This window comes from Dermacentor andersoni, chromosome 5, assembly GCF_023375885.2.
Source record: "Dermacentor andersoni chromosome 5, qqDerAnde1_hic_scaffold, whole genome shotgun sequence".
Classification (NCBI taxonomy): Eukaryota; Metazoa; Arthropoda; class Arachnida; order Ixodida; family Ixodidae; genus Dermacentor; species Dermacentor andersoni.
Window position 1 is genome coordinate 40,871,227 of NC_092818.1, and position 72,089 is coordinate 40,943,315.

The window sequence follows — 72,089 nt, forward strand, 5'->3', positions numbered from 1 at the left end:
CTCGTCATAGCCACTAACCACCACGTTCATGCATCATCTGCTAATGCACTATTAAACGAATGAAAAAAAAAATTAGACAGTTACCAGCCCCGCAGCTTTGCCAAGATCACTACAGTAGTATTTATTACTCATTTATTACCAATTTAGCCAAAGTGAAATTTCATTGCATTTGGCATTTAGCTTTTGCAGTAGTAGTATTGAGATGTGATAATCACAATGTTCCTGTGCTTTGTGACATTACATCACTACATACTTGACAAGGCCATGGTTTTAAGTGTTTTTTGATACTCGATATCTTAATTCTTTTACAACCTAACTCTAATATGACACAATGCATAAGTAGATTACATTTGAAATCTTTTTAACGAGCATGGAAAAGGACTAACCTTTACACATCAGGCGTGCATGGCGAAAGCATTGTAAGCAAAGCTCCCACGTGTTTTTAAATAATTTTTCACCTTGGTCAGTGTCCTGTTTTTTCCCTTGACTCTTCCTAACCGGACAAGACTTCGTTAGACTCAACTTCATTCACCCATTGACAAGGCGCTGCATATCTTAGGTAAACATTCGGTGGTCACCCTAACGCATGTTTCCCGAAGTCACCAACCAAGAGCAAAGAATGGTTAGCTACTGTATGAACCAGCCTACACCTAAGTTAAACCCACTATTGCCCCAATGTGCTTGAATAGGCTCTAAAAATGTGTATTCACACAATGTGCAATAGCTTTTGTGCTCAGGTTGGCAGGTTCATAGCAGCTGGCCTCCCTCACTCTCATCATTGGAATCTCAGAATCCCTACTGCGAAAACTTCAGGAGCTGAAAGCAGCAAGATAAAAGCGCGCAGTTTGAAGCAGCCAGAGGCACTGCCTCATGAGCACAGCAGTTGCACTCACTGAAGAAGTTTGATGACAAATATGGGGCCCCATTTGTGCCGCTGGTTCCGAAGAAGCCATCTAAGCTTTGTTCCCATTCTTGAGTGTAAAAATACAGCTGCTTTTAACAAAAGGCATGCAACACCGTTCGTGAATTGTGCCATTGGAATGGTTTACCAAATAACCTCTTGTGGTAAACTCTACACAAGCCAAATTGGACGCTGCACTGATGGAAGGGCAAGAGAACATTTGCAGAATATAAAAAGAAAGGAAGACCAATGTAGGTGAGCATTGTAACGCATGCACTTGTCATCCCCAATTTGAAATATATTTTTGAGAGGAGTAGAAACACGAATGCACAATTGATATCATAAGCTCTTTTAATATCAAAGAGTGGGAGCGACTGTAATTATTCATTTTCTTATTTTTCTTTTCTATTTCTCTCAAGTATGCGGATGAATGTTTTTTGCTTTCGGTTTACACAGGTTGCTACACCTCAATTTGTTTGACGCTGTTCCCTTCTTTGCAATCCTTCATCCCTCCCCCTCTCTTATGAACTTCGGGAGAGATTATATGAACAGGTCCAGCTTTCTTAGAAAACATGGCACACTGTATTGGCAGTGCCTACCACTGCATGCGAATTCTTTTGTTTCTGGTTTTTATCTCAACTCCTGAAAGAACCCAACACCAGTAGCACCTTTCCTCTCCCCTTCTACCACAACTCAACACCTCGCTTTGTAAATCCCTTCCATTTACAGTCTGTCTTTTTTTTCCTTATTTGACATCCACTACTCTACACAACAAATCGGCTAATATGGATTTTTGCTCATTTTATGTCGCATCGATTTTTACAAAAAAAATTCTGTTCTCATATGTATTGAAGGATGAGGTGGCACAAGCATGTCTAGAAATTTTGTACAATGCACCTTCCGCCATTTGTCTATCTTCACTACTATGTGTCGTGATCAAGTGACGAGCATACAACACTTTTCTTTAAGTGACAACTGTATAATAGGTTACATATGCAACACATGCAAGGCTACATGCCAGCTTTGCTCGCATGGTCTGGGCCACTCTCCCAGAGGCATCGTTCCGCATCTCACATGATGGTGTACGTAGCGCCATCTCGTTGCGGTGGCGCACACACCTCCCTTTCTTTAAAGTGGCTCCAGTCATAAGTAGAGCCGACTTCAAGCTCTTACTTCTCACGTCCTATTCGAACTCTTACGTCCACTTGTGAATTCTCCAGGTTACAACGGCTGTAAATGCTCACTTGTGCATCGAGTGAGACCACTAGCTGTGCTCACCACATATGAACGTTAAGTGTGAGCTGGCCCAACCACTGTCCCTGTTGCAGCACCGAACAGGATACGGATGGCAGTCTGTGGTTGAATAGGGTGTACTTACTAATTGAAATAAATTATAAATGAATGGAATTGAAAGTGGATGAAAAAACAGCGTACCGCAGGTGGGGAATGATTTCACGTCTAAGCATTACGCATGCGATGCTCTACCAATTGAGCTACAGCAGCGCCGTCTTCTCATCCACTTTCTGGGGTATTTATGTGTTACTACTACAACTAACCCTAGGAGTATTAGCCAGCACCACCACTCACAAACCTTGGCGATGGATGTGGAACATCCTTTCTGCTGCAGGCGTCACAAGTACGTGATCTTTTTGGGTGACGGCAACTGGTCAGTAAAGCCCCACATGCCAACTGAAGGTATCAATGTTGCCGGATTCGAGACCCTCATTATGTAATGAACAAGGGGGTTAACAAAGGGGCCCGATTTTTTTTACTTCTGGTGTAGTACACCCTCTCCTGCGTTTAGGGTGATGCCAGATTCTTGCAGGCGCTGAAGTACTTAGTGCAGTCATGCATCATGTTCTGCTTTCATGCGGCCAAACACTATTATGTAGTCTTGCAGACATGCTTGGCCGTCCAGGCCTTCTAGCGGTCTTAGCATTTCCCTGTGGAAAAATTCAGTTGCTGTGGAAATTCCGAAGGGCAATCGGAGGAACTTAAATGGCCAATTGGTGTGAGGAAAGTGTTGTATCTCTAGGACACAGGTAACCAGTAACCAATAACCGGCCCTTGCGTCAAGCTTGCTAAACCAGGCAGCTCCGGTGAGTTTGGCCAGGCAATCATCGACGGTGGGCACTAAGACTCGTTCTCACAGAATGTTCTATTTCAACCTTCCAAAGTGACTGCATATCTGCAGCTCGCCTCCTTTATTTTTCGCAACTCACTCTGTGGTCTCTTCTGCCTTTATGATGACACCCAGGCTCTCCATTCTCTCCAACTCACATTAGACACTCGGCAACATGGGCAGAGGTACTCGCCACGAGTACATAATAGCACACTGCTTGGCATCAAGGAGTAGCAATATATTTTAATCGGTCTTGAGAAGGCCCAGGTCTGTAGCCAGGTAGAGGTAGAGGCATAAGATGTTGGCTGGGTCGCTGACCTTCCTGCTGACTCTGCTACTTCTAGGAGACTTGGAGGACATTGAAGGATTTGATTGCGGGATGTCAAAAAGTGCGTCATGCAGCACTTTACATAAATTACATGAATTCTTGACACAACCAGCCATTTCAGCACAGGGTCACAGTGAAGACTCCAACCGTTGCTATTTTGGTCCTACCCATTCTGAGCAGCTATTCCTTCGCTTGCTTCAGGTTGCCCATGACTTGTTTTTCGTAGAGGCTTGTTGGCATGGCAGTTACATTTGCGCCAGTGTCTACCTTGAACTTCATTGGCAAGCCATTGACCATCACATTGATCTTCCATGGCCCAGGATCCTGCTGGTCAGATAATTGTCCAAGTAAACCTCTTCCAAAACAGCTTGGTATGTGCTTTTTGTTCTGCTTTTTGGAAGCAGAAAAGCATACGGCAGCAGTGTTCCTCTCTATATACTGCAGGCACTGCATGTTTTGCCATTCGCTGGGCACATAGTGTGTGATGGTGAACCATAGGTGTTCTGTTGAACCCTATGAACCCTATGGACTTGAATGTCTGTGCAGTTTGGTCACGCTGGTTCTTTCGATAATTATTTGACTTTCCTTTGCTCTTTGAGAAGCTGTGCATGGTATCTACAGCTTCAAGTTACTGTAGCTGTGGCCGTAGGTCCTTTTGCTGCTGTTTGATTGTCACCGTGTTGTGAGCAGCATTGACAGCGGCTTCCAGAGTAAGCTCAGCGTTAAGTTGCAGCTTCTCACTTACCTTCGTGTCTGTGGGACCAACCACGAGTCTATCACAAATCAGTTCCTCTTTCAGGACACTGTACTCAGAGGCTTCAGCTAGTCTGAAGAGTTCGATGATGAACATATTGGCTGTCTCGTGCACGTCTTGCTTCCGGCTGTTGAACTTTGCACACTCATATACCACGTTCATCTGTGGCAGGAAATGTTTTATGAACACTTGCATTACTGTGTTGTAGTCGAGTTTCTCAGCATCACAGAGCCTGTGCAGGGCTAGGACGTCTTCGGCTTCACGACCCATGGCATAAATGAGTGTGTTCACCTGCGTCTCGTCGTATAGCTTCTTTAGTCTGGAGATGGCTCTATAGCACTCCCATCTCGTGAACCACTGTTTCCACTCCTTGGTCGCCAAAAATCAAGTTTTTTCGGCAGTTCGACGACGAACTAGTTGAGCGGAGCTGCGGCTAGGCTGTGGACACTGTAGGCGAAGCCATGGGTAGCAAAGTTTCGTATTCACCGCACTGCGCTGCAGGTGTAGAGTTCTACTTGCGTGGTGCATTTCTCACAGCGTTGTCGAATATCCAACCACTGCCTCCATGTCGTGGCCGGATGACGAGCATGCGTGATTGACGAAACACAAGTGTTAACTGGGGACTGTTTACAAGGTTGCATATGCGAAACATGCACGGCTACATGCCGGCTCGGCTTACATGGTCCGGTCCACTCTCCCCGAGGCATAGTTCTGCATCTTACATGACCGTGTACGTAGCGCCATCTCATTGCAGCAGCTCACACGACACAGTGCACCAGCGTAACTCAATGGTCAGCTACTTCAAAAGAAGTAGACTTCGGAACGCTGCCCAAGTTTAAACAACTCTCAGTTAACAACGTCAAGACGATTTGCCCTCTCATTACCACCCACATTTACGCCACTAGAATGTGACCTCTTTGCTACTTTGTAGGACGGTTTTGGTCCGAATTAAAACATTGATATAACACAGCAGAAAAGTTACAAATAAGTGCCATAAATGCACAGAATATTAGAAAGGCGTGCACTCTCATTCTTGCTAACTGATCATTTGTTGAAATTCCGGCAGTGTTCTGAATTATAATTTTTAAACGTGCTGCGCATTGAGTTACGATAATGCATTGCGGTGAAATTTGATAGATGGCCGCAGAGCCAGTTCAACATTTCAGTTTCAACCACAGCTAGTTACCCCTATGCTTTTCTTGGCTTCAGTGCCTTTATTCTTTATTCAGAGATACCCCGCTTTGCCCGGGGGCGTGCAAGCAGGGGGGTTACAACTTCGAAAAAGACACATCTTCATTCACACAGCACACTTGGTCACAAGATAATCGACTCCACTCTGTTACAGTTTGGGCAAAAAAATGATAGCATAAAAGTTCGTTCTAGTTCGGCATTCTCGAATTTTAAAGTCGTGATCTGTTCTCTTAGATACATGGTGCGGCGGTTTAAAATAAGTATCTCTATAATTCCTGTATTGTTATTACATGTGCGAAATAGCAATTTTAGTCGCAGTTTCCTTCGGCGAGACGAGAGCGCTTCCCATCCGAGCTCACTTTTCATTGCAGTGCAGCTCTCCACTCGCTTGTATCGCCCATGATCGAACCTTGCCTCTCTGTTTTGTATTCTCTCAATTTGGTCGATCAAGGTTTTCTGACAAGGGTCCCAACACAACATGCATACTCCAAGCTCAGATGAACGAATCAAATTTAAGCAGTATCTTTTAGGGCAAAAGGTGAAGATTTCAAATTTCGCTAAATAAAATTTAGCGCTCTGGCAGCATTTGCAACTACAGTACTCACATGTGCGTTTCAAGAAGAATCACTTGAAAACGTCACACCCAAATAGTTATACATATGTTGCTGGTCAATAATATCAGTGTTCAAACAATAACGGGTTTCTATGATTTTCTTTTCGTGAAAGACAGATAAACACATTTTTTGTATTTAGTTGGATTTTCCACTTCTCACACCATGAGACAGTTTTAGTAAGATCAACCTGCACACCGATGGAGTGCGGTTCATTTTTATATTTCTATACACTACGCAGTCGTCGGCAAACAAGCGTAATCACGAAGATATCCCGACAGGAATATCGTTAATATAAACTAAGAACAACAGCTGCCCTAAAACAGACCCTTGAGGAACTCCCGATGTGACCTCGACCCAAGGAAAGTAGCACCGTTCAGTATTACGCATTGCCGATACTGCAACAAGTAATTGGCAATCCAGTTACACACTTCTTGATTAACATTTGCCTCATGAAGTTTTTGAAGGAGCAACGAGTGACAAACCGTGTCAATCGCCTTTCGAAAATCTAAGAAGGCACAATCTGTTTGCCCGTTCTCATCCACCTGAGCCACTGAGTCGTGATAGAATTCAATTAGCTGTGTTGCACAGAACAGTCCCTTGCGAAAACCATGTGGATTATCAATTAATAATCTGTGTTGTAATAAATGTTTCATTATTTCTTTGTGCAAAATATGCTCTAACATCTTACAGGAAATGGATGTTAAAGAGATAGGCCTATAATTGTTTACATATTTTTTTGGACCACCCTTATGAACCGTAACTACATGTGCCATTTTCCAATCATTCGGCAGCACTCCAGTAGAAAGAGATTTAGTGTAGATTAGGTATAGGTAGGATGCGATTGGCCAGGCACAGCGCTTCATTATGCTGGGAGAACTACCATCTGGCCCGGGGGCATTAGTTTCATCTGTACTTTCTACGAATGATTTGATACCACCAACACTGACGTCGACAGGTTGCATTAATGGCTCAGCTCCCACATGAAATTTTCCAAAGGTTGTTTTGGGCAAGAATGCAGAATGAAAAAATCATTAAAGCAAGCTGCCTTAGCTGTATCATCGGATAGGACCTTATTATGTTGAACAATTTCATTTACTCCCTTTGAGTCAGAACCGCATCCTCTTACGTATTTCCCAAAAAGCTTTGGATTTGTTTTCTAATTATCACTAAGTCGATTGAATACTGACCCTTTCCAATGTGAATTTCAGTTTTATATTCATTAGTTACTTCGACCTGCTTCTTAAACTGATAACTGCTTTCTGTTCTTTTGAATGCGTTATACACTCTTCTTTTCCTTATTAACCTCAGAATACTAGGCTTCACCCATGGTTTCTTAGTTTTTCAGCCCAACTGAATGGACACTCGGTACGTACTTTTCCGTCAGTTCTGTAACTGTTGTTTTAAAAAGAGACCACATTTGTACAACATCAGAATTCTCACAAAGACAATCAAAAACAGACAAATGAGCAAATAATTCCTGTGAAATGGCAGAATAATCACTTTTATCAAAGAAAAGCCTGCTGGCTTTATATGGTCGTGATTTTAAAAAATGAAACCCGTTTTTCTCCTCATTCATTCTTGCGTGGGACTGAAACCGCACAGCCTTGATGCCTTAAAGTAGCATGCATGGGTTTATTAGCCACATGCCTGCGCTCTTCAGTTCCGGTGTTACAGGACACCATCATGCAAAAAAGGATGTTCATCTGCCTACCATGGCTCTAAATGGCGCTGGCTAACACTCCCAGGGCCACGTATACCACACATAAATACCCAAGTTAGCACAATTGGTAGCTCATCGTGTGTGTACTGCAAAGGTTCTGGGTTCAGTCACCACCTGAGACAAGGTCGTTTTGTCTGCTTTCATTACTTTTTTCAATATTTTCTACATTTCAATTTCAACTACAGCTAATTACACCGATGCTTTTCTTGGGTTAATTGCTTGCGACCTTTATATAATCAGCAAAAGTAAGGTAACAAGAAAATGAAAAGAAATAAGTGGAGGACAGGGTCATCGGTGTTCAAAGAAGCACCTTCCTTTTTGTATCTCTAACCAACACGTGCGCCCAATAAGTAACTTCTCTGCCTGCACATCCAATGACAATGCAAGAGGTGCGGCTGGAACCCACAGTCAAATATACGTACAGCATACCAATGCATCTCCTCTGAAGGTAGTGAAGAGCACAGGTGCCAGTAGAGTTGCGTGCCACGGTTCCTCTTGCCAACCCATGGAAAGGAGCATAAGTGATGCTGTAGAGCTTGCCGCTTGAAGCAGCATTCAGGTAGCCATTCCTTATCCTGCACGTAGTATCCAATGTATTGTAGATATTAAGGCAGCTTTAGTCCTGCAGGAAATGAAGTGATCAGTTCTAACCAAAATGTTGAGATGCAGGCACTTTGGCAGACGGATGCTAACATGTTGAAGTTTCTGGGATGCCAGCCATAATTTCGTTAAATATTATATGGGCCACTCATACAGGGATGGAAGCAGTCAAAGAAGTTCTGGAGCAGCTCTGGGAGCAGCAAATTTGACACACTGGAGCATGAATTGCCCGTTTTGGAGCAGTAAATACATGTTTACATGAGTAGCTTGGTAAAGGTCAATGAGTGAAATACAGGCATATGAAGAAAAGGTGTTCCTTATTTTACTTTACAGAGCACTATTTGATTATGGCAGATCACTTCTGCAGAAGCCTGCAAGGCAAGTAAAATTCATGACAGGATAAGTTTTCCCCCACCCTACTTTAGCATGAAGCTACGAAGGAGGTAGAGGTTTCTCGGAAAGCACCATTAAATTACATACTGGATGTGACAACTAACTGTGGCCAAGAAAAAAATAAATGAGTGCTTTCCGTGAACATCGCCCACTCTATGTTGATAGGCTTATGTTAGTGCTACACAAGCTTTTTTTTCCGTTGTGAACGAGCAATTAATATGCAATTGTAATGAGTGTTTATTTCCTTACTTATCCAACACGGTGCGAATGCAAAGGTTGTGGAATACGCCGAGAAATGACCGATAACAGCGTTACAACGACCTAGGTCAAGTGTGGTCTTTTTTTTCCGACAAAAAAAGATACAAAACATGCAAATTTTTCTTTAAAAATGCACGTGACAATGCGCCCCGCATCAGTAATATGAGTGGTCTCAGACGGAAACATTGTCATCAGCGCACTGCACATATTACGAATGTGCAAACCTGGGGCACAGTCTTGTAAAGGTTCGCAAAGTGAACGGTTACCAAAATCGTACTACTTCGCATTTGGTAGGGACTGTAATAGCACAAAATTGCTGACATTTCGAGAAAAAAATGCAGCTGCTCATTCCGAGTGCCCCTATTTGGCAAAGTTTGCGTAAAGATTGATGCAATATTTGGTGCGCTGAAGCGTTGTCATGGTCAGGACAGTTTATTTTCACCTTTTATTTATTTCACGGGCGTTTTCTCGTTAAACGAAGTCTTCACAAATCCTACGCTGGTTTAAATGCTGTTACCGGCCATTTGTAACCATAATGCAAAACGTTTTCGCTCACATCTCATCGATTAGGTAAACTTAAAAATTTAGCTAATGAAACATATTCGTGCACAATGAATGAGAAATATTTGCAGTGGCTGCCATGAACACTCATCAAGGTACAGTGAACACCATTCAAGTTGTACCCTCTGGTAATTTTTAATTCTTGGCAACCTGCAGTTGAGATAGCAGAGTATCGCAGAATAAATGTGAAGTGACGCACTGGTCATTGCATGTTTGCCAGTATTTTACACATGTTTTGACACACTGGTTGGAAAAAAGACATGAATGGGCACGTTGATTGCACTTGAGCTGTGGTATACAAGTTTTCCTTGTCGAGCAAGGCATCTACATTAGACAGACAGGAAGGGGTATCAATGATTGCTTGGGCGAGCATAGTTACAACTTTCATAAAAGTTAATGAAGTAGGTCCCTTGCTATGCAATGCAAGACTTGTGGATGCAAACTAGTTCTTCTAAAGAATGTGCCATCATAGGATGCAGTCGCACTCAACTGATGCGCGAGATTATTAAGGCTAATGCCATTGCCAAATACGTTAGGATGTGCGTGAGTACACCCTCCTTATCTTTATAAGACAAGGAACTTTACTTTCTAAGTTGGTCGACACACATTCAGTGAACTGCAGCCGTATGCTTCTTGTAAGGTTGTTTCAATTGTTTTTCTCGTGTGTGCTATGAGCGGGGCATATAATGTGCAGTAGGGTCATGGAATAAAACCAGTTGAAAGTTAGCGCTCATCCTGTCACCTGTACTTTTTCTCTCATACTCAAACTGAGTTATGCTAAAACAAGACAAGAATGCATTCAGTCAGTTTGTGCCTTCGAACCAGTTCAGTGTCCACAGTGCACGATGATGCTATTATAAAAGGGACATTGAAAATATTGTTTATTTTCTTTGAATAAATAAAGTTTAGTACTAAGTTTCACACTGCATTTTGCAAGTTTTAATTACCCTAGTATAAATTTGTATTCTAGAATGTGAAGGATGAAAACAAGCATTTCCAACCTTACACATTTCCAATGACATCCAATCGCTACAACTGAGAGGAAAGGCGCTACGACTCACAGTCGCAGCTTCTATCCACGGTTGTTGTATATAAATGCATTACGCACCGAGAGAATAAGATCAAATCTTAAAGCTAAAACTAAGGTAAGGCTTGTACCAACACGCTTAAACAAGGGAGAACATATCAAGACACATAGTGCAGATGTAAAAAAAAATCATGGAGTTTCACCTACTAAAACCACGATCTGATTATGGGGCACGCCATAGTGGGGGGACTCCGAAATAATTTTGACCACTTGGGGTTCTTTCACGTGCACCTAAATGAAAGTACACGGGTGTTTCCGCATTCCGCCCCCATCAAAATGCGGCCGCCGGGGCCGGGATTCGATCTTACGATCTCGCGCTTAGCAGCCCAACACCATAGCCACTATAAGCAACCACGGTGGGTACAGTGAATAGCTGTGAAAGTTTTTCCTATACCAGAAATACGTTTTTGGCCAGGGGCTCAATAACCGGGGGAATCGCGCCCTGTCTGGCGCTGCTCACAGTGCCACCTCAGCAAACCGGGACATTTGCACGCGAGAACGTGAGCACCAAGTCCGGCCATGGCAGGTAAGCCATATGACGATACATTAACAAAATATACAGTAACTAAAACAAAAGGACGAGTAAAAACGAGATGTGTCGTTTTTATTTAACTGACATATTATCTTCGCGTCTTTTCTCCCCTGTACGATATAGAGGTTACACAGTTCTGCTTATTCCATGTCAGTAGTATCGTCTTACATCATGCATGCGCACTGAGCACATCAATACGTTCTGGATATCGCAGAAGCCGTTGTTCACGACCTGAGACTCACGATAGCGAAGCCAAATGCGATCCTCTTAGAAATAAAGAAAAAAATTGTTTGCCTACGACAAACTTTGCAAACAAGTAATAAAATACATGCTTACCAAAATGCATCGTACGGTTGGTGGTGGAGTTTGTTGGCGTTCACCGTTGCGCATTACGCTGTGTTGTTAATCACACCGCCCTCGCTTGTAGGCGTGAGAAGAGCATCAAAGTATTATTATTTTCTGTCAAATACTGCTGCCTCTTAAGTACAAACAAAAATTTTGAGCGTCTAGCCTACCCCGGCATACCGGCACACAGCAGCTTCCCGTGCTCAAATCTCGCCGTGGATTTGAATTCGCGCCGCGTGCATTTCGATGAGCTGTGTGGCGCCACCTAGAAGAGTTTGAATATGGACGGAACGAAACAAAGTTCTAACATATGTCCGTCTAGATTTCTTTATATTTATTTATTTAAGATATAAGGCACATGCTGTTTAGAAAATACTCACTGCAAACAATGTTTTAGTCTAGTTTCTTTGGCCCCTCCTATTTATGTTCATTGTCAGCTGGCCTGCGGCCTTTAAACGATACATATTGTGGCTCAATATTGAGGGCACTGAACCTGGTTGAATGAGGTTTAAATAGAGGGACAATATTTCGTTCTGTCGAGCATTGCTGCTGGGATTGGAGCGAGTATTAGGCTGCTTCTCATCGGCAAAAGGAGCCGGACGAGCAAATCACGAAATGCAAGAAATATAATGGCTTGCATGACTACTAGTACAGTCTCGCTTGGTTAACCAGTGAGAAACAGCATAATTAACAACCTAACAAATACAATGGACAGCCGCCAAATCGTTGGTCAATTAGACATGTCAATGATGAGTCATAATGGTGATTCTTTCGTATTTGTCCGTTTGTAAACGTGTAAGGCAAAGCTTCGTTTATTCGATGTTGTGCCCCATTTTTACCAGAAAAAGAAAGAAAAAAAAAACGGCGTGTTTCTGCTGACGCGGCATTCACAAGTGAAACGGATTTACGGGCAAGCCGCGCGTGTCGCGTTCACACATATCGCTCAATAAAGCACTCCGGCGGTATCGACATACCAGCCGCACCACTGGTTGTAACAGCTAGTGGTACCGGTGGCAAGGGGAGCCGAAAGGACCTAGAGCCTCAGGGCACTACAAGAATATATTTCATGGTTTCACACCTGCTTACTGCATAAGTGTACAAAGTACATGCATCTTTGGTATAGCACTGTAGTCTTATTGCAAAAATAAACGAATTAAAATTAATTTGTAAACTAAGAAACCAAGGTGAACCTTCAATAATTCACGAATAGGTAGGTTCACACTCAACTGACTCATGAAACAGTATGCTAGCTGTGTCAAGAATCTTAATTAGTCGAGCAATTAAGGGTGTTGACTGTCATGTGCAATGCCTTGGGGAAATGCATGCAGAAGTAGAACAATATAGCTGTTGCCCTGTCTTTGCTCATTCCCTATCAGCTGATTAATCACTTATTCATTTATGTATTTTTATTTTCACAAACTGCAGCCCAGTTGGGCTATCACAGGAGTGGGTTTGTACACTGCATATAACAAAATATTACTCTGCACAAATCATACTTCAGCACCTCAAGAAAGATGATAACTTCAAAATAAAAGATACAATCAGTATAATAAACACAGCATGAATCAAGTTAAATTATACAAACATTTCTCTAAAGGCAGTGACCTAGTTTCACCTGGGAGTAATGAAGTTCCATTTTTCAATTGTATGAGGAAAGAAGGTATACTTAAATAGGTTAATATGTGGTTGAAATGGTGCAAGGTTACGTTTGTGGCTATTCCTAGTAGGTTTCAATTTATCAGGAGACAGATAGTAGTTCTTTAAGGAGTAGCGTGGGGTGTTATAGATTATGCAACAATTTAAGGCATTCACGATCACGCTGCTCAGACAGAGGTTGTAAATCGAGTCGTTATTTTTATTTAAGTCATTATTCCAAAACTTGGAGAGGGGGAATTTCCCCTCATAAGGCACTACTGGCAATAACATCACCTTCAGTGCTTGTCGAATGGGTGCTGCAGTGTTACAGTTCACCTGCAAAGGCAGGGCCGAGCCCTTGCTCAGAAAATGGAAGAGAGGCCGGACTCTCTCGAGCCCTGGCTAACTTTGAGCACTGATTGTGTTGATCAGTATACTATATATTGTACTACCACACAGTACAACAACGTATAATAATGATTAATACAGTAATAATATGTATATATGATAATGATAATGATGCAGATCTGCATCTGCTTCCTTCATGCCACAGAAAACGTCTATGAAATTCTTGCTGTCAAATTAATAAATATACTTCAGAGCATTATCGAGTTGTCGTGGCAGTGTAGAATAACATACTGGCAACATCACTTCAAAGCATTAACTCTTTCTTGGTCAAACCTGTGCCCAAAGAAACATGTGGCACTCAAAGCACAACAACCTAGCGGCAAGCATGGTGTGTCAAGCGCGTCACATGACTCGTCAAAGGTCGTAACGTAATCACTGGTGCTATATATATATATATATATATATATATATATATATATATACCTTCCGCAAAGTACAACACTATTTTCCTCTCGCGTTGACTGATATCTTACAGTTGTTAGTAGGGGAAACGCAATCCACAGAACAAGGATAAACAATTGTATGCATATGTATCAGTGTAATCACGCAGTATCAGGCTGGGCATCAGCCAAACTAATTCTTAATATCTGTAACTGTGGCGAGGAAAGCATATGTCACCTTGAAGAAGACAAGCCCACTTGTTGAAAATGTTGGCTCCTGCTTTCACCTTGTTTTCGTTTTGGTCATCGTCTTAAATTTCCATTTCCGCCTTACCCATATTTTCCCTGGGTTTGTATACATGGTATCAGCAATACACTAAAAATGTTTTCTTCTAGCATAACACTGAAGCATACAGAGCCGAAAATTTATTGTGCCTACCTAGGCATCAGTTCACATGTTTAAGAGGTGAATCGTTTTCCTTTGTGTACATGTGCATTGGGCTAGCTCCCACATCAAACTATATGTCATCCATCTGCACAGTTGGCACAGTAGGAATTCAGAAGACAAATTTTGGCACAGTGCTTTGTTTACACTTTTCTACATTTCTGTGTGCAAGATATAGCACTACAATTACCGCTGAAGATACTGTGCTTGTTGTGCAGGCCATGTTTTGATGCCAATGGATGGCACCTTTATAATCATGTAAGACGTTTGTGAATATATTGGCACAGGAGCACCTTCTGTTATTTTGTATGTATATTTCTGACCAGCAACACAATCAAGCAGAGGTATATTGTGCTGTAGGCGAAACAAGTGGCCACTTAGATTTGGCAGCTCTAGATGGGCACATCGCACCTAGTCGTTCCTCACCACACTTTAACATTTACATTTCACCAATGGGCAAAGGACAATGTTGGATTCCGTAAAATATCCAATTTCAAGTGCACTATGGATGACTGTCTTTAGAAAGAACAATGAAGTGATGCCTGGAAACCTGTGCACCAACTTTCTTCCCATATTAGTTACTAATGCCTTACAATGTGCCTTAAAATTCTTCATATGATGCGCCTGAATTTGGTGCTAGAGTGGAGAGGAGTGCAGTAGCTTGGACTTTACCTGGGGTGGCAAAATACCTCACAACACTGCTACGTCAAAGCAGCAGTGTTGCAGTGCTCAATGGTGCCCCTAAAGACATTCAGTTGAGCGCATCACATATCAGGGTAGGGAGGAGTACAAACATAAATGAGATTACAAAGTAGTAGTTACAATAAATAATAGGACAAAGTACAGAACAAAAGTATGCTAACATTGCTTAGCTATTAGGAAACAGAATGTAAGAAATCATAAGAATTGCAAAAGGAAAGTTATGCACACAGCACAATCAAATGTTTAAAATATGCATGCCCACATGAACTATGGTAATAATACAGGTATTTATTAGCAACTCACAAAAGCAACTAAACAAGAATGTAATAAAAAAGGCAACTAATTAACAGTGCGTAGCATGTCGTAAAATTTTAGTGTCAGATTCTGTGGCAATATCAGAGGGAAAGCAGTTCCATCCAGTGATGGTGCAGGGTGTAAAAGAGCATGCATATTGTAACGTGTGACATGGTGTGCACTTGAATTTGAGGTGGTGATCCCAGCATGAAAAGACGACAGGTGGTGACTGAAAGAAATGATTGTGAAGAGAAGTATGATTATAAAGTTTGTCAAGCAGGCAAAGGCGCACTGATTTGTGGCGAAGGGATAGTGCTTGTAAATCAGTACGTGCTTTTAATGATGACACGCAAGTGCAAGATGAATAGTTGGAAAATATGAAGGCGAGCAGCCCAGTTTCGAACAAGTGCAATCTCGTCAACGATGTATACCTGCCAGACTACTATATTAGCGATGCGTATTCGAGCTTTGTGTGGATTAGTGTAGTGTAAGCATGTTTATGCATGTTGACAGGAGCATGATTTAGGTTTCATTTGATGATGCCAAGAGAGTGACCAACTGCTGCAAAGATGGAGTAAATGTGGTGGTTTGATGTTAGGTCGTAATGTAAATGAAAACCTCTGCTGGTAGTTCAATGTTCAACTGGGATCTTCGAAATGGTGGATGACGTGTGAATTAATAATGTGTTCCATAAGTTTGCAAATTGTACTGGTTTACGATTTTCATTGGTAGTTAAGGGGTGAGAAACACTCTCCGGATTTATAGAATGGGATGACTTTAGCCACTAACCAGTCTTAAGAATGGACCCAGGGGGGCATGTTGAGACACTGTGACACATTCTTGAGTAGCTTGTTATTAAGCTCGCTGTTACCTGATGTAGATGAATTTTTTAATCTGTTTAGTAAGGTAAAAATGCTCGACTCATTATTAACAATTTCAGACATATCAGATTGCATGGGGAAGTCAGGGCATGCAGTGATGTCTTCGCAGCTAGGTGGACACTCAACAAAACATGTCATTTAATGACTGCACACAATATAACTAGGGAACTACGTCACCACCAGAATTAGGATTATGTCAGGCTGTGAATAGGGGTTTATTACATGCCATAATCACTGTTATTCATGATTAATCATAGCTGTAAATCTGCTGACATGTGGATTTTAGTAGCATCAGGCATTCTTTGTCACGTAACATGTATCTTTGCCATGCCATGTTTTCTTTTTTGTTAAAGAGAAGTTAAGCAGACCTATTATAACTGCATGATCAGACAGCCTGTCCAGGTGAGTAATGTCGGAACAGATTAGAGGATCGCTCGTCGAGATAAGGAGGAGGAATAAAAATTTCTTTTTGTAACAGTATCCCGGCTTAAATCCCAGTTCTACTCTAGGTGGGAGGTCTCCTCATTCCAGGAACCCTCTGGCCCTCGCTGCCTCCTTGGCCCTGTCGACGAGGTGTTATTGTTGTTCCAGGCCCTCGGAGATGAGCTTGTCCTCCCACGTTTCAATGAGGTCTTCGCTTTCTTGTCTGGCGTTATATTCTTTCGGTGAAGGCGATGCGTCTATATCTAGATGCCATGGACACTCGAGGATCAAGTGCGCCAAGGTGTCTGGTAAATCGCACATTGGGCAGTGGTATCCTTGTAGCATTGGGTATAGTCTGTGCATGAGTATTCCGTGGGTGTAAGTGTTACTCTGTAGTCTTCTGAGTGTGGTACTTTCTTCTTTGGTGAGCTTTGGCTGAGGTGGTGGGTACACCCTGCATTACAGCCTGTGATGTTGAAGGATCGCTGAGTAGGTGACGGGTGCAGTCTCTGGCCCTGCAGACGCGGAGTGGGCATATTGAGAGTAGGAAGGGTTGGCCCGGCAGGTGTGGCCTCGGGCCGCGGCATGTGCTGCTTCGTTCCCCTCAAGCCCGTCATGCCCAGGAATCCAGGTCACGCAGGTGTAGGGGATCGGAGTGCTGTTGTGCTTCAATATCTTTAGTGCTTCTGTCGACACGTGGCCCTTAGCGTAGTTCCTGACAGCTGCTTCAGAATCAGAAAAAAACGACAGCTGCATCCTTGCACGTGGTAGTTGATAGGGTGATTGCAGTCTCTTCTGCAGTCTCAGGGTTTTGTGCATGGACTCTGGCAGACGCTAGCTCTCTGCCCTGAGAATCTACGACGTTCAGGGCGTAAGCATTTCTTTGCGGGTATTTGGCTGCGTCGATGTATCTGGCGTCTGGATCTTCCCTGTGTCTTCGCCGTGGGGCATCCACTCGGGTTTGTCTGCTTTTCTTGTGATCTCCCGGTGGGCGTGAGGTTGTCATTCTAACTGACTGGCTTTATGAGCTTGCTAATTCTTGCCGGGGGTTGTGTATACCCATCTTGAGAAGTCTCGTAGTCGAAGCCGTAGATGGTAGGCCCAGGGCGATTTTGATGGCTTTGCATATTTGAATGTTAATTTTTCTACCTCTGATGAGATCTAGAATATTGGCCAATGTACATGATGAACAGGTTGGAAGAGTAATGAGTTGAGGTAACGGGAAGTGTAGACAGGAATGAAGGAGAACATGCTATTGAGTATGAGCAGCTGTGACAGATTCTGTTGTCTATAATAACGGAGAAATTAAAATTGCCATCAGTGATCAGAGTAGAATGCCAAAATAGCATATGCATTTAATTTAGAATGTTTTGAAACTCCCTTGAAAATGCTTAATTTACATCAGGACGGCGGTAGTATGCGCTTATGATAACATTCTGCTTGAGCATTGAAGTGAAATGAAAATGTGCTCTAGGAATGAACGAATGCCAGTTGGAGCAGCAAGAAATTATTTTTTTAAAGCTATGAGCATGCCACCTTCTATGCAGTTGCATCATTCACAACAAAAAGTGTTGTATGCAGATGTGGAAAGAAAAATTTTATTGGAGATGGTATCGTTTAGCCATGTCTTGGTTAGTACAAGAAATGTCGCGCATGAATCAATGAGTGATGATAGTGACATATATTTTGACATCACACTTCAACCGTGTGTATAAGAATGACAGGTTTGTAGAAGTGTTATGGCTGTGTGGTTGCATAAACTGTCAGTTTCCACACTTGCAGAAGATGAAGGTTTGGCTTATCATTCCAAAGAATGCTGAGACAGATGCACTGCACAGTTTACTTCCGAGTCCCAAACATACGTGTCGTCATTGACCAAGAGCTTGTTAAAAAGCAAGCAAGCTAACTGTGAGCTGTCTCATACTGAATACAAATAAAAAAATAATAAGAAAATTAATGTATCTGTCATCCTGATTGCTGATTTGCTGTTCCTAAGTGATGGAGTAGGGCAAAAGTGACATAAATATTTTATTCGTATATATTGTGCTCAACCCACCACAATAGAAAAGAAAGGGGAAGAAAGGAAGGACAATGTAAATATGTGAAATTATACAGATGGAGCATCCTTTTTTTTCATGCTGAAGCAAACAACCAATATATGCACATGTGAATACGATATATGTGCATGCATTAGAATAACTTTCACCAGTCATATTATGTCAGCAAGACTGCAAGGTGGGCGAATTGGTTAGGATTTATCTTAGTTTTGGTAACAGCTAGCGCAAAGGTACGATGAGTAGAATATGTTATTAAATACACGAGCAGGGCTGCTAATGCTTTGTGAACACTTTTCTCTAACGCTATGTGTCATATCCGCGACCACAGCGACTAGGCCGGAATAGACAAGCGTAGGTTATGATCGAGCTATTCCTTGTCATTTCACGCGCTGATAACCACGACTTATTACAATACGGCAGTTTCTTGCCGTTTGCTAATCCGGCTTGGGCAAAGCTTCCGTCGTTGTGTGCCGCCTCACGCCCGCCGTACGCGATGCCAGCCGGGCAATAATAGATTGACTTTTGGATGGTATGCTCGCTGCGTGAGGGAACCCCGCAGGTGAAGGGCATGGGAAAATATAGCGCATTCTCACGACGCGGGGTTCGATATATGATCTGTGATTAGCCCGAGGGTGTTTAGATTAACTGCGTAGCAGTTGCGCGGCCCATTGCTTCGCGCTGCCCGATTGTAGACGGTGGATATTGTAAATTTGTAGTCTAAATGGACATATTTTAATTTCGCTTGCGTTTCGCTCGCGCAAGAACTTTCAGCGACTCGCTGACTTCCCGGCTGTCACCAGTGAATGTTCCCCGGCCAGACGCTCCTATAGGTCCAAGCCCACCCGGGCCCGAGTCAGCAATTGCTTGCCCGCCCCGAGCATCCTCGGACCAAGTTTGCCATATGCGGCCGACAACGCTTTCTGTGTGGCCAGCGCTAGTCGTAAAATCATGTTTCGTCAACAATTAAGTTAGCGTGTTGACGGTACGTGAAACGTGTGCCGCTTCCGTATATCGCAGCTCTGTTAATTGGCATTCGCTTTGTTTTTCTTATTGTGTTACACAGTAGGTACGATTGCGATCACTTTATTCCTACGGTTATGCTTAAAGCCAATATATATATTTTTTCCTGCGACGTCGTCGGCGATAGAGCAGGCATGCCAGATCGAGGTGCCGTACTCGCTAGGGCCTTTCCTGCTGCGCGTACGCTATCACCGATAGGTCATTTATATGGATGGTAGGTAATAATAATAACGGTAACCCCGAGAAAGGAATCCATGTGATATACTGGCCATAGGTTCGTGTCTGCCGAATCGCACCGTATGTGTGTATGACTCGGTTGAATTGGCACGTACAGTTGAGAGGCTCTCATGAGATATATATAGCTCGCCGACGACATGCCGATGAAATGATGTTTAGTATTTTTCTCGCACACAACTATAAACGAACTTCCTATTCGCGTGTAGACGAATGATGAGCGTGGCATAAGTACCGTACATATTGCATATGTGCAAAACATATGTGCATAAGGGGCAGGAGTTGTCTCTGTCTGAAACCCACTGATGTCTCCATTATAAACGTAAGCAGCAGTACTTGTGTCATGCCCTGCTGCTTACTTTCAGAGAGGCTAAGAGATGAATGAAAGGCATAGGTAGAAACATTGAGATGAGCATTATTTATGTTCTTTTGCAATATCATGCTGCACTTGCCACACTTTATAAACACTGCATTAAACACTGCAATAGTTGTCTCTAGCTTGCTCATTTTAATAACAGTTCAATTCACAGTCTCAACTGAACAGCATTACACAACATATTAACTTATTGTACTAAAGTATGAAAGTGTCTTGGTTAGGCATGCATTTATGTATACTGGATGAGTGAGAGGCATATGAACACACTCAGTGCTGCTTTCCAACTGAGATTATTCAATCCATTGAGCAACCTGATTTTAAGGCTTCGCAGGTGGCTGTACAAGTCAATTAATGCACCTACATTTGCGCACATCTACTGTTTGTTCTATATTGATTTCTCTCTTACGAGTAATCACGGTGGATTATAGGAGATATTACAATTTGAAACATTGAAGGCCCTAATAATGAAAATAATATAGCCTTTGAAAACAAAAAGCATAGACAGGCCATCAAAATGACAGCAAAAATAAAGAATAAATTAATTGTTTGTTTAAAAAAAGCCTAATAAACTCGTAACCCAGCATGGAGGAGGCACTACCTGTGAGTGTCCACAATTTAGCTAGTGAGGAGGCCTGAATGATCGGCTCAACAAAGAACGCCACTGGTCAGGCTATACTACACAAAACTACCACCTTTTCACAGCTGTACTGATGATGAAATGCTTGTACACAGTTTTATTGTGACAATTCCATCTCTCTGAGAAAATCCATGATTTAATCACCCATGACATGCCTCTTGGCTCTTGAAAGTTGAGTTCCAAGACTGGTATGCTGTGTAAATCACCGACCGTAAGCACCAGACTAGCAATAACAGAGCAACAGGGGAATCACCCCTTGCAATCACCTCTGAAAATTTAGTCAATGGAGTTAGAGAGATCTTCTGAATCACCTTTCTAGCAGCGGAGTAACACTGTACCATTTTGGAACAACACATTTTTGTTTATCTGACATGACCCAAATACCTCAAATGGATCCTGGCACATATGGGAGAAATAAATATGATTGGCTTTCCCAACCTCACGCGAAGGCCCATCGAGCCGCGCGAGAACTAATCCACTGCGGTTCGGACAGTGACGGCCCAACACCCCGCAACCCCCGGGGAAAGATGAATGACTGCGGGGAGGCGACGACAACAAAGCAGCAATATGAGACAACAGGGACAGACTGGTCAGGTACCACGACATACCGACACACCATACGAAATAAAGAGAAACATACCCACAACCCCACAAACAACTCGACAGGTCTCAAGAAACAGATTGGAGAAGGTTGCAAACCAGAACATTCCGAAACCCAGTACATTTCAACAGAGTAAATTCAACACAATACTCAGACACGAGCTGCAAGCTCTGCAGGCACGAACACGCAGACATGGCACACATCTTATGGAAGTGCACACAGATCAGATCAGTTTATGTAGAGGACAAGATAGAACCGGGCCTTCTCGAGGAACGATGGCTAAGCGCTCTGACTAGCTCGGAACTACACGACCAACTATGGGCTATCCAGTGGGCCCGGGCAGCGGTGGAAAGGCGTTGCCTCACCGCACATAATGCCGGGTGGCCCTAGTCCAGGCTGGCAACCTTGCAGATCCTTTTCTCACTAAAGTTTTTTCCGTATGTCCCTCCCTGGTTAAAAAAAAAATTACCTTCCTAAACACCACATGCATCCTTAGAGGCATGAATTATAGATACATTGGCAATTTAATCTCTCCACCATGGATGCTAAAAAGTCTCAAAAGGCAAAATTCTACTTGCTAATAGATGCTCCATTTCAAAGAACATTTGCCCTTTTTACACACAGTGCTTTGTTCAAGGTCACAATCAGAGCAAGTGAAAAGCACAATTAGGCCTATAATTCCCTGCCTGTAATGATCATTTGTACAAACTTGCTGTGAAACAGTATTGCATGAAGCTACACTGACTCTCTACAACTGCAGAAGATTACTCTCTTCATTCTGGCAGCAGTGATATTTCTTTCCATTCATAATAAGTGAGTCAAAATGCCTGCCCTCACATTATTAAAATTACGTATTTCCTGACAATAAATTGCAGTTAAGAATTCTGTGTCCTTGACAGTGCTGGTAAAATTGATGCAGCAAAGGGTGTCCAATTTGAGCGTAAAAGCATGTGTCACATCAGAGCAAACTTTCCGGGGTAGATAGACGGTAAGTGAGCCTGGCACAAGAGGTGCGGGTAGATACATGTCGTTGATGTTGTTGTGTGCTTTGTTATCTTCCATGGCATTGAAAAGGCCAGGGATGTGTGTAAGCAAGCACCTAGTGCAAGCAAGCATTAAAAGTGAGTAGTTGTGAAGCTTGTGTATCCTCTGACAAAGCTGTGTGGCTTTACTGTCTTGCTTCACATGTTAAATGGCACTCAAGGAATTGGTGTGTGTCTGTATTTGGGCGATGTTTGATAAAAAGGAGGCTGCCTCATTGGTGTCATGTGTGACTTTACAGTGTACCAGCCCTGCTCTGCAGACTCTTGTCATGTATGGTATGAAGCTCAAGTAGGGTTGCAGACATCCATTGTATATTCCTTATTTTTATAAAGAGGGAAGTACATAAAGCTGACTCATACTATGCTTCCACCTCCTGTAATAGCAGCGTCTGTACAAAATACATTGGTCTTAAGGAACATCAGTGTAGAGCAGTGCCATAGCCTTAAGTCTGTTCTTGCACCCAAGCAATCAGAAGTGACTGCCACATGCAACCTCTTTAATTCACATGCTCATTCCCATTGAATTAGCAACGCTGCCATGGTGTTCACCTGGGCGTGTTCTTGAAAGAACAGAGGGAGAGCAGCTATTGCCCTCATCATATTCTGAATAATGATCTCAATCTGGTCCTTCTGCTTCGGTGAGAGCAAGTAAAACTGAGCCTGATAAGTAATACGTGGCTGGAGTACAGACCAACCAACATTACTGGCTACTTCGGTACATGCGCCTCCATATTTTGAAGTAATCCTTCATATCAGCTGGAAGGTTGACATTGGTGTCTTCTTTACTTTGCCTAGCCAATTTTATCGTGCTCCAGATTGGCGAACATCGAGACCAAGGATCGGTACTTCTATTTCTTGTAAGAAGGACCAGTGCCGTAGCCAGGAATATTTTTGTACGTGTGTTGGGTGGGGAGGGGGCGAGGAGGGCAGGGGGCAGGTGAGCATTGTCTGCACATCGTCTTATGCCAGGTAAACAGAAATTTTGGGTTCGGGGGCAAGAAGTTACGTTCCCGGTGTCGAGCATGCTGCAAGGCAATGCCGGTCTAGTCTGGTGTGGTTGGAAACACCTCTCTCAAACTTCTTACCAAGAATTGTTAAAAAACTATATTGTGGCTCCTTTTCCTTGCAGCAAGGTGTGTATTGTCCAAAATGAGTGATGCATGAATGATGGATGTCGCTGCACCTATTGCTGCCTGCAAATGTGAGCCACCATTCAGCAGCACAGCAGTACTGGGCTGTAATGCTAGTAAATTGACATAAGTAGCAAGGCTTCATTATGTGTTGTCTGGAGTTAAATGTCATTTTTGATTAAAATGGCTGTGACATATGAGTAGGCTTTGTTTTTTGTGGCTATTATCTGGCTTTCCTGCACCCCCTGCATGGGCTGTATTATTCTGGCATCGCTCTGACAATAAACATTTGCTTCTGAGTACTTCTTGCTACCTTCATTATTGATTTTGTTCTTGACACTCAGATCCCCGTCATTGCAATGTCGCCTCTGGCTGTTTAAGTTCTTAGGAATGCAGACTTGTATGATGTTAACATACCTGAAAAGAAGCAGTATACACACTGAATACTAGGATTATAGAGAGCCACTGCTGTAAAATTAATGGTTAGTCTTGAAAGGGGTCAGCTGAATTGGCCGCAATGAATAATTTACTGAAGCTATAAAAGCTGCTTGCGTGAATAAATTTTCCAAGACAAATACAGCAATATGTGTGTCATGTTTGACTAGAATTGACAATTATCTGAAACATATTTGCTTTGAGAATGTGTTCCAGGTGCCAGAAGCACACTTATTGCAGAAGCTTAAAAGCAATACAATGGCAGCCACACACCTCTACCACGTGGAATAATAAAAAAAACCCAGACGGTAGCACACTACTTAGCGAATAAAAAAAAAACACATGTTGTCATTTATTGAAATTGCTCTTTATTTTTAAAAGTTCAATTCAGAACAAGTTGCTGCAGAGTGCATAAATGCTTACGTCGGTTTCCATATTACACACCCCTCCGTGGCAACAAAATGTTGCACATACACAACTGTCACGTGGTGGTGACGTTAAGAACACAGTAGCAATACTGTGATAGACAAAACTAACCTTTAATGGGCGAACCTGTGCCCACAAAACAGGCTACACTTATAGCAGAACGATAGCGGCGAACACGGTCGGCGATCGTCGAAAATCTGATCAGCGGTTCAGGCGCGTCGGCTTTTATACACAATCGTCGAATGTTCCAGACTAATCGTTCGGACCCGCGTGCCTTCCATAAAGTTCTACATCAAACGCGTCAGACGAATAAATCAGATAACACACGGTTCGGCGACAACAGACTGCGGATAGAAGCATCGATAATTTTCCAGAAACGTCGGATACATGCAAGCGCGTCCCGCGCTGTGCGCTAAAATTTGTTAGGTGGCGAAACCTGGTCGCCCGATAAATATAAATACACGTGTCAATACCCCCCTCTTAAAAAGCATCGTCCCGATGCTACAAAGAGAGCGAAACACAAAGGGACACTTATTAAACATAAGTAACAAAACAACGAAAAGAAATAAAGTCCAAAGGTCAGTTACGCGAAGTCCCAAAGTTCGTCAACGCTGGTGGTACGGTTTGAGCCGCACAACGTGGACAATTTCAGATCGTGAGCGGCGCCGCTGCGTCAGCGAAATGCCGTCTGGCATAACCTCGTAGTCCAGTGCACCAATACGTCGGATGATCTTGTACGGTCCAAAATAGCGACGCAAAAGCTTCTCGCTCAGTCCTCGTCGGCGTATAGGGGTCCAAACCCAAACACGGTCACCGGGCTGGTACTCGACAAAGCGTCGTCGGAGTTTGTAGTGTCGGCTGTCGGTCCTCTGCTGGTTCTTGATCCGCAGGCGGGCGAGCTGTCGGGCTTCTTCGGCGCGCTGGAGATAGCTAGCGACGTCAAGATTTTCCTCGTCAGTGACGTGGGGCAGCATGGCGTCGAGCGTCGTCGTCGGATTCCGCCGTGTTGTCTGGCGGAGTGGTCGAGCGCACTCTTCGGTTATTATGCGATGCTTTGCGACTGGGGTTTGTCGAATCCTCGATGACGTCGAAAAGCAGTCTTTGTATCGTCGAAGCAGACTTCTGAGCTGTTGCTTCTTAATCACGGGGAGACTTGGATTTATGTCGAAGTCTGGCTCGGGAACTACGGTCGTCGGGGTAGATGCAACAGAATCCGAGAGGACAAACGCATCGCTGGTTTCCTGAAATTCCTCGTTGTATGCGATCGTCGTGCCCTTGTTGACGTGCTTGAACTCCTGGCTGAAGTTTGTCAGCAACACCTTCGTGTTTCCTCCGTGCAGTCGAGCGATCCCTCTTGCGACGCAAATTTCACGGTCGAGCAGTAGACGTTTGTTGCCTTTAATGACGCCTTCTACGTCAACGAGTGTTTCGGGGCCGACCGAAATGACAATGCTGGAGCGAGGCGGGATGCTCACTTGATCTTCGAGCACCCTCAAGGCATGGTGACTACGAGGGCTCTCCGGCGGTATCGCTTGATCTTCCGACAGCGTTATTGACTTCGACTTCAGGTCGATGATTGCGCCGTGTTGGTTCAGGAAGTCCATGCCGAGAATGACGTCTCGTGAACACTGTTGGAGGAAAGCGAAGGTGGCAGGGTAAGTCCGGTCATGAACGGTAATTTTTGTCGTGCAGACTCCAGACGGCTTAATGAGGTGTCCTCCAGCGGTTCGAATTTGAGGGCCTTCCCATGCAGTTTTAACTTTCTTCAAATGGGCGGCGATGTGTCCACTCATTACGGAGTAATCAGCCCCTGTGTCCACTAAGGCGGTAACTGCGTGGCCGACGAGAAGCACGTCGAGGTCGGTGGTCCTTTGTCTGGCGTTGCAGTTAGGTCTTGGCGTCGGATCACGGCTGCGTCGTGTTAAACTGAAGCTGGAACGTCGCGTCGTCAGGTTGTCTTTCGTCGTCGAATTCTTTAATTCCAGACTTCGTCGGCACGGTGGCGTGTCGTTATGTCGCCGAGGTAGTTTCTTCGGCGTCTTCGTCGGCGGCGGAGGATCTTCGTCAGTTCGACGAACAGCAACCGCACCTCGATCGGTTGCTGCTTTTAGTTTTCCGGATATGGGCTCGTAGAGCGGTCCCGGGCTGGGCCGGTGTATGGTCGGCGCTGCGGCGACAGGTAGCGTCCTGGTGACGGCGAACGGGACGGTCGTCGAGGGCTCCGCTGAGTAGCGGCGAGGTAATCGGCGATGTCACGTGGGCGCTCGCCAAGCTGTTGACGCGGCGCGTTGACGGCGAAACCTCGCAGTCCCATCTCCCGGTACGGACATCGTCGGTAGACGTGACCCGCTTCTCCGCAGTGGTAGCAGAGCGGGCGGTGGTCAGGATCACGCCAAATGTCCGTCTTCCTCGAGTAGGTGCGCTTGGCGACGGGTGGTCGTGCTGGCGGCGGCGGCGGCGGACGACGAAACTGCGGCGTGACAGGGCCCTGGCGCGGTCGCGGAGGGGGTCCTTGACGGCGTGCGACGGCATCGTAGGTCATCGCTTGCGGCTCAGGCTGCGGCGATTCAGGGGCTACTCCAAGTTGTTGGAGTTCCTTACGCACGGCGTCGGCAATCGAAGCCACTTGAGGCTGTGAAGATGGGAACAGCTTTTGTAGCTCCTCCCGCACAACAGCTCGGATAGTCTCGCGTAGGTCGTCGGCGGCCAGCGACTGAACTCCGGCGTAGTTTGTCGAGGTCGTGCGGCGGTCGAATTGCCGGTTTCGCATCTCGAGTGTCTTCTCGATGCTGGTGGCCTCGCGAAGAAACTCGTCGACGGTCTTCGGTGGGCTTCGTACCATTCCGGCAAAAAGTTCCTCCTTCACACCACGCATCAGCAGGCGGACTTTCTTGTCCTCGGGCATTTCAGGGTCGGCGTGGCGGAAGAGACAGCTGATTTCCTCCGTGTATATCGCGGTCGTCTCATTAGGTAGCTGCACCCGGGTTTTTAATAGCGCTTGGGCTCGTTCTCGGCGTACGACGCTTGCGAATGTCTGCAGGAAGCCGCTTCGGAAAAGTTCCCAGGTCGTTAAGGTGGCTTCACGGTTCTCGAACCACGTCCTGGCCGCGTCTTCCAATGCGAAGAAGACATATCGCAGTTTGTCGTCACTGTTCCAGTTGTTAAACGTAGCGACTCTCTCGCACGTCCTCGAATGTTGAACCACGGAACGTCGGAGGCTCCCTGGGCTGTTGCAGCACGATGGGCGATGCCGGGGCTGCCATTGGGGTGGACTTGGTGGCGATCTTCCTGGTCGTCTCAGGCAAAAGTCCGTGCTCCGGGGGCAGTTGTTGAAGACGGCGGCTTGCTCGATGGTCCGGGACTGCGTTGGTGTTGTCTTTGCGTTCCGGGCTTGGATCACGGTTTGTCGGGGGCGTCCGGTACATGGACCAAAAGCACCTACACCAAATGTCACGTGGTGGTGACGTTAAGAACACAGTAGCAATACTGTGATAGACAAAACTAGCTTTTATTGGGCGAGCCTGTGCTCACAACGATAGCGGCGAACACAGTCGGCGATCGTCGAAAATCTGATCAGCGGTTCAAGCGCGTCGGCTTTTATACACAATCGTCGAATGTTCCAGACTAATCGTTGGGACTCGCGTGCCTTTCATAAAGTTCTACATCATTCGCGTCAGACGAATAAACCTGATAACACAAGGTTCGGCGACAACAGACTGCGGATAGAAGCATCGATAACTTTCCAGAAACTTCGGATACATGCAAGCGCGTCCCGCGCTTTGCGCTAAGATTTGTTTGGCGGCGAAACCTGGTCACCCGATAAATATAAATACACGTGTCACAATCAATCATGCATGCCCTCCAACAAAGAGTGCATTTTCTGGATGGAAACTGAGTGAATCAAGTGACATGTGGCTCATTTGTAATTGCACGTAAGCTTGATGGCTGATAGCACTAAGGGCAAGTAATAGTAGTATAAACTTTATTTCTCTTAGTGGTTTGGGCGGTCGGTGCGTCCCTTAGTTCAGGGCTTCACTGGTCTCTATGGTTTGCTGGGCTTGATCGAGAAGAGCTCTCTGGCTCTCTGCATCTTTACTAGCAAGGCAAACATACCAGTGTGTGTTACTTGGCAGTTGCGTCGTAAGGGGCGAATTGGAATTTGGAGGCTGTAGTTTATACATTCATGTTACGTGGGCAAGAGTCGGCAGCTCCCCGCACCAAGAGCACGTACTTTCATAGAATGCAGGGTGTATCTTACTGAGTATTTGTAGGTGTAGATACGTGTTAGTCTGTACACAGCGCTAATCCCTGGCCTGTTCTTCCATAAGGTTGGGGTGCGGGCGGCTGTATTTTTGTCTCTCTTTTTCCTGGTTTTCGAAGGTGTGGTGTGGGTCAATGGGGGTTCCTTGAAAGGACCAACTAGTGCTTGGATGCTTATTGCCCGAGCAGTTCAGTCTGCCCTCTCATTTCCCTCGAGTCCAGAATGCGCCAGGCACCAAATTACCACCTGGTGAAATTCTGTGAATTTTGTGTGAGACGGTACCCGTCATTAACGAACAGCATGCTGCCTTAGAGTACGTCATGGCCAATGCAGATTGTTTCTTTTGCTTCTGCATCTTGAAAGGCCAGTGCTATGGCTGCTGCATCCACGGTACAGGTTGAAGGGTTATGGAGGTTGTTATCACTGTGAACCGATTGAAGGCCACTATTGTGAATTTGTCTGTTGCCACTCTACACGCATCTGAGTAGTATATGTCTGGATTTATTTCATATTTCTTTTGTAAAGCCTTTGATTGTGCTTTTCTGCTTTGTTGGTGTTCCATGCTCATATTCTTTGGGATTGGTGAAACTAGAATTTTCTCTCTTGTTTGTCTGGGTAGCGAAACTGTTTTTTCCAAGCCATACTGTGCTCTCAGGGGATATCCCACCTTTTGCAATAGGGCCTTTCCTTGTTTTGTCGAATTCAGACGTTCTGTCTGAGGCGTGAACACTGCTGTGGCATGTTGTTCATATGTGTTGTGAATATCAAGAGCCTCCAGATTTTTGGCACTTGTGTTTTTGGGAGCCCTAACTGCCCTGATGATGGAGCTCACTTTAGACATTTCAGCCTTATTTAGTTTTTGAAAGGGGAGGCTATAGGTCGCCCTGCTAATAATGACTGCTTGCACATGTCTGACTGCCTCCGCTTCTTTGAAGCCTCTTTGCTGTTTTGTAATTCTGTGGATCATTTGTGCCACATTCCTTGTTCTTTGTTTTAATGTTTCTAGCATGTGTGATGCCTTGCCGTTGTTTTGGTACAAAAACTCAATACATTCAGGTATGTGGATACCAAGGGCAAGAAACAAGAAAGAGAATTGAGATTGGCTAGGTGCTTTCTTTTAATGCAGTGAAACGTAACTAAAGTCCAAGTATGCATTCACACGACATCCGCACATGAACATATGTTACTAAAATACATCAAAGCCTGACCAAGCAGACAAATTCGCAGGCTTCTTTGAATTTATTCCATTTATCCTTTTCAGCACTGGTCAAACATGCAATACATGACTATGAAAATGCAGTTGGCGTCTGCATACAGAAAAAGAAATTGTATGCTGTAACTGCCTGAAATTTATTTCTAATGCACAAACTTTTGTGCAGAGACAATTTGGTACAAGAAAGTACTGGTACGGATTTCCCAGTGAAAATGCATGCAGTTTGAAGCTTATTTCACAAAACTGATAAAATGAACATAATTGTGTGCACACACTGCGTGCCTCCATTTAACACAGAAACAGGCTGGATGTTTGCATTGTTCATGCTGCATAACAGTGATTCGCCGCCTTAAAAATAATGTTGCTGCGAGACAAATCGCTGTCACAACCTATATCGACACTTAGGGAATGGTTATCAAACACACCTCATGACGAAAATACAACACTCTTTGACCCGCCGTGGTTGCTATAAGTGTCCTTGGCGTTGTGCTTAGTATTAAGCACGAGGTCGCAGGATCAAATAGTGGCCATGGCAGCCGCACTTCGATGCGGTGGCGTGCAAGAACGCCCGCGTGCCGTGCATTAAAGAACTGTGCACGGCAAAGAACCCCAGGAGGTCAATATTAATCCGAAGACCCAACTGCATGCGGCGTGCCTCGTAATCAGATCGTGGTTCCGGCACGTAAAAATCGAGAAATTGAAAAAAAGAAGCCTCTTTCTTGTGCGGCACTAGCTCCTTGAGTTTTCTTGAGCGGACCGACGGGTCTCAACACCGCAACAGAAAAGGTGTGAGCATTATATGCATTACGCAATGGGTCCGCGCCGTACTCACCACCGCAGCTGAATATATAAGGCCGCGTGAAACATGAGGCAACTGGGCAAGCGGTAACCCGAAACGCGCCGTTTCCAAAGCAGTCGACACCGTACGCGCTCCGATATTGTGAGGACTGTGGGTGAGGTTTCACTAGCCGCTTTCATATCGTGGCGCAGTAGGGAATTCCCGAGCACGGCCGCGCGAACCACAAAAGTGTATTCTAGTACACAGATCACAAGGCGATGCATGGCTACGCCGTGGACGATCACCGTGGTGCTGCGAAGTGGGCCAGGTAGTTTTCTTGTGAGGTTCCACATTACACGAAACACTCTCCGACGACCACCGTAAATCTCTCGTAAGAACGCACATAAACACACACGCAGAACTAAAGAGCAAAACAGGTGCCGTCACCGGCGCCGACGCCAGTGGCGCTTCGCGAGCTTTGCCTTCAGTGTCACTTTTAGTTGATAGGAAAACGAACAGATGCGAGGACATTCTGCGGCCGAAGCCGTCGAAGGTTTGCATGGTCCCGCTTCCGAAGTCAGGTCGTCAGGTGCCGACCGGGGATTCTGGCAGTGCGACAGGACATTGTGGTCGACGAGGCGAACAAATTGTATATTATATCGCCCTAAATAAGCTGGCTTGTACTCTGGAAATATATAAATTTGCAGAAATAAAAAGAAAGAAAAAGAACCACTTGGACAATATATCTCTCCTTTCTCGTCTCCTTCTCACAGATGTGTATAATAAAATAAAATAACGCATAAAATAAGAAACAGAGAACTCCGTTTACGCTAAAGGGAGGTCTCTATCTTCTAAACTCCCTCTTAAAAAGGATGTAGAATTGAGGTTCTTTCTCCTTCTTTCATCCCCATTTTGCGAGGGAGCGAAATGGAGGACGCTGAACATTTCTGCACCACTCTAAGGGAGCACGGTTTTCAGGCACGTAGTCTCAAGGGAGGTCACATTCCTTAATATGCCCTTTTCGGCTCATTTCCGTTTACAGTGTAGTGTAGGAAAATAGGCAGAGGCGTGCTGCGTTGATCTCCTCTGGCATTTGCCACAGGTTTTGCTGACGATTCAGGCGTACCTAAAACCCCTTAAACTTCGTAAGGTAGTGCTACAATTTCCAGAATGCCGCCTCATCCTCGCGCAATCTGGTCGACGCCGCGTCGCTATTGGCCTAATGGCATCACGTGGGCCCTCGCACCGGCTTCGTTTGTTTACAGTCGTGTTTCAGCGCCATTTTCGCTTGAGAAGCGTCTATGAAGTGGCAAGGAGCGCACGTTGGCGCCGTTGCTATTTTCTGTTGTTTGGTTCGTAAACGCCTTGAACTGTTTTATGGCAAGGGCGACAACGCTTCACGGCATTTTCGATCACCATAACCTGTTGCGCCTTCGTATGGCAAAATAGTTTCAAAAAAGGCACGAAACTCTTCTTAATAGCATCCGTTAAGTGCTACGGGTTAAGAAATAGATGGATTCATCGAATTGGCAGCGTGAACTTCAGACCAACATTCTCCTTGTGACTATACCAGGTAGTCGCGAGCCTCTCATAGTATAGACCTACGCGACATGCACTTTGTTTATATAAGCAGTACGGGGTCGTGTTTGGGGTGCTTAATTGGATTGTACGCCGACTGGCTTGAATTCGTGGGCCTGCGAGGCTGCGTGCGAAAGCGTGATTACGAAACCTTTCGGTTTCAGCGCATTGCTTTTGACAAAATTTGAGGCTCGAGCATGAAAATTCATCTCAGGAAACCAACTCTCTGCATTTTGTGTTTATTACTAGCCTTGCCTGAAGCGAATGGCTTTGTCAATGGCTCGTCATTGTCGTTCGACCAGTGGATTTGCGATACAAAGGAAGAGTGTGGGTGCTCTCCCGAAACAGCGTTCGTCACCGAACGACAGCATCATAAGTCTTTGAGACGTACGTGTTCATTCGTGTCAGCTTTAAAGTGTGGGTAGGCTAAAATCTAGTGGTGGAGCACTCGCGAAGAAAACATGCGATCACCCGCTCGTTCACTGGCTGGTTTAGTAGTCGTCCGCTCGTCCGTTTAGTCGTTCGCTTACTTGTTTGTTCAACTATTAGCTCCTGCTACCACTATGTCTTTGAGACACACGTAATGAGACAACAAATGGTGCCTCAATGTGAACGACTTCATCGTATCACTTACCGAAAATTCGGCCGCGTCATAGCACGGCAATTCTTTCGCTAAAGTCATGTCTCGCAAATGTTACTTCGGAGCGCGCGCAACCGTCCTCAATGCATGCACCTTAGTGCAACTCGAATCGCCGCAGTTACGTCACTTCGTGAACGGATGAGCTAACGCACGATGAAATGTTATTCGTGCTGAATCAATAACCTAAAAAAATAATGCACTTGTTTGAGCCTGAATGAAGCGCTGTTACCCCATTCCTGCTTCGCGAACGAATACTGAAAAACGTGATTTCATTTTCTATATAGGCAGAATCCCGATCGATGATCGGCAGCACGTATCCCTGTCGGCTTTCAGGCACGAGAAACATAATAGTACCAGCGCCCAACTCTGAGCCTTTGCGCGTGCTTAGAAGATTGCCAAGCACGAAAGTTGGCGGCACTGTAGCTAGTAATACTCTTTGGAACCTTCACAGCAGCCGTCGTTCGTGCCCTCTGTTGGCCTTTGTACGTCATAGCCGATACGCGCCGCGAATTCACATGGCACGGACCATTCAGATTACTTATACTACTGAGGGCTTACTGGAGGTTAGGTGTTATTTACAGCCATTCCCAAAAACATATTGCGAAAGGCACTTAACATAGGTTGCGTACCTAATTGCAGCTCACGCGATACATTCGGATTCGTCACGACACAGCTTTAGCGCTCGTTCAGATACTATATTAAAAAATAGTTATCAAAACAGGCAAAAAATCTGCCGTCACTGAATTTGTATAACCGTCCATCTCTAAATTCTATGCTGTAGACAAAGATCTTCATCGCTAGAAAGCGAACGCGAATGCTTTAAGCACACCACGCCTTGCTATCCATGCATTCACACTGCGAAAGGTCGTCTAGTACAATCGAGTGCTGTACGCGGCGCCACGCTCGAGGAAGGCGCTTGACAGAGAGGAGAAACGAGGGGTGAAAGCGGAGGACGAGAGTGTCGCTACTTTACGAAGTTTAAGGGGTTTGAGGGCCGTGCTGCGTATAAGCAAAAGACATCCCCTGGGCGCCGGGGAGGGGGGTGGGGTCGTCAGAGCTGCGTGCCTATTGGTCGCTACAGGCCATTTTCGCTCGTATGGCGGCACGCAGGGACGTGGCCGCCGACGTTGCCTCCGAGATTTTAGTTTGCTTACGCTCCGACATTGGGCTGCCGCCGCGGTGAACGCGATGCAGCAGTGGACACGTACGCCCCATGATAGGAGCACGTGTCACTTGTGGTGTATCCGAGTAACACGAAGCAACTGCAAAAGCTTTAAGGAACGCCTGTGCAACGTTGCGCAATGGTTGTGTGGAGGCTTTTGACGAAGCCACGCCTCGCTGCCGAAAGCCGCGTCGATCCGTTTTCAACGACGCTGAAAAAGCCTTCATGCGGAAAGCGGACACACGCCACATCGAAAAGGGAGAAGACGGCGGCGGAATATGATCATGGAGCCATGAAATAGCCGATTCTTTATCGCGAGCTTTTTTAACAGGTCAGGTGGTATCTGCGCTGCCGGCAACTGCGCAAATCACTGCAGCCAGATATAGGCAGTTTTCTTCGACTGAAGACCAAGAAGGCCTGTCAAAAGCAAAAGCTACAAATTTCATGCTTCTAAATTATTCTTGGAACCGACAATGGTGTCTTAACCGGCAATTCGAAGTATCATTTAGAAGGCTGTGTTGTCGTATTGCAACACTTCATTTTTACTTGCACAGGTGACGTCTGGCGGTATTTCTTTTAAGCTACCTCTGCAATCAGTCGGAATCCATCAATCATTTTTATTATCGTGCCTGCGGTTTTCTACTCATAGAAAACGATGTCTAGATATTCCACTTCGAAACCTAGGACTGCCTTTAAGCCGTACAGTTATACTCTCACTTGGAGCAACGGTATTAGGATACAGCCACAGGAAAGTTTGCCTAGCCCTATATAATTTCCTATGCGACACAAAAAGACTGCCTTATTAATATTTTGTAGTTTCCCTATTTCATTTGCTTCTACATTATTTTAGAAAATTCAAAAAGTAAAAACACAAATTCACAGTTAAAGCATTTCAATTTTTATTTTCCCATCTCACAATACAGATTGAGGTGTTGCAGAAAAAAGCTACACCAGGGCAGCTATTAATAACATTATTAGTCAAAATTTAACTTGCTCATGTTTAAGTTTATTCTTGAAGTATTTCAGTAAGAAGTTCTTGTTACTACTCCTATCAAGGCAAGGCTGACTATCGTATTAAACACCACTTTAGCTCATTTATTAATAGCTTATTTCTCATTTTAGCTTATTCATTTTCTTTCCTTCTTTGTGCTATTTATTTACCTATTAACTAATTTATTTTATTTTTGTATCATATTAGCACCCGATTGGTGACCTATCCCCCGTGGCCGGTTAGGGCCATTAATTGATATTTCATCATCATCATCATGATCATCAGCATCACCACCATTTGTTGAGGCCACAGCAATAACGACGACACGATAAGTTTTTGTTGCATTTCAAGTGCGTATTTCCGAAAACGATAGTACGATTAGGTAAGATTTAATGACGCATACGTCATGCGGAGGGCGCACTTGTCCAACATTTTTCGACGCTACATAGAGTGACTAAGTCCACGCTACACGGAACGGTAAACACGCATATATTGACAGTTGCGCTTCCATGAGCCTTCAAAGCATGGTTCAAAACATAAGCACTTTCCTGCTGCCTCGTGTGCGGCTTAGCTCTGACCCCCCATTTTCTGTGGGATTCTTGTACCGGCTATGCGTGACGAAAAAGCGCATGGCCAACAAGTAATTGTCTCGTCTCATATTAGAATAAAGCGTAGATGAAGGGGGGAATTCCAATAAAACAGTTAGCTTGCTACGATTCTTCAGTTATGAAAAAAGAAATCAGTAACGTCTGATGGCTTCAACGCACGGCATTTGTGTATTGGAACGAAGCATTCGCTGTATTGCAGTAAAGCGAGGCAGAATTTTCGCGCATACACAGTGTGAGCAACGCGTGATTACAGAAACTGTAAACCTCACTTGCTCACGCTTCTAACCTTTAATATCTCAGGTGTTCACTTGAGCCCTCCGCGCCGAAGCATACATTGTGTTGCAGTGAAACGAAGACAGAATTTGGGCGCATAACAAGTGTAAGCAACATGTTATAAAAACTGGAAACCCTACTAGGCCACGGTTGTAGCCATTATTATTATTCTCATTTGCGCACCTGATGCCTCCGCCAGCCGGTATTATTTTACTTTTTGCATGCTATACAATTTCCCCGCAGTACACACAAGTATTGTGGAGAAGCTTTTTGAAGCACATTTACCATATTGAAATGCGTGCACCCCCCTACCTCCCCCCTAAGAAGAAACAAGAACAATACATATCAGATCACAAATGACGCAAGAAAACGCCCACACGATGGAAGCGGAAACAGGTGCGTACTCTTGATAAACCATTCTTCATCTTGTGAACTTACGAACATGCTTTTTTTACTTGTTTTGGTTTTATTGGCATTGTTTAGACAAAATATTTTGAAACCAATGTTTATTCAAACAAGGCACATAATAGAAAAAAGTGTGGGTAATTCTATAATGCCTTGCAGTTACGAGCGCAAGCGGAAATACTTGACCCACATCTGGTATGCTAGCGAGAGACCTCAGAGAAACCTCGTGACAAAACAAAGCAAGTGGAGAAGTTTTCCACTTGATGGTAGCATATTGTTTTTACACTTGGTCTTATAACTCAGAGATAATTCAACTAGCCTAGAAGAAACAGTAATACACTGTTACAGGGAAGCACTTCTTAACTTGCTCTTAATTCTCAAGAAATGCTGAAGTAAGCTTGAGTTCATTATATGTGCGTGCATAATTGCGGTAAATCATAATGCCCCCATCCAACCGTACAACGTTACAGAGCGTTGTCCTCATGAGCAACAGTAGATTTGCATGTTGTTATTGTGCCATCAGCCCTACTTCAGGATTTAGAGAATAAAAAAAGACGTATAAAAAGATGTAAAAGAAAGGCATTTCATGATGGCTAATGTGCTTGAAAAAGCTTCCCCGCAACACTTATATGTGCTGCGGTGACATTGTAAAGCAAGTGAAGAGAAAAATAATACCGGCAGATGAAGGTCTCTGGTGAGCACCTGAGATAATAATAAAGACTACAACCGCGGCCCAAGGGGGTTTCCAGTTTTTATAAGAAATTTTGTCATCGCTTTACTGCAACACACTGTTATGCTTCAGCGTGGAGGCCTCAGGTGAGCACGTGAGATAATCATAATAACTAGCAGCGTGGCCGAGTGAAGTGCACAGTTTTTATAAGAACGCGTTGCTTAGACAGCGTATGCGCGCAAAGTCCCACTGGCTTCACGGCAATACATTAAACGCTTCGCCGCATTACAAAGATGCCGTGCGCTAAAGCCATCAGAAATTACCGTTTTCTCTTTTCATAACTGAAGAATCGTAGCAAGATCCGTGGTTTAATAGAGTTTCCTCATTGATCTACGCTTTATTATAATAATACACGAGATAATTACGTACTATCCACGTGCTTTTCCTTCCACATAGCGGGTATAAGAAAATCAAAGCCCACGAACCATGGGGGGGTCAGAGCTAAGCCGCACGCGCGGAAGAAATAAAGTACTTATGATTTGAAGGATGCTCTGAACACCTGCAAATTCATGCGCTCTTCTCATTCTGCGTGGAATACACTCAGTCACTCTGTGTGGCGTCAAAATATTTTGGACAAATGCATGATCCGTGTAACGTATGCGGCGTGAAGTCTGATTGTACAAGCCCTCTCGGAAATATGCACTCTGAACGGCAACAAAAACTTACTGTATCGTCGTTATTAATGTGGCCTCCACACATGGCTCCATGATCATGCCGCCGCCGTCGTCTTCCTTTTTGATGTGGCGTGTGTCCACCTTCCGCATGAATGATTCTTCAGTGCCGTTGAAAACGGAGCGACGCGGCTTTTGGCAGCGAAGCGTGGCATTGTGAAAGGCCTGCACACAACCATTGCGCAACGTTCCATAGGCCTTACATCAAGCATTTCAAGTTGCTTCACCTTCCTCGGATACACTGCAAGTGATGCGTGCTCTTATCACCGGGCGTATGTGTCCACTGCTGCATTGAGCTCACCGCGGCGGCAGCCTAGCGTCGGAGCGTAAACAAATCTCTGAGGCAACGTCGGAGGACGCATCCCTGCGTGCCGACATGCAAGCGAAAGTAGCCGGTGGCGAGAGCCAATAGGCACGTTTGCCTGTGCACGCTGACGCCATGCAAGTTAATTTATTTAGTAGTGACTGTTTACAACTGAGCGTTCTACTCCGGCGGCAGCTGCCTACGTCTCGGCCGCGCAAGCCATGTATTGAATACGATTTGCGATGTGTAGGCGTCTAGGCGCACCGAGGGCCGATAGCGTCATGTGCGTCATGCAGCCTCACAATTGCGCGTTAACCACGTTGACGAAACGAAACGTGACTGTAAATTTAAAAGTGAAGCTTTCTATACCTCTTCCTTTCACTTTCCCACTGCTGTGATATGGGCGCTGGCGTAAAAGAGCTTGGATACAAGTGTCGATGTTTTGAGCTATTGTTCTAATACGGTCCATGGTTGGTTGTAGCTAATGGAAGCTGGCGCGAGAGCTTTTAAATAAGGATCTGAGCCGTGCACAATGATACTGCGTAAGCTGACCATCGACGCATTGGGTAAGGGCACCGGTAAAGGATGGTTGAGATAGCAGAATGAAAGGTTTGATGTCGTCGATCGCAAGAAAAGACGGTTTATCAGGAACGATGTATGTAGAAAAAAGGATCGACTTTGTGAACCAGGCCAAGCCACTTACCCAAAGTAATACGGAGGAGCAGGGAAACGGATTGGAGACACAGATGGCAGTGAAAATATCATGGATCCTCATTACGGCGAAAGCAACCAGAAATAACTTGCCACGAATGGGGGTATCACAAGGAGTAATAAGCACGGTTGTGCAAGTACGTGCCCCACACGAAACAGGTGCCAGAGCGGATGCGAAAGGCAGCGTCGCAGTGTTAGCGGCAACAAACGCTTTTGCAGGCAGCGGTGGTGAGTTGACCAAGCGAAGTCATACATAGGCGCAAACTCCAAGGTAAATATACCTGGTAGCAAAGCTTCCGTAGGAGCCCATACGTTCAAAACATGGCGGTCCATCGGCGGTTCATGGGGCTTAGCGCCATCTGTATGTGGTGGGAACACTTCCGGTGGAAGAAAAAATAATGACGCTGTGTCCGTTAAAAGCAGAAGTGACGTCATTTCGTTTTCGAAGGTGCAAAATTTGTTTTGTTAGCCTGCTTTTGGAGCTATATATTCAAATACCCCGCCATTCGACTTGATGGGTGTTTCGAGCGTTCAGCGCGGAAAGCGATGCAGGAAAAGCCAGCCGTACGGTTGTCGAAATGGCACCCGTGCACAGCACATACTTTCTTTGGAGGCCGGCGAAAGCCTTAGGTGTAGAGGGGTGATCCTATGGCCGGACGCCAAGCTCGTCGGCCGGCGCAGTCGCACGATAACTAGACAATTATCTGGCGGTGGTAACTCACTACGTTTGACTGAACAGATTAGGAAACAATGAAGCTACCCGCATCACCAAATTCAGACAAACTTCGGAAAGCAAGAAAGCACTAACTATGAGGGGGGCGTATTTCAACAGGTGAACTTTACGACAGCGCCTTTCTGCCTATTTCAAGACATGCATTGCATTGCGAGTGATAGTGGCGTCAGCGCCCCCTGTAACGATGGGCGCCGAAAATAAATGCATTTATTAATATTAATAAAATTGAATTAACTTGTATTTTCTGAACTCGTCACGAATATATGAAATTGACCAGGAATATTATTTTCGTTGCATTATTCCAACTCTGTCTCGCTTGAATTAAAGAAACGCTTTTTTCTTTCTTAATGTTTGTTCCCTCCAAACATAGTCGCGCTTCAATCGCTGCTCCCATAACCTCCTTTACTGATGTCGGTGACAATCTGTACTGAACCGCTTTTCGCCCGAAGCTTCGCGGCTTATTTGGATCGACCTTGCAAACTCGACTTCGGCGTGAGCCAGTCGACCACGGCGTGATGAGCGCGAATCACGTCCCAGCCCAGTATGACATCGTGGTAGCATTTTGACAGCACAACAGAGTTGACGGTGTACAAAAAAACATCTTGAATAATGAGGCGTACTGCACACGCCACGAAAGGCCCGATTCGTTACGAGCTTGCAGTCACACTGTAAAATCATAAAGCAGCGTTGTCACTTTTTGGAGTTCGCGGAAATGTTTTTAAGTCAACAAGGGTTACAGCCTGCGCACCTTCCGTGCAGAGGGCAGCAACATTGGAGGAATAACAAGAGTTTCTAAAGAGTTTGGAAACTGCAAAATTCTTGCCGCGGGAACTCCGGCTTGTAGCTTTCCTCAGGTGCAGGCTGAAGGCGTCGCTGCATAGGTGAAAGGGAATGGTGATGCGGTGAAGACTTCCGGCGTGCGTCGTAGCTTCGGTGAGTCAAAGAAAGGAGTGAGCAGAAGGACCAGACGAAGGACTTTGCAGTGTCGACGCAAAGCCACAGTAGTTTAGGCGTATGTCCCCAAGAGAGAAATCTATGCCGGAGGGAAAACCACCCTACGTGGTCTGGTATACCACACGAGATACATATAAGGCGGTTCTGAGGGCTGCGCCACCGTTTTTCAGAATGTGGTGCCACTCACAAGGACGGACGGGGGCAGCTTGGCGCACAGGTTGAAGCAATGCTAGAAAGGCGCATGTTGGCACGTACAAATTGGCGATGGGTAGAGGCTGAGGTGTGACCACGGCTTCGGCATGGCTGAGTGGAGGCCGAGGCGTGACCACGGATCCTGCATAGGTGACTGGAACATTCACTAGTATTGTAGGGGCTGCCGGTAGCACCTCAGAAATTTGCTCTTGAACGACGCGCTGTTTTAAATCAAATCAATTCACTTATATTCTCCAGTTTACACGCTGCATTGTCATTTTAGGCTAAAAGCTACGTAGGGAGCTTGACGTGACCCAAACGACTCGACAAGGCAGTAGTATAGAAGACATTGCGTGTACATGTAGAATAATTCACATATAATTTTTGCGATGGCTGGAAGTCCTTATGAACGGAAATGCTGAACCATAATTTCCATACCAGTGAGTAATCAGCATTTGAAAAAGCTTTAGCGCAATGAATTTCACACAACAGTGCCATAGCAATACTAGATATACAAAAGAATCTAACACCAGCCATACAACGCAGCATGAGAATAATTTTTGGAAGATTACAGTTGCTGTGAAAATGAAACAGATTGTACGGTATATACACATAAATATACATAAAGGCAAAATAATAATCACACCGGATACATTACGAGTGAACAAAGTATGAGCGTACTTCTTTCCTTCTAAAATCCTAGACATGATTTATTTGGTCAAAGTGAATGGTACATTGTGTATTAACGACTGATGTTTATACAATGTTCCAAAATATCAGAGTGCCCATATCTCAAGATTTCTCTTGTTCTCATTAAGGCGGCGACGCTCTATGGAGGCTGATTTTTTCACATAGTTCATAGCAAATTTTGAGCAATATCGTGAACTATGTAATAAACGAGAAGTCTATAGGTTATCAATTCGAATAACGTTGTACTTAGGGAACGCCTCTCTGCTTCTTGAATAGTAATCTATATTTCCAACATAGCCGATTATCTTCTGTAACACAAGAACTGTATGTATGTGAGTTTTGGTGGTTGTACACCACAGTAAAGAACAATGCAATAAGTGTGCGTTTAATAATGCATTATAAATGCGCACTTTGGCTCTTATGGGAACTGACTTAGGACATCGGGATACAACTCTTGTCACGGAAGAAAGCTTTTTTGCGAATATCATTTACGTGCATGTCCCAAGCTCGGTGCGAAGAGAAATAAACGCCAAGAATTTTATGACTGTCAACATTTTATTTTTTTACCTACAAATATTATTGTATAGTTAAACCGGAGGAACATATTCTTGGAGCGAAAAATATTTATAATAGTTTAGTTGCGTTATAGATTATCTGAGTTAGGTGAGACCAGGTAGGTAATTTTCCTAGCAGTTCCTTACATTCTACTGTTAAATTGCGCATATCATTTCCAAACAACATGACAGTACTGTCACAAGCATTTATAATGAATTCAGCTTTAGTAAAAAATGTTTATAATATCATTGACGTAGACATGAAATAAAAACGGTCCTAGTACGCTTACTTGTGGTATACCAAATCTGTTCATTAGGAAAGAGGACATGTGACCGTTCGCATACACGCCTTGGAATCTGTCACTAAGAATTAAACAGAGATAAACAGCTACCACTCATACCGCAACAGTCTAATTTATCTAATAGGTTGCCATGGCTGAGGCATTCAGATCATGTCGCAGCACAAAATTTAAATCTCATTGATAATAAAAAATGTTGCATTGCAGCGCTAAGCTTCCCGTCCCTATGCCTAAGTGTAGAGGCACGCAAGGAAAGTAAATTTTTAAAAGTTAAATCTATTCCAAGAAAGCGGAGTCATTTCTAGGTTTCGTTTTCCTTCGCTAACAATTCATCGAGGAGAGATAAAAATTGTTCTGTAGTTTCATCTTCCCTACACATATGACAAATCGGTGAGGGTGCCAGGCCAGCCTCGTATAAGTAAATATTAAAAAAACAAAGTATGTGACAACGAAGCCTACTAATAATTACTTCAATTTTTCTACATTAGCAAAGAGTGCTTTTCCAGGGGTACAACGAGTCGTTGAAATCCGATGAAGAGGAATTTGTTATAGATAGCGCATAGTATTCTGGCATCAGCATTTGCCTCCAAAATCTTGCAGCTAGATCCAGGCTGATGTAGGGAGAATTTGTGGCTGGGCCAGTTAGCGACGCTTTCGGTAATGAATCATCCATTACATTTAGAATTAGGCATGTATCCCCACATACCTAGGCTAGGTCGATATTAGTTAAATGTTCAGGTACTAAGGATTTCAACACTCGTGGAACCCGAGAATCATTAGGTGCTGTGAGTGAGGCTCTCGGGGAAACACGATCAGTAACAATGACTGCAAGATCTATTGTTAGCCTTAATTTACGAAGGGCCAGACTAGTGCTAGGAATTCTGCAAGAAATGTTGGTGCAAAATCTGGAAACAACAGGGAAAACAATCATTCGAGAATAGGGCTGAATGTACCAATACCACATTTTTGCCTCTGAATCGCCCTCTGCATACTTCATCAGCAGTGCCCTCTGCTTCTGCAAATAGCGATAATGAGCTTCACTATTATATATATATATATATATATATATATACATATATATATGTGAAGAAACTAAGGCGCACACATACAATTGCATTTTTCAATGTGTTATCGTTTCGGCCGTGCCACGGCCTCAACGTTAAACAATTAAAAATGCGTTAGTGTGCATCTTCGTTTCGTCAACTACCTATGCACCGGACCTCAAGAACTATTCCTTCTCGTATATATATGTATATATATATATATACGAGAGGGAAGGGGGTAAACCGATGGGCCCGATTTTTATTAGTCATATCATAAGAAGCCATCAAACAGTGACACCAAGGACAACATAGGGGAAATTACTTGTGCTGAATAAATGAAATAATGAAACGATAAATTATTGAAAAGAAAGTGGATAAAAAACAACTTGCAACTTTCGCGTGCGATGCTCGACCAATTGAGCTACCACGGCGCTGTTTCCCCATCCACTTTCTTGGGTATTTATGTGTCCTAGTAGAACCCTACGAGTGTTAGCCTGCGCCACCACTAGTGGTGGTGGTGAGTGGTGGCGCTGGCTAACACTCCTAGGGTTTTATTAGGATCTAACTAATCATCTAACTTATCGTGATCATCTAACTTCTGCGTGAATAAATTAACGCTCGGCCGGTGACACTGGATACGGGCGGCGATGATTAGGAGTGGTATCGCCGGTATTAATGCAATGTTTAACAGCCATAATTTGGGCCAAAGGATGATCGGTAAAGTAAAAAAAGAAATATCGTGGTAGGAAAACAGAATGCGGTAGAGCTCACGAGCATGCTCGGACAACAAGTCGGGCGCAATAGTTTTCTGTAAGTTGGTGATGGTGCAAGTTGCCGACTTCGATAGTAGAGGAGGATCAGATGAATTGTCGTCTACTGCAATGGGTGCTCTGAGTGATCCTCGAATGAGCAAAGCTGGGCCAGAGACATCGCGCGTGGCAGCACTTGTGTCGTGAAGATAAAATTGACCACTGGTAGGCAGACGCAATTCGCCGTAATAGTTAAAACTGTATGAGGTACTGGGATCCCGCGTGTAAGGAGGGCGTCTTGCATAGAAGCCGCGATGTAGTGACCGTCGGGGATTGGGAGGGATGACACTAGGTCAACGTAAGTCAGTGCCGAAGGTGGCAAGCGAACGAAGTCGACGGAACTGAGGCGACTGGGGTGTGGTTCAGCGGGACCCAGAACAGGCAGGTCAAGGCGGAGAGTACTGGCGGAACAGTCGATGAGAGCAGAATGTGCGGAGAGGAAGTCTAAGCCGAGGATGATGTCGTGGGGACAGTGGGCGATGACTGTGAATAGCATGATAGTGGAGCGTTCGGCGAAGGAGACGCGGGCGGCACACATACCAATTAGGGGGGCTGTTCCGCCATCGGCGACACGGACAACAGCTGGTTACGAAGGTCAGCGCTCATTATCGACAAATGCACTCAAGTGTCTGTGAGTGCAGACACAGAAACACCATCGACTTGCACGTCAAGAAGGTTCAGATGAGTGGGCAACGTCAGTAGAGGATTTGGCGGCATAGGGAGCAATGCAGCGTCACGTCGAGGCTCATCGTTAGTTTTCCGGCTGGGAGTGGCGTCCGAAGGGAGTTGGCGAATAGGAGCGACGGGGCTGGGGAGAGCGAGATTGACGTCGTGGGAGCAAAGGCGAACGAGAATAGGAGCGGTTCGGTGCAGGAGAATCAGCGACGGCGTTATCGGAGCGTGCGGCATAGGGACGAGAAGGGCCACCGGGGGTGGGATGCGCGAGTAGGCAGTATAAGTAGGCCGGGTCGGAGAACTCCAGCGACTGAGACCATGCCGAGAAATGTGCCCGATTCGCGGGCAGTGAAAACAAATGGGCTTGTCGTCAGCAGTGCGCCATTCAGATGGGTTGCGGAAACGTGGTGGGTAAGAAGATGCAGGACGGGGCGGAATCAAAGAAGCCGGGTGGGTATCAGGGCTATGGGCCAAGCAGATGGTGTGAAGGCCCATGTTTTCGAACTCCTGGCGGATAACTGCCTGGATCAGGGAAACCGTGACTGCAGATGCGTTGGTGGGGCTGGAGTCGAAAGCAGCCGGATAGCCGGCCTCGATCTCGTGCCGGACGATCCTGGTAACATCGGCATTCTTGTTGGGAGGAGGAGCGTCGGCACAGGAAGATGTCGCTGACGTGCAAACTGCTGGTCAATACGTCGGCTTTTAGCGAGTTCCAGGCGGCGGCACTCTTTTATATCTGCATCCACCATGGCCACGTTATTGCAAACAAGCAAGTTGAAAGCGTCATTGAGGATGTGGGAGGATGTGGGAAACATTGAAGATGTGGGATGTGGGAAACCTTGTCGACTCAGTCATGTGTGCGTCAACTTTGCGGCACAGAGCCAAGACGTCCTGAATGCACGTGACATATGGCTCTGTTGACGTCTGCACACGGCCGGAAAGCGCCTTCTGCGCTGCAAGTTGGTGACCTTGGGGTTTGCCGAACAAGTCTCGAAGCTTTCGGTTAAGTGAATCCCAACTGGTGAGCTCATCTTCGGGCGTGTGAAACCAAGCTCGAAGTGACCCACCGAAATGAAAGACTACGTTGGCGAGCATGATAGTAGGGTCCCACCGGTTATTGCGGCTGACGTGTTCGCACAGGCTGATCCAGTCATCGACGTCTTCCCCATCTTTGCCCGAGAATATGCCAGGATCACAGGGTGCGGGGAGAGTGATGTAGATTGTGGAAGTGGCAGCAGCTGTCGGAGCCGTCGGAGTCGAGTTGTCGTCGCCGGGAGCCATGAAGGAAGGCTCGACATACCGTCCACTGCGAAGCTCCGTGACGAGGTACAGGGAACGTCCACCTCTTCCATATATGTTACGTAGGAAGACGCAGACGGAAAGCAATATACAAGTATATTTGCAAGAAAATACGCCGCACTTGGCTAAGAGCAACAGCCCGCGCTAGCCTCTAATTGTTGCCGCCGTCTTCACAGTGCTCGCCTCTTCGTGATCGCAAATACTGTTCCGTAGCAATATTGTTTCGTGGAACACGAGAAATAGGCGTATTTAAGCCTTGAGCTGCAGAAACAGCAGGCTGCAAACAACAGGAATGTCCGTTGCACAGTCGTCGTTTTCCTCTTGCCTTCCTTACGATCACCACGTCTCTGTTACGAACTTGGACGCAACATACCTCTCCTTGCAGAGAAACTCCGCTGGGTGAGTCAAGTGGCTTGTCGTGGCGTGTACGGTTTAAATCTGCAGACATGCGCAACTTGTTTCTTAGCAGAGTGTTTACCAGAGTTCGTAAGGCGCATGAGAATAAAGTTCACTTTGCTGATCTTGTCGACGATGTTGTACGGTGCATCGTAGTTTGCCAGCATATTTCGCAACAAACTGTGCTTCCTTGTGGGATTCCAAAGCCGAACGAGGTCACCGCGGTGATATGTAACAGGCCGGTGTCGTAGCACGCTTTGGAGTTTTCTTGCAAAGGCAAAGTCCCCAGACGTTGAAGCTGCCGAGCCGTTTCAGTGAGGCATAGCGTATGGGCAGCCGTAATTAAAATTTAATTTAATTGTGGGGTTTTACGTGCCAAAACCACTTTCTGATTATGAGGCACGCCGTAGTGGGGGACTCCGGAAATTTCGACAACCAGGGGTTCTTTAACGTGCACCTAAATCTAAGTACACGGGTGTTTTCGCATTTCGCTCCCATCGAAATGCGGCCGCCGTGGCCGGGATTCGATCCCGCGACCTCGTGCTCAGCAGCCTAACACCATAGCCACTGAGCAACCACGGCGGGTATGGGCAACCGTAGAATTCTCGTCGTGCTACAAAGGAATGACACTTTCAGGTATATGGAAGCGAGCATATAGAAGGAAAAAGGGGCATGTTTGGTGGTGGTGTGCGCTTCAGTAAGAAATGGTAGAGCGTCATCCCAATCCTTATGATCGGATACAACATACGTGGAGAGCATTTAGAATGACAGAAAGCAGAGCTAGTTGGTAAGGATTCATAAAGGAAATAGGTTAGGCATGCATACAGGACACAAGAGTAGAGAAGTGGACAACACGAACGCCAACTATCAACCGAAGGGAGCACTGAGGCGAAAAAAGAATAAAACACACAAAATTAATGTGCGCAAGCTCTGGAGTGGTATCACCACGTGTTAGTCGGGTACATGTGCCGGTCTACGTGAGAGATAACTGTTAAGGCACTTAATATTTTCCTTATGTAAAGTAATCGAAGGTTGACTTACGCACTTCCGCCATCATAGATATGCCATGCCTCTACAACAAGACACGTATCTTCATTCTTATGCCTGTACAATATCGCGTATTCATCTAACTTTGGAGTGAAGTTACAATCCTGGCAATGTAGGAAAAGATTAGAAGGCGATCCACCGGTTAACGACCTTTGATGTTCCATTAGCCTCTGATTGATACACTGCTCTGTTTAACCTGCGTAGAACTAGCCACAGATAAGGGGAATATTATAAACCACACCCATACGACAGTAAGTAAAACTGTTGTTCTTATTGTGCTTCACTGGAGAAATATCTGTTCTTTTTTTGCCTTTTACCTGCTCCTTTTTCCTCTGCATGGCAGCGGATATCTTACCTTGCTTATTGGGAGCAGTAAATCAAAATTAACATCATATCGACTTGCAACATTTTTAAGCCTGTGCAACGCTGAATGAATGTACAGAATAGCCACTACTATTTTCTTTTGCTCAGGTCCGCCCCCCTCGACACCAACTTCTTCAGGCTTTCAGCAACAGTGGCCACTACTACAATAGGATATCCTGCTTCTAATAGGCACCGGACCTGCGCATTAAAACTGGCGCTCATCTTGTTATCAAGCTTTTACCGGGAACGTACACAATGTTAGTGATACCGCATCAGCCGCATTCTGAGGCGCTGAACCCTTGGAGGGAACAAATAATAATAATAATAATAATAATAATAATAATAATAATAATAATAATAATAATAATAATAAAAATAGTAATCTTTATTACATCCAGCCATGTCATGGTTACAGAACCAGCCTCCTTAAGATACATTGCTTGTGTGCGAGGCTTGGCAGTCAGCGGGTAGTACTGATATGTGTACAATTAAATGAAATAAAAAATATAGGGAAAAAATGATAATGCAAAAAGTGAACAAAAGATACTATTGCATAAAGAGGAAAAAAACACATTGACATTACAGATGACTTCACAATCAGGTTCGCATGCTTCAAATCCCGAAGAAAACTTCAAAGAATATGGACATCACTGTGGTATTGACCGAAGGTGGAAGTCAGACTCCAGCCGTCCCGAAGTTAAAAGCCATTATTTAACATACAACCAATATATGTAATGAAGAACAGAAGCGCCCCTGGGGAATAAACAGCTGAAATGAATAACGAAACTGAATATAACATACTCCCTCCCTTATTTTTAGTGGTTAGTTGTTAGTAAGTATTAGTAAGGAAAACACTAAAGCATGCACACTGTACTTATTTACACATACTTACAACCTATGTACACAATGTCAGACCGCCAACTAATTTGTCTGATAGTCTTGGCGCCAGGCCGGCGGGCGGCGCTCTCGGGTCGGCCGCGTTGGACGTCGCACTGGCGACGGGCTCATTGACTGCTGCTGTGGTATGCTAGGAGACAGTGCCTGCGTACTGAGAGAAGGAGGCTGTAGCATGACAGGCTGCAGCATATCGGGAGACAGCGGCTGCGGCGTGGCAGGCTGTAGCACCTCAGAAGACAGCGGCTGCGGCATGGCAGGCTGTAGCGTGTCAGGAGGCAGTGGCTGCGGCGTGGCGGGCTGTAGCGCCTCAGGAAACAGCGGCTGCGGCGTGGCGGGGTGTAGCGCCTCAGGAGACAGCGGCTGCGGTGTGGCAGGCTGCAGCGCCTCAGGAGACCACGTCTGCGGCGTGGCAGGCTGTAGCGCCTCAGGAGACCGCGGCTGCGGCGTGGCAGGCTGTAGCGCCTCAGGAGACCGCGGCTGCGGCGTGGCAGGCTGTAGCGCCTCAGGAGACCGCGGCTCGGTGTGACAGGCTGTAGCGCCTCAGGAGACCGCGGCTGCGGCGTGGCAGGCTGTAGCGCCTCAGGAGGCAGCGGCTGCGGCGTGGCAGGCTGTAGCGCCTCAGGAGACAGCGGCTGCGGCGTGGAAGGCTGTAGTGCATCAGGAGACAGCGGCTGCGGCATGGCAGGCTGTAGCGCCTCAAGAGACAGCGGTTGCGGCGTGGCAGGCTGTAGCGCCTAAGGAGACAGCGCCTGCGGCGTGGCAGGCTGTAGCGCCTCAGGACGCTACGACGTGTGAGGTGGGCCTGGTTCCCAGGTGCCCCTTTCCAGAACCCTGGAAAGCTTGGAGGCGTTGCACGTACGGCCGTCTCCAAGTCGGAAAGAGGCTGATCCCCTCCTCTTGATCACCTCAGTTGGTGAAGAAAAGGCGCAGTCTCTCTTGAACCGAACGGGCGGCTTTTTCATACGGACAAAATCACCTACGGCTATCTTCGGCTTCTTGGTGGCTCTCCTTTTGTCCGTGTAGTGCTTGCTGCTTTGCTGGTGACGCCTAACCCTTTGATGAAGTCGCGCCAACTCCTTGGCTGGGTCTCAGCAAATGCTGGTGCTGAGAAACCCACAACATCCAGCCTGGTTCGGGGCATTCTACCATGGAGCAGTACTGCTGGGGCGACCCTGGTGGTGGCGTGCAGAGTACAGCGGTAAATGGCAAGGTATTCTGTTACAGCTTGCCGGAGTGGTCGTCTTTCGAGGAGTGAACTTAGAATGAAATTCTTCAATGTGCGAATAAAACGTTCTATTTTCCCATTGGCTTGGGGGTAGTATACCGAAGAATCTGAAAGACTGATGCTTCTGTTTTGCAGGAAAGTTATGAACTCACGCGAAGTGAACTGAGCTCCATTGTCACAAACAATATCTTCCGGGTAGCGTTCACGGGGAAAAACACTTGTTAAAAAGTCTTTCACAGTGCTCGTGGACACTTCTCTGCAAAAATACACGTCTGGCCATTTAGAATGGTAGTCAACAAGCGTTGCAGCAAATCTGCTGTTGTAAGCTGCGTACTCCAAAGGACCAACAATGTCTAGGCCAAGCTTTTGCCACGGTCGCTCAGGCCATTCAACAGGTTGCAATGGTGCTGGTGATCCAGGCAGATGTGGCAATTTTTACTGCCGTTTCAACTTTCTGGCCACCAGAACCACTCACGCAGTCGTGCCTTCGTGCGCGTGATACCCGGATGTGTCTCGTGCGCGGTGCCGATGATCTGAACCGTGAGGCAGGACGGAACAACGAGGCGCTCTCCATGCAGTAGCAGGTTATCGACAACAGAAAGTTCCTCCCGAATGGCGTAGAATGGTTTCGCCTCTTCTATTATGGACTTCTTTGGCGGCCAGAAACTCAGCACGAATGACTTGACGGTTTCCAGGCGACTGTCGTCGAATACGGCCTGTCTAAACTTCTCCTTAGTCACGCAGGCTGGCTCAATGAACGAGACAACTTCTTCCTCCATAGCAATCTCTGCCTCCGAGGTAGGTGCTGGTAGCCGAGAAAGTGCATCTGCTACAGTGTTTGTGGACCCCTTGCGGTATTCAACAGTGAAATTGTAGCAAAGCAGTCGTGCACTCCAGCGTGCGATTCGGAGTGGGCGTCTTCCATGTCGTTGTGACGACAGCAAGGACACCAGTGCCTGGTGGTCTGTTCGAATTGTGAAATGGCGACCCCACAGGTACGTGTGCCATCGCTCACACACCCAAATGCACGCAAGAGTTTCTCGTTCCCTGACTGAATATTTTCTCTCTGCAGGCGACAGTATACGAGATGCGAAAGTGACTGTGTGGAGCTCGTGGCCACTTTGTTGCTGCAGGACTGCTCCCAGCCCACAGTCGGACGCGTCGGTCGACACAATGACTGGCAACGATGGATCGAACATCTGGAGGACTGTACTCGACGAAAGCATTTCCTTGACCCTCCGAAAACTGCTGTCTGCTTCGGCAGACCAGAGGAATGGCTCATTTTTGCGAAGTAAGACTCTCGTAGGCTCAACCACTTGTGCCAAGCGTGGAACAAACTTGGAGTAGTATTCTACGAGACCCAGGAAGGAACGAAAGGTGGCCCCATCAGTTGGCACTGGTGTGTTAACTATGGAGTCTACTTTCTCTGGAAGTGGCGAGATACCACGTGCAGTGACCTTGTGCCCTAGAAAGGCAAGTTCTGGAACGTAGGAAAGGCATTTGTTGTTCAGTTTTAGACCAGCCTTCTTGATCTTTTGCAGCACGGTCTGCAAGTTTGAAAGGTGTTCTTCTGCGGTCTTGCCAAAAATGATGACATCATCAATGTAGAACAACACGCCAGAGCAGCGGTTAAGGATTGTCGCCATAGTCTTCTGAAATGCCGCTGGGGCAGAAACCAACCCAAAGCAAACTCTTTTAAAACGGAAAAGGCCATCAGCAGTGATGAAAGCTGTCAGATCCCTGCTGTCAGGTTGCAAGAGAACCTGATGGTAAGCGGAAGCCAAGTCAAGGTTGGAGAAGTGTGTAGCACCTACCAAAGCGTGAAGCAGCTCCTCTGTATGGGGCAATGGGAAACTGTCTGGAACAATAGCTTTGTTCGGCTCTCGAAGGTCTACGCATATCCTGATGCTACCATCTTTCTTGTTAATAACAACAATGGGGGACACCCATTCAGAAGCATCGATCCGCTCGATGATGTCAAGGCTCAGCAACCTCTGAAGCTCATCTGATACTGGTGACCGGAGAGAATACGGCAGACGGCGAAGCTTCGAAGTTACAGGCTGCACGACTTGCCGTGTCTTGATGCGATGCGTGAACCCCTTAGGAAGACCCAACTCGGGACGGAAAAATGAACTGAACTCATGTGCTAAGGCTGGCGGAAGAGCTTTGTTACGGGGCTGCGTGCTTGACGGTGTGGAAATAGAACAGAATAGCGGGTCAACAAAAGTCGGCTGCGGAGCAATGGACGTGTATAAGCACTTGAGAGCAGAACCCTCAATGCGAAAATCCAAGGCTTTAATGCCGTCAAGACCGATCAGACAAATTCACAAGAACATAAAACGACATAAAACATAAACAAAAAAATTAAACGACATAAAACAGACATAAAAACGTAGCGACGCTGTGCGGCCTTTAAACCGAACGTCTGCCTGGAAACAACCTAGAACTGGAATCGGCCGTTGAGAGTAGTCAAACAGAGCCACCTGTGGAGCAGGTAGGAGCGGAACGCTCTGAAAATATCGACTCAATTCTTGCTCCGACATGATTGAAACAGACGACCCTGAATCACAAAGGAATGTCAAAGTGACATTCGCGACTTGCACTTGAAGACGAATCCCGCTACGCGCGGAACGTTGCACAGTCAAAACTTGCTTTGCACTGCTAGATTACGAAACATCTTCACGAAATTCAACTTCACGGACTCGACCTTGCATTCGAGTTAGCTTGCGGTTGCATACCTTTTGAAAGTGGCGCTTGCGAGCGCAAAACGAACAGGTCTTGCCATGCGCTGGGCACTGCGGCGCTGACGCGATGTGGTCCCGCGAGTCGCATCGGAAACAAAGCGGCCAGTCGGAGCGGCTACTCTGTTCTCTGTTCCGCTGAGGGGGGCGGTTCCGCTGCGGCGCACGTGAGCCACCCGCGCTCCTCGTTAAATTCTGCTCTAAGGTGGCTGCCGGTTGTGAATTCCTTTTTTTCGAAGAATGCGACGATGGTTTTCGACGCTGCCTCAATGAAATTGCTTTGACCGAAGCAGAAAGCTCCTTTAGTTATTCAGCCGCCTGCTCAAACTGAAGTGTAATTCGAACAGAATTCTCGAATGAAAGTGTGGAACCCTCGAGCAGTAACCGCTCACGTACGCGAGTGGAAGCTACGCTGGCAACGAATTGATCCCGCAGAGCACCATCTTGTGAGGCAAACGAACAATGTGACGCTAGCTCCCGTAGAGCGGCAACAAAGTCATGAACGGACTCCCCTGTGTGTTGGTTGCGGCGGTGAAAGCGATGACGCTCGATGATAACGTTGCGCGACCTCGAAAACTGGTGCCGTAATGCGGCGAGTGCAGAGTCGTATTGGTCAGGAGGGGCCACGACAGACTTGTCATCGGCGAGTGCTGCGGCACTTGGCACGGCCGGTGCTGCGGGGCTGGTCCCTGCATGTAGCGTCTGATAAATACGCTGGCCCTTCACCCCCAAACAATGCAAAAGAATAGTCTTGCGTTGCTCCGGCTTGAATGCGGTGGCTCCGGATGCCAGCAAGTACACGTTGAACATCTGCTCCCACTGCTCCCATGGCAATGACGGACGGCCGGACGTCGAAATGAAAAACGGTGGCGGAGCAAGGCCGGTGAAGCTCATGGTGGGCGGATCCGGATGGCGCAGCAGGGCTGGGGGTACGTTTATCCCATCCTCGCGCCAATGTGGTATTGACCGAAGGTGGAAGTCAGACTCCAGCGGTCCCGAAGTAAAAAGCCATTTGTTTAACATGCAACCAATATATATAATTAAGAGCAGAAGCGCCTCCTGGGGAATAAATAACTGAAATGAATAACGAAACTGAATATAACAATTACGTATCACCCATGACCTTGAACGTGATTTTATTTGTTTAAATTTTCCCGTGATATCATTCTCATTCAATTTATTGAAATTAGCCGGTACGTAAAAAGCACGAGTCCTCTTGCCGTAATTTGTGTACACACGAGGTACCACATATTTTTCTGTCTGACGTAAGCTGCGAGATTTCACGTTCAAGTTCTTGAATTTAGTAGAAAAATAACTTTTACACATGGCGTCGAACAAAAGTTGTTGCTCGACAAACAACATGTCTGACTGGTACATGCTCAGCAAGACATCTTCCCCGTGACCAAGTGTGCCATACGAGTGGCTATAGGCATGTTTTTTAGGATGCGGTTAATGATATTAAGTCTACTAGAAGAAGCAAAGCCATAAATTGTTATTCCGTACTTTATGATCGATTCCCCAAGTGCTTTGTAAACCATTTTACGAAGATTTACATCACAGAAAGATGTTAGGGCATACAAATGAGCGCACACAGCAGGTAAGCGCTTTGCGAGCTCTTCAATGTGGACATTCCATGACAACGTGTCGTCGAAGTGTAGCCCCAGGTATTTTGTGCTATTTACCAGAGTTACCTGAGGACATGAGCATGCAAGGCAGTCACTGGTGTGGAGATAAACAGGGGAAATATCCGCGACTGCTTTATACGGGCTGTGAAAACATATCCTATCAGTCTTCGATTTATTAATCAACATTTTGTTGTTAATGAACCAATCAAGTAGTTTACAGACATCATACTGTAACACTCTAGCGGCATCGTTCGAAAGTTTGTTCGATACAACCAAAGCCGTCTCATCAGTGTATAAATAACTTTTTGATTTTAGGGGTAAGCAAGCAAGATCATTCATGTAAATGTTAAACAAAAGCGGTCCCAATACGGACCCTTGCGGGTCCCCTGATTTAACATGAAACAAAGAACTATAGGACTCCGCAACACGGACACACTGCTGTCTGCCTGTTAAATAATTTTAAAAAATGAGTAATACAGGCCTCTGAAACCACATCTGCTTAGTTTTGATAGTAACTGTTTATGATCTAATGTGTCAAATGCTCGTTGTAAATCAACGAAAAGAGTCAAAACATCATTGTTTTTATCGATTTCCTTACAGATATAGTCATTAAAATCTTCCAACAGGCCCACAGTACTCTGTTCCGAGCGAAAGCCAAACTGCGCTGGGTTAATAAGGCTAAACTTTTCACAGAATGAGGCCATATTAACATAGACTATTTTGTCCAATATGCTTGCCAAAAACGAAAGAATTGAAATTGGTCGGTAATTCTCGTAAAGGTTTTGAGATCCTATCTTATAAAGAGGTCTCACAATGCTAACTTTCATGTTTTCATGTGTCTGATCGGTTTTTAACGTTTTATTTAGGATCTAAAGTAGTGTTGATTTGAGCACATCGAAATTCGCAGCTATATTTATTATCCTAATTTTATCAAAACCTGGAGATTTTGTTAAGCTCATGGATCGTATAATATCCTACATTTCTTCTTCATCAACAGTAGGCAGAAAAGCAGAATGAATGTTAGAGAACGTAACATTGTTTCCGATATTTGCCGGTATGCACCCATTTGTAACGTTGTGTACAGATTCGATAAAGTGTTTGTTAAAATCATTCGCTATCTGAACAGCAGGTGACTCGAGAAAGGCGTCCGCAAGAGCATTATCAGTACTCTGTTTTGCAGGTCTCCCTATTATAGTGTTAACCAAGTTCCACGTTTTACCGGTAATACGACTGCAAGCTGCATACTTGCCTGAGTGGTAGCGCTTCTTAGCTAGTTTAATTTTAGGGTTTACTTTGTTTCTCATCTACCTAAATTCTTCTCTTGCAAGACGGTCCCCGGGTTTATCTTGGCCTTTTCTAACGAGATTGCTTTTAACGCTACAAAGCTCCATTATATTGTTATCAATCCACGGGCTATTGTTATTTATTCTTTTAAGCTTCATTTTCTTTTCGGAGCAAAGGTAAGTTTCCCTAAAGGCCTCTACAAACAGTTCGCAAGCCTTTAGGTGGCTGTGCCGCGTTAAAGAATCCCAGTTGAGTGTTCTCACACGCTTATCTAATTCAGTAGAATTGAAAGCATATTTCGCTACAGTCTTTGTGTCAGTTCAAGCAACAGCATCTCCTGAAATTGCTATAGCGATAAAGTAGTGGCCCGATACTTTTTCCTTAATAACACAGTCAAACGAATTATATTTGCACATTTTTGTGCTGATATGGTCTATACACGACCTTGTTAAACGATGACCGACGATTTCCTCTCGTGTATAACTCTCAATTTCGTTTTCGAGTCCGTAGCTTGCCAACAGTGTTAAGTAATAAGGTGTTGCAGGCTCATTCGTTGTAAAAATGTCTATATTAAAATCACCGGCGAAAATAATGCTGCTTCTCTATGCGTACTTTTTGAGGAAGTTTGCCAAATCGTCTAAAGATATGTTTAGGTTAGTGCTCGGTGGCCTATAAACAGCACATTCTGTAAATTCCAGATCTTTTGTAGTCGTTAGTACAGTAACTACTTCAGCATCTTGAAAATCAAAGGGCACTCGTTCACAGTGCCAATCACTTTTTACATAGACCATTACGCCACCACCTCTTTTGTTTTCCCTGCACAAAAAGAAAGACTGAAAACCATGCAGTGCAAAATGAGCGCATTCGTCTTTTGAAATATTGATTTCGGTTAAAATTAAAACATGTAATGATGGCAGTGCTTCAGCTAGGTGAATCTTTAACATGCCCCAATGTTTGCGCAGGCTTCTCACATTCACATGGATTAGCTCAAGCAATAAGCTGCTAGAAAGATCTGACGTCCACTCGTCTTTCATTGATAGCCATCGTTCCTTTGAGCGTACTTGGTCAATCTTTTCAGATTATTTTACTTAGGCCTTGTTCATTGTCAATGCGTAACACTGACGTTCCTTCGCGTTTTCTTACAAGTATTCTGCCATTGCGCACCCAGACGAAGCGATATTGTTTATCTTTCGCCAGATTTTTTGTCATCCATAGCAGTTTCTTCATTCGGGAAGTTAGATTAATTTCAAGTATATCTTTGCACCCTTCAGTCTGTTCCGCTTTTCAATCCAACGCTCTTTTATTTCACTCCTTGAAAATCGCACCAGAATAGGTGGGACGGAGTTAGCTTTGCCTTTGATTCTGTGCACGGCTTCAATGTCGTCGTGACTGGGCTAAGGAAGTTCGAGTTTGGTTGCAATAGATTCCACCACCTTTCGTAGGTCCTAGTTATCACTCACTTTGATACCATGGATTTTTAAATTGTTTTTTCGTCAGTACCGTTCAATGTCATCTACTGCTTGCTCCATATTCGACAGCCTGTCAGATTTGGCCAAAAGCTCGGCTTCCAGTTGAGTTACTTTTTTGTTTGCGCTCATTTTGTGCATGCATGATCTGGTGAGAGAAGACTTAAGGCACGACATGGCCATTCTGTTTTTTACTACTTTAGTATGCTTGGATTGAAAGTCTGGCAACGGCTTCGAAGATCTTGGGGAGTACTGCCAACAAGTGTAATTTTGTTCGAAGACCAAGGAACTGTCAAGAAACTGAATTACCCGTCGCTGAGGAAATTCATTGGTAAAATTTAATCCTACCCCATAAAGTTTAAATGGCTCACTTACTGAGGTATCAGCGGAATCAACTTCTTCCCTATTGCAGAAAATCAGGTAATCATCAACGTAACAAAATATCTTGATAACGCAATCACCTAAGGCTTTTGTATCGTGCGGTGCCGCAGGCAAGACATGACCAGATGGCCCAAGCAAGGGGAGCGGAAAGCGACCCCGTTTATTCAACAGCCGTGTATATATGCATTAAATGGGAGAGGGTGTGTTCCCTCACTACCATGTGTTATGCGATACCGATACCGGTCACGTCACACGTGCCGTAGATGCGAAGCCAGCGCTGCGCCAGATACGATGGATACGATACTGCTCTCTCTTAGCAGCTGTCAACCTTACTCAGGCAAATATTACCAAGAATAGGAGCAACTTTTGAGCCAATGCAAATGCCTGATTCACGCAGAAAAACGCCATCTCTCCACCCAATCAGCGCCGACTTCAAGTACATTGAAAGAATTTCTAGAAAAGCTCCCGTGGAAACATCGCATCTGTCAATAAAAGCCGACTCTGGCACTTGTTCTTTATTGCACTCATTTACGGAATTTAGCAACCCGTCATGCGGCAAGGAATAATACAGGTATTCGATATCCATACTAAACCCTGTACAATCACCAGGATTTGCCTCTCAAATGCTGAACTAATGCCTAAAATTACGCAAGCAAAAGGGGTCTGAAAAAACTTGTGAAGCTAAGCAGTCCTGTAGGTAACTTGCGACACAGACCTGCCACGTCCCTTTCTCTGACACTATAGCACGAAAACGAATTTCTTGCTTATGGGTGTTCGCCGAGAAAAACAGTTTTAAGGTGAGAGATTTTGTTTTCTTGAAATTAGAGACAACCCTATCAAGATTACGTCGTGACAGGAGGTCAACCGCACGTTGCTTGACTGCCGAAGGCTTCAGTTTTATTGGCTGTAACTTCTTTTCTATGGCTGAAATCGCTTTTTTTTCTGAAAACTCGTCATCTGGCATAATTACGAAATAACCTTGCCTGTCAGATATTACTGGTCTAAATTTATATAGATACAGGCATAAGATTGAAGAGACGCGTCTTATGATATAGGCATGGCATATCTATAAAGGTGGAAGTGCGTGCGTGAGTGAGCCTCCGGTTACCTTAAATAAGGAAGAGATTAAATGCCTTAACAGCTACTTCTGACGTAGATCGGCCCATATACCTGATTGACACGTGGTGATACCATTACAGACTTGCGCAGATGAGTTTTGTGTCTTCTTTCTTTTTTCGCCTCAGTGCTCCCTTCAGTTTATAGTTGGCGTTCGTGTTGTCCACTTCTCTACTCTTGTGTCCTGTCGGCACCCCTCACTTCTTTTTTTGCATAGTGGAAAACATATTGGTGATCACCCGACAAGCGCGCTCATTGAAGGCTTTCTTTTGTGGACGATACGGTGTCGAGTGCCTAAGGTGCGACTTACATAAAGCTAGAAGCTCTTCCATGACATTCGCTGTGAATTGATGTGCCCAGTTACATATAGTAATAAAAGGCGTTCCATGGCGCAAAGGAATAGCGCGAAGTAAGAAGAGCGGCACTTAGGTGGCAGAGGCTCATGGCATTGCCACCGTCTCGCAGAAGCACGTGAAATAGTCGACGCCCATAATTATCGAGCGGTTTTCCTTGAGTGACTGAGGAGAATGGCCTAAAGGATCAATTTCAACCTGCTGGAATGGCAATCCAGGAGGCGTCACAGGTTGGAGGAGGCCACATTGAGCGACAGTTGGACGTATCCGATGTTGTCACTGTGTGCAGCTGGCCACATACAACTCAACCGAATGGCGCATCTGGGGCCAGTGAAAGCGTTCTTGGATGCGAGAAAGGGTCCGCACAGCGCCTAATTGACCGGATGTAGAGTCATCCTGCATAGCCCGAAAGATTGCTGGCCGGAGACGCTCCTGCACCACTAGAAGGAAGCGTGCACCCTGCTTGAGTAGTTCGTTTTGTATAGGAGCCTGTCACGTAGACAATAGCAACAGTATGCGCTGAAGGGAAGAGTCGCTCCAATTAGGTGCACGTCCGGTGTTCGGCTTTGAACACATTAATATCAGGAAAATCGGGGACCACAGAGGCAACGAAATTATAAAAATCGTCTGCATCGCACTGCCTCGTGGTAAGCGGTATACGAGAAGACCGTCTGTGTTGGCATGTTTTCGGTCACTCTTCTAGGAAACAGTAAAGTTCTACTCCTGCAACCTCAAAGCCTAGTGTGTGAGGGGTTCACAAGGGTTGCAAGGCTCGCGAGCCAGCACATGGTGTGGTGGTCGGTGACGACTACGAATCGTTGCCCGTACATGTGAGAACGACTTCGCTGAACCGCATAGATTACAGCGAGACATTCTTGCTCTATCGCAGTGTATATGCGTTCAGGTTTGCTTAATGAGCGGCTTGCATAAGCAATACCGTGCTGACGGTCGGCATAGCGCTGGACCAGGACGGCACGCACACCAACGCCCCTAGCATCTGTGTGGATTTCTGTCGGTGCTGTAGGATTGAACCGGCGAAAGATAGGTCGAGAGGTCAGCAGGAACTTCTACTGATGAAATGGACAATCACACTCAGGTGTCCACTCAAACCGTGCGTCGTTATGCAATAGACTTGTCAAGGGATAGACGACATCAGGAAATCCAGGAATAAATCGGCGAAAGTAAGAACAAGTTCCCAGAAAACTAAGTTACTTCGCTGACTGCGGTGCACTGAATGCCTCAATAGCTGCTGGCTTGAGGGAATCAGGCTGGATACCGTCCTTCTCAACAAGGTAGCCCAGCATAAGACATTTTCACCGAAGTGAAATTTTTTCGAGTTAGGAACCGGGCCAGCGCTTTTCATGAGGTTCACGACTATATCCACGTGCGTATTGTACTCAAACAATGTGCACCCGAGTATGACGAGGTCGTCAAGATAGCGCATACAGTTGTTCCACTTCAAAATGATAGAAAGTTGGGCGAGTTGGTAGGGTCACTTCGCGCTACATTCCAATATCATGTTCCACTTCAATCCACGCAAGTTGGTGTCCATGAACCTTTCAAAAGTTGGTGGAACCTTGTACAACCCAAATGACATCACATTGTTTTGGAATAATCCATCCGGGGTAATGAAGGCTGCTTTCTCCTTGTTTGCCGGGTGCATCGGGATTTGCCGATATCGAGTGAAAAAAGAAGAGGCTGAATTAAGGCAATCAATAGCATCATCAATTCGTCGCAGTGGATAGACATCTTTCTTGGCCATGGCATTTACTCGCGATAATCGACGCAGAATCTGCAGTTACCTTCTTTCTGTGACTGCAGCTGCTCGGGGACTCGAGGACTCTTGTATTAATCCATGTTTGATCACGTCAGACAACGAATCTTTTAATCTATTCTAATTGCAGAGGGGTGTTAATTACATAGGTGCCATTCACGAAGGCACTCGCAAGTATTCCAATGTAATAATTAACCTCAAGCTCTGCTTTCTCATTTGTTGTATTTTTAAAGTGCCTATTCCACTATTGCTGCAGTCAAAATTTTGTAATATTTTTTTTCTATGAGAAGTTTGCAAATGCTGTCTATTTGTGTGCATTTTTATTTATATTTTATTTATTTATAGCTGTAAAATTATGTGTGCTGCTTCCATGACCATATTGGTGAAAATGTACTGGCATATGGCGCTGGGCGTTTTGCAGTTTAGTGGTTACGGTGGATTTAGGCACACTTCCAAGCATTCATCCTGTTTCCGCTGCTTCCCGCACCGCCACTACGTAAAAATGTTTGGTTCTTAACGCTTGAGAGTTAATAAACTCCATAAAGTTTTACTCATTTGTTCCACGATTATCTTGCACTGGTTACGCGTGACGCAATAGTTTTTCTCCAATAGGGCGCGCAGATGCTGTACCGGTAATATGACGTGTTCCAGACTTTGAAAACGAGAACGTTTTGCTGGGCTGCGCAATGTTAAGCACTTACAGATGTTTAGCAAATGACTTGTTTATTATAGGCAGGAGCTTGGTGTCGCTGTAGCGAAGGTCAACAAGTTCACGCGGCGAACGTATTAGCACGGCTACGGAACGAAGGCGTGTTTGCAGTAAAGTAGGTGTGTTTCAAGCCGTCTTGAGGCAGGAATGATTCTGCCGAAAAGTTATGCATCCACAAGTAAGCTTGCCCGTTGCCTACTGAGATTACAGAATGATGGACAAAGAATCGAAACTGTTTGGAACTTTACCGCGACATGCAACCTCAACGCACACATTGGTGAACGGAGACAGACCTGTATATGTAGAGACATAAAATTCACATGGAATGCAAGCTTCCTCTAAGAGCCCCCGCTAAACGTGGCCATTGACGAAAACTTCTCCTTTGTGGCACTCATCTGTCACACCACACTGTCGTAAAAATCGATGCCCAAGATCGCTTTGTACATAATCGGGCAATGCCTAAAAAGTTTTTTGGGAAAACTACAGCAGCCAAGGTTACTTCAGCAGTGATCCCACCAACAGGACGCAACGGCTCGCCACTGACTCCACATAACTTTGCAGCCTGGCCTCACCGAAGCAAAACTTTGTGCCCTAAAGCACCTTTAAAACATGACTCATTACTGATACAGTTCTTCCGATATCCTCTAGAGCGACTGCTGAAACACCATCAACGAATACAAGCACTTTGTTCTTAATCATAAGAACTTCAGGGGTATTCCTGTAGATCGCGTGCGTCGAGCAACCTCACCTCCATCGGCCACGCTTGCTCGTTTTCTGATCTCGAAGGCGAGGCGAAGCAGCGCAGTGGCGATGGTGATCGGGGTAAACAGAGTGCACGAGAGGAAGGTGGTGCTGCCTAACTTTTGTCAGATGCCCGCGAGGGACTCCGAAAGCTTCTCTGCCAGTAATCGTGTACGAGACCAGCGCCAGCTGACGAAGTGGTGGTGTGCAGCAGATGAGTTGTTCTCACAGGAAATGCGTCCTCGTTTATTACCTGGATCCACCATTCCACTTTCTTGGCGGAGATTGAAAAATCTCGCTACGTGGCCTCCGGCTCAGCATTGGAAACGCAATGGCAGAGGACACAATTATCAAGGTTTCTCAATGAAGTCAGGCATGTTGGTGTCGACAGCATAGCCAGCAAGCGGGTCACGTTCATCATGCCTATGCATCGGCTGCCGGGAGGAGTGCGTGAGGCGAGGGCGTGGGTCGTAGTCAGGATCTTGACCTCTCCTTGTCTCTCTCGCCTGTGGTGTAGATAGATAGGGTAGATAAATAGATACTCGACAGTGGTAGCATGAACTGTGGGTTGTTTGCGATCAACACGGCCGTCTGTCATCTCCTGTCGTGAGTATGCACTGTTGATGCCGGCTGCGCGACGACACATCTATTCTCGATGGAGCAAACCCTTGCGAACAATCTGCCGTACGCTTGATCGAAGGTCAATACTCGAACTTGTATCTACACTCACCACTGTTGTGACCAAACATTGAGGTTATCCGTCACATTTTCAGCGTCTCAAAGGTTCTGCGGTGATGAACGCCATCAGACACGATATCCAAGCTTTCTTTGTGGTGCAAAGAATTTTAGGCGTCTTCAGTTACTTCTTTCAACAAATGCCCGACTTTGTCGCCTGCGGACATTCGAGAGCTGACCATTTTGGACGTTTTTCATATAAGTGGTACAAGTCTCACCGGAAATCTGAGCCCTTTGTGAAAGCGACTGTTGAGCGCATTTATTTTTTTTTCATGGCAGTCTCCAAAACACGCTTGAGCTCCTGGACAAAAAGTTCCCATGAAGTGAGCGCATCTTCATTGTTCTCGTGAGAGACAAGCGCTATGTCCGTAAGGGAAAATGCTTTTGACAATTGTGCTTTCGAGTTCAAGCCATTAGATCAGCTCACCCTTCCGTAATTCATGAACCACTCATTACCATCTGCTGCTTTTCCTTGGAAAGTGAGTGGCACCCGGTAGTACTGCCACAAAACACCACGTCCTTGCTTCGGTGTGGTGCCAAAGTGCTTTAGAAATTCGGCAGGGTTCTTCAGGCACCTTAGGTGATGGTGACGGAGCCCAGCAAGTCGACGGCTTCGGCCAAGTTCTAGCAGTGTAAGTTTCTTCGATAAGTGGTGTAGCCCATACGTCCACCAGTGTTACAAGCACAGGGAAAAGGTTTTGTAGCAGCACCGACATCGAGGATGATGACGAGAGCGGCGGCTGGCTGTGGACAGGCCATTGCCTAGGAAGCGAAGCGGGCGCCTGACTGAGAACAAGTGCGAATGGCGTGAGGTGGCCGGGAGATTTTATCCGGCAAAAAAATGACTGACAGCTAGGGCCTTCTTCTTAGTAAAGGTATACTCATGTTTATGGTGGGTCATCGTCATCACTGACTTTCCACGCCACAAGATTGGCGACCACGGACAGCGGACATGGCTAACGACAACCTCAACGCTTCAAATGATCATCGTGAAACCACCGTCACGGATGAAAGCAATGGAACAACCACAACACCCCAGTGCGACGTGGCTGCTCTTTCGCTGAGCTTACGTAGGTACTCGGCAGCGGATCTCATCCTTTAGATCGCTCAAGTAAATGGTCAGTTCGCCATCGGGCCAGTCACGCCACAGACTCAAAGGTTCAACCACCTCGTATCTTCGTGGCCGCCTGAGATTTCCACCGAGATTCGCGACCTGATCCTTAACCCCGGCGACAGACCCTTTCGACATACTGACTAGCAAGCTTTGTAAACGCATTATGATGTGAGAACAGTGACAGCTACAGCAGTTTCACCAAACTCAAAAGTTCGGGGATCGGAAACATTCGAAGCTCCTGCGTCATTTTCAACAACTCCTTCGAGACAAGGCAACTACCTTCGATAAAGATTTGCTTCGAGAATTGTTCCTGCAACGTCTGCCCACCTCCTTCCACATGCTTCTGGTGACCGCTAGCAGTTAATCCATGTCCCAGCTAGCCCAACTTGCTGGTTCAGTCATGGTCGCATCCACTCTCGATGTTTCACTTGCGGAACGTTGAGATGCATGCATTGTGCGATCCTCGCCCTCCTTGCAAAGAAAGCGTGAATTCTACGAGATGTGCAGCTATAACCACCAGACGCTGGCGTTCTTCTTCGCGCAGCCACTCGCCGTCCTCATCATGGCCCGACGAATGCTGGTTCCGTCGTACCTTCAGTAATTCAGCGGAAAGGTTCACGACACCTGGTAGTTTTCAGGAAAACTCCTCGCACCACTGCTAGTAGCGCCAAGTGGTGCTCGTGCCGAATTCAGCCGCTTATTCTTCGTGACTGATGAAACCACACGCCTGCATTTTCTGGCGGATACTGGTGCGTAAGCCACCGTCATCCGATCCTAAGCTGCGATTCGCAAGCGCCGGCAAGTCCAATTAAGCCTGGAATGTGTCAATAAGGCCCACTTTGCCACCAACATCGGCCTCCACTGGACAATCCGATGGATTCCTGTAATTGCTGATGTTGCCTACCCCATCTTGGGTGCAGATTTCCCGCGCCACTACTACTTCTTAGTTGACATGCAGCGCAAACACCTCGTTGATGCTACAACACACTTTCCTGTGCTTGGTATAGGCTCGCGAATGCCACTTCCGGTGGTCAAAAGCGCATCGCCGAAGCCAGTCATACAAAATTTCTTGAGCAATTCCCACCTTGTCTTCGACCAGCCAAGTTCATTCTGTCAGTCAAACATGACGTCCATCACAGTATTATTATAACCAGTGCACGCTCGAGCTCGCCGTTTTCCACCTGATCGCTGAAAGATCGAACGCAGCGAATTTGGACATGCTGGAACTCGGGGTCGCGCGGCCTTCCTCAAGCCCTTACGCATCTGCACGGCATATAGTGACAAAAGCTTCTACTGGACATTGGCGGTCGTGCGGAGGTTACCGTATGCGCACAATGATACTGTGTCAGACCGTTACCCACTTGCGCATATTGCAGATTTTTCTGCCACACTGCATGTAGCAACGAATTCCTCCGAGATCAACCTGGTGAAGGCTTACCAGCGAATTCCTGGAGAAGCACCGGATATTCCCAAGACGGCAATCATGACGCAATTTGGTCAGTTCCAGTATGCGCACGTGCCTTTCGGCCTTCGCAATGCTGCACAACCTACAAAACGATTGCCTTTCTGCTTCACGTACATGTACGATTTGTTAGCCTTTAGTCGCGACACAGGACAACACATCCAGCATCTGGGCCTTCTCTTTGAACTCCTCGCTTAGTACGACTTTATCATCAATAGAGTGAAATGCGAATTCGGCGTGTTCACGTTTGGTTTCATCGGTCACCGTGTCGACAGCGATGGTACCCATACCTTTCCGTTGAAAATCCACCCCATAGCAGATGTTCCTCCGCCATCTTCGACGCACATAAAATTGTGCGACGCACAAGCCAGACGACGCACATGAAATTGTGCTTTGTGGAAAACCTGGTGTCCTATATCTGCGTGATGTCCACTTTCCGCCTCGGGCCAATGCTATTCTTTGTGATGTCTCCACGTGGACCTCAAGTCGAGTTGTTCCACTCAATTTCCGGCGCACCGTTTTCGACGCTCCTTGTAAACTCTCCCATCCTGGAATACGCACGGCGCAACATCTGACGACACGACGTTTCGTCTGGCCGTGCATCAACAGGGACGTACAGTCGCGGACAGAATAAAATGGACCACGGGATCTCAGAAAACGTTCAATTCCCGAGCAGCCTGTAGCAGTAACCAGTAAAATTGCCCACGACAACGTTGTTAGCATATTCTAGTCGAGGTCCAAAATGCAAATACCAGATTGCGTTGTGAGGTTGCGACAATATTCAGCTTTTTCTTAGATTTCGTGGTCCATAATATTCTGTCCGCGACTGTACGTGCCTGGGCGCGTGGTTGTGTGGTATGTCAACAATCGAAAGTTCACTGACACACAAGGGCATCTTTTGGCTCATTTGGTCCACCATCTGAAAGATTCGGCAAGGTAATCATTAGCATTCACAGGCCATGGCCTTAGCCGGCATCAAGAGGGAACCCCTCCTAACCTGCCTAGAGCGCTTTACCCGATGGCCAGAAGCTTTCCCTCTACTCGACGTCCGGACTCGAGCCATCGCAAGGGTGTTCGCCGCGGGCTGGGTTTCGCAATATAGCGTTCCATCCACTATTACAACCGACAGAGCGCGCCAGCTTAAATTGGCTGTATTAAATAACCTGCTGACCCTCCTACGTACTTCTCCCATACGCACCACGGCATGTCCCCCCATCGTCAATGGTGTTGTTGAGTGTTTTCACTGATCCACCATGACCTCGCTCAGAGAGCAGCCTGATTCCACTTACTGGTCCCCATTCCTACCCGTGGTTATGCTGAGTCTTCGGGCTACGCTGAAGCAGGATGTTCGCAGCGCGCCTGCCGAGGTGGTTTTTGTAGCAGGGCTGCGCCTTGCAGGGAAGTTCTTCCACCCGAACGTTTCCTCGCTGTGCCCTGGCCCCACGGACTACATCAACAGGTTGTGGGCTTCATTCCGAATGCTTCCGGTTCTTGAACGACGCTGCCAACACCATACTGAATCGCATATCCCCAAAGAGCTGCAGACGTCCTCTTACGTTTTCGGCCCCCGTGACTCCGTACGGAAGCCACTCTAGCGCCCTTACGACAGTCCATATCGCGTCATCCATCGTGCCGACAAACATTTCACAGTCTTGAATGACCGACAGGGCACTACCTCTATTGGTCGTCTCAGACCCGCACGGTGTTTATCAGTTGGTTTGTGTCGACGTTTCATTAAACGACGGATTGTTAGGCTGCGGGATGCGTGTACGCAGTTGCTGCTTGCACTCGGCTGCAGGAGCCTGCTCTTGTGCACGGGCTGTAGCATCGGCGCTTCGTAGACGAGCTCGTTCCCAGTTCTGCTCGACGCGTTGCTGATTGAAAGCTGCCTGCCCCTAGGGGCACGACGCGTGCCCTACCCATTTGGGAGCCGGAGAGAACCTGCTGCGCGCGCGCGCCTCCGAAGGACAGCAACTACGTCACTACGGGACCAGCTATTCCAACACCGCCTAGATAGCACAAGGCTTTTTCGCTCGGAACCGTGACGCCGTGTTACCTGGACCGACTGCCATAAAATCTAACGGCGATGCTCCCGAGTAGGCAACAGTAATTTTGATGTCACGGCTTTCACCACGCCAGCCTTGTCAACGGAAATTTCGGGACAGCTAGCGTGTCGTTATGGATCGGCGTAAACATTCCTTGTGCTATCTAGGTGGTGTTGGCTAATTTTGGGCTCTCTTTATCTGTCTTCCTTTTTCGCGCACGCGCATGGGATCACGCTGGAGGAATTTTCGCCGTACAGGGGACTGACAGGCGGACGGACGAAGGAATCGGCTTCACTGTAATGAAATTCGCCTAGGCCTTCAATGGCAAAGCGACTTAAAATTTCCGTAAAGATGTATTTCCAGCAATCTTGTAGCCGCGATTGTTGTTTATTGCTAAGTTTCCGAACGGTCATTTAATGAGTGGGCTCATGCGTGTTTTGTAGCTTTATCTTACGCTTTAAATGACATATTTCTCTGTCCATCCAAGGGTACCTTATGTGGACTTTTTCAAAGCGAAAGCTTTTAAGGGCCCCGTTACGCAGTGAGCACCGTGTCAGCGGCGTTGATCGTCAATGACCGTCAGCGAAAGGTCTCTATCAATCACAGAGTGGTGCGCACTCCGTGCTTCCTACCAATCATAGCCTCTGCGCATCCGTTGTAGCGGCGCCTGTCGTCTGGGAAGAAAACATCAGAATGCTCGCCTTCATGCTTAGTGGTAGCCACCAGCGTTTCCTGGTGAAGTTTGAACGAAACTGTGTTAAATGAGGCTAACGAGTTCGCACGATTGGCGAAACTTGGCGATCTGGGCCCAAACGATGTGGAAGCAGTGCATAAACGTCCTTCAAAATCCGGGAAGATTCCTGGAATTATTGTCCGGTTCGACAAACATCAGCGTAAAGATGACTGGCCGCAGCAATGTAAGGCACCCAGAAACACTGATTTTAAAGTGTTTATTACAGAAATGTGACCATTCGAAATAGAATGTCGCTTCCTTAAGGTAAAGGATGGGTGCGTGACAAACGTTATCAGTATGCGTGGCTTTATATCGGAAAGTGTGTGTCCGGAAAGCGGCTGGCGGGCAAGCGCATGCCATCTGTTGTGCTGAAGACATCACAGCGTTGTCGAAGTCTTAAACATATCCAAGATTTCAGAAATACTAAATATATTCATCCGTGTACTATTTATTCACAAGTAGCACATTGGTATTCTACTCCAGGAAATGCTTGGATCACAGATGCTATGTTGCGTTCCATAAAAAGAAAAGCCTTCATGATAAAGTGGAATCAGAGCCCTTTACCATACATTTGAAAAGTCGCTTCCGTACATATTCAATCATTCTGTCTGCCGTTCTCAGGCGCGCCAAGTGCAATTACTACGAAAGCAAAATACTTGAAAACGGAAACTATGTGAGGCGTGACTGGAAAGTAATTCGATATATTCTTAATGTGAAAGAGTCAAATCCGGCCATCAGAAAAATTGTCGTCAATGATTATGAGTTCACCAGAGATATTAATGTTGCTTAAGCATTTAGTGAACACTTTGATGCTTCTGATAACAGACCTCCAGCTAGTGCAGTGCCTAGTATTTCGCGTAGCTAAAAGTAATTTTATATCGGTTCTGCTTCACGGAGCAAAGCCTAGAATAGCATTCCTTCCATAATATCAACTGCACCTGCCTTGATTCCATCACATCAGCCCATATGAAGCTCATGTCTGCTGACATCTTATCTCTTCTTGGCTGATATTATTCTTAAAAAATTGTTCTGTGCTGCGGCATTCCATACCTTCCTTAAATATGGTGAAATATTTCAATCCTGTGAAAAAGGCAATCGTGAAAATAATAACAGTTACCATCCAATTTGGTTCTTGCCAATTGTTAACAAGTTTGTTGAAAGACTTATCTATAGTCTCCCAGTTAACTACCTAAATAAGTTTAGGCTTATTAGTCCCCTCCAGTTAGGCTATTCGAATATGGCTATTCAACTGAGCGCTAGACCACTTAACTGACAAAATTAAGCAAGCCATTAATCTTGGACTAACTGTAAGGGCTATATATATTAATGTCACAAAGGCATTTGGCACACTAAATTATTGTACTGTATTAAAAAGCTATAGCAACTCGGCATTACTGGTCCACGTCTCGAACTTTCGCGCTGCTGGCCGTTCCATAGTTGTGTGTGATTACTCTATCAATAAATTACTAGTGATGCTCCTCAGCGTTCCATATTAGGTGCTTTGCTTCTCTCATTATTCATGAATCACTTACCTATACTCATCCCAGCACACTAACCACTATGGAACCTATGCTCAATACTAACCTCTCCAACGTCCACAGGTGGTATACTTTAATCCAACTGCCTATCAATTCAGTTAAAGCAGCACTCGTCCTGTTCCATGACCCACCAAAAGTAATAGTAAGGCCCATAACAATTTTTGAAAAATAATGAACTACGAATATCTGAAAGAGTGAGATTTATGGATGTTACTCTTGACAAACAGCTGAAATACCATTGTTACGTCAGTCGATTACGGCACAAACTTTAATTTAGTATTCAGGTTCTCATCAAAGCTGTGAGTGCTCTTCGCCACATATTCTTACTTCGTTATATCATGCATATATAGGCAGCCACTTAACATATTGTTTGTCTACATGGGGAAACACATATCCTACTCACCTCAAGCCTTTAGAAGGACCTCAAAAGCAAGCAATGAAACTCATGGCATTTAGACCACTGCGCTGCCATTCCCTGCCTGTTTACCAACATCTTCGTATTCTACCCCTTCGGTACTTATTTCAAGATAAGTTATCACTGCTCAAGTTTCGCTTCATTCATCACGGCATACCTACGCATGTCCTTTCTTTGTGCCACATCGTTCATTCATACAGCACTAGGTCTTCTGAAGAGAATAACCTTCTTTGACCTAAAATCACATCTAAATATTAGGGTTGGGCGAATATTCGAAATTTCGAAAAGGAATCAAATATTTTCCTTATTCGCAGCGTATTCGATTCGAGAAATGTATATTCGGAAATTCCCGAATATTCGAGGACGGCCGAATAACGGTGGAAACAGCGAATAGTCGCACAGACTACGACTAATTGAGGAATTAACGAATTTATGTGCTTGCTCCGAATTCTCCTAAGATCATGTTTATTCACTGAGAACTTCGAATAATCTGCCCATTGTCTGTATGCGTTGTTTCAGTCCATCTGCGTCAGGCCCATGAGACCTGATCAGTTTCGGTTTCCTTTTACCAAGCTTTATTCCATGGCTCTTTCATAACAATATATGATGCCCTTTCGGGCTCTGTAAGTATACACAATCAAATACGCATCTAGAAAATGTTACCTGGGCAATTTTTAGATGTTTGGAAATGAAAAAGAAGAAAATGTACGTCCGCGGAGAACATTGTATCGCCCTCGACAACTACCGCCTCGTGTTGCCTGTTTTCTAAGGTGGTCGCCGGCTCTTTGCTACGCGGTGCGCTGCTACTCTGCGAGGCAAATGCAAACCACGGTAAATTCGCAGCTGCGCTATTTGTAACTATCTCCGTGCTGACACAGCGCTCGCTCAAGCGTGTTCTCCAAGAATGGCACCAACTGCGGAAGACGAGCCACCGCGCAAGCAAGAAAGCCGAAAGAAGTCTTCTTTTGCGGTACTACACAAGACTCTCGCCGTCGACAGCTCGGCGAGAGTCGGCGAGAGTTGTTAGTGCGCCTACGTGCTGTCTCGTGTTTCCCTTCTTCGTGTTTTGTTTTACTCGGCGCCGTCTTTGTACTCAAGCTCGGTGCAAGTCGTACGAACGTATTCTTCAAATGCCAACGGGAAGGACTACTACTCCTCAATATCACATGAAACAGCTCCCTTTGTTCATGGAAGAGTATAAAAAAGATGCCGCTGCAAACCGGCCGTTGAAAAATCAGCTGACACTGTACGATATACTATAGCAGAGACAGCAGCCATTGTCTCAGAAGAAAGAAAACGAACTTAACCAGAAAGTGGCAGTAATGGTCGCCTTAGGTCTTCTCCCTTACAGCTCTGTAGAAAACCATGCGTTCAAAGCACTGACGAAAGCAGCTGCACCGTGCTACAGCCTGCCATCTCGAACAAAACTGTCACGTGTGCTCATCCAGCGCCTGCATGATGAAACAAGCGCAAAGGCATGACACGAGCTGCGAAAAGCACTTGAACAAGGAACAAGCACTCTCACTTTTACCCGCGATATCTGGACGTCACGTGCCAACGAGGGCTTTATAATTTTTTACGGTGAGGTTCGATATGAAAAAGTTCAGTTTGAACATGCGACATATGCCGGAGTGCCACACAGCAGTGAACATATCTGCCTCATTGGAACCACTAGGCACCGACTGGCAGATGCCAATCGACTGCGTGAAGCACATCGTAACACACAAAGGCCGCAATATCCAAGCGGCTTTCAGGAAACTGCCATGGATCGAGCGAGCCTGATTTGCGCATACTCTGCAGCTGGCGATCAGCGATGTGATGTC

General features: G+C 45.7%; 1 pseudogene; it reads right to left on the bottom strand.

Annotated features, from left to right (window-relative positions):
• Window positions 1-3,531: 3,531 nt before the first annotated feature.
• On the bottom strand, window positions 3,532-53,669 carry LOC126530082 (uncharacterized; annotated as a pseudogene).
• Between the last annotated feature and the right edge of the window lie 18,420 nt (window positions 53,670-72,089).